The sequence below is a fragment of the Dreissena polymorpha genome, chromosome 3 (genome assembly GCF_020536995.1).
Source record: "Dreissena polymorpha isolate Duluth1 chromosome 3, UMN_Dpol_1.0, whole genome shotgun sequence".
NCBI classification, from domain to species: Eukaryota; Metazoa; Mollusca; class Bivalvia; order Myida; family Dreissenidae; genus Dreissena; species Dreissena polymorpha.
The window spans coordinates 145,095,154-145,167,242 of NC_068357.1; the positions used below are offsets into that span (position 1 = coordinate 145,095,154).

General features: G+C 35.0%; 3 protein-coding genes across 4 annotated transcripts in view; 1 reads left to right on the plus strand and 2 right to left on the minus strand.

The window, feature by feature from the left end:
- LOC127872668 (uncharacterized) overlaps positions 1–3,569 on the minus strand; it is a 4,135-nt gene extending 566 nt beyond the window's left edge. The window contains exons 1-5 of the mRNA XM_052415998.1: positions 3,546–3,569; positions 2,789–3,142; positions 2,099–2,260; positions 1,517–1,620; positions 1–1,397 (exon numbers count right to left, since the gene is read on the minus strand). The exon at positions 1–1,397 is cut by the window's left edge and continues 566 nt beyond it. Coding sequence (XP_052271958.1) covers positions 1–1,397; positions 1,517–1,620; positions 2,099–2,260; positions 2,789–3,142; positions 3,546–3,569 — 2,041 coding nt within the window. The remainder of the gene's footprint in view (positions 1,398–1,516; positions 1,621–2,098; positions 2,261–2,788; positions 3,143–3,545) is intronic.
- A 32,717-nt stretch (positions 3,570–36,286) lies between these two features.
- On the plus strand, positions 36,287–58,861 carry LOC127871871 (echinoderm microtubule-associated protein-like 1). Its single transcript, XM_052415136.1, has 16 exons — positions 36,287–36,399; positions 40,547–40,572; positions 41,197–41,332; positions 42,314–42,463; positions 44,011–44,080; positions 44,963–45,061; positions 45,591–45,695; positions 47,172–47,306; positions 47,667–47,766; positions 48,415–48,572; positions 48,920–49,045; positions 50,481–50,612; positions 51,008–51,164; positions 51,384–51,665; positions 52,049–52,179; positions 57,648–58,861. Exons 1-16 carry the CDS (start codon positions 36,383–36,385, stop codon positions 57,774–57,776), a joined length of 1,953 nt encoding a protein of 650 aa, XP_052271096.1. The 5' UTR covers positions 36,287–36,382; the 3' UTR covers positions 57,777–58,861.
- Positions 58,862–67,572: 8,711 nt separating this feature from the next.
- LOC127871831 (fibrillin-2-like) overlaps positions 67,573–72,089 on the minus strand; it is a 13,683-nt gene continuing 9,166 nt past the window's right edge. For both annotated transcript variants that reach the window (XM_052415064.1, XM_052415063.1), the window contains 3 exons: positions 70,752–70,850; positions 70,084–70,117; positions 67,573–68,891 (listed from right to left, as the gene is read on the minus strand). In XM_052415064.1, coding sequence (XP_052271024.1) covers positions 68,630–68,891; positions 70,084–70,117; positions 70,752–70,850 — 395 coding nt within the window. In that variant the 3' untranslated portion in view covers positions 67,573–68,629. The remainder of the gene's footprint in view (positions 68,892–70,083; positions 70,118–70,751; positions 70,851–72,089) is intronic.

The following is a 72,089-nucleotide window of genomic DNA, read 5'->3' on the forward strand; positions in this document are numbered from 1 at the left end:
TGGCGACGATTGCGTGGGAGGAGGCTAGAGCTATGCTGTTGTCCACTGCCGCGTAGTCGGTATATTCTCCAAGATAATTTAGGCCTTGTGCGGACACTTTTATATGAGACAATATTGAATCCGATGACAGACATTTCATACTCGGTATCTGGGCAGAGAATTCGGCACCAACAGCGTTGTATGTCACTTGAACAGGAACAAAAAGCCAGTCATAAGCCGATGAGTTGGTAATGTAAGAGCTAGGGTTCTCCATATATGAATCTAGTGTGTCCCACACCGGAACGGGGAGCAGTGGCATTGGTTCTGCGACTCGAAATGCATGTCCTGAGTAAACAGCTTGCGTAGCTTCATCGACGTTTTGCCCTGTAAACATACCGCTTGCATTGTTCCTAAACAAAACGTCTAATGTTCGATCTTCAGATACTGAGGCAAGAAACTTTGCTCCTATTGCAAGTGGTTGCATGATATTTTGCCGAGTTGAATTATCACCAACAAATGGGAAAGGTGTCATTTGTTGCTGCGGTACGGCCCTCCTTTTACGTCTAAAAGCTCCCATAAGAGCCATGCTTGCTTGAGCAATCTGCGTCCTTGGTTCAGCGGGAGGCGCCGGGAACTGTCGGCCGACGCCGAGAGTTGCAACAAAAGCCCTTGCTCGTGCTGCTCGTGGGGATGCTGCCGTTCCTGCAGCAGAGTAACCCATCGGACCTGGAGATCCTTCATCGGGTGAAAGCCTGCGTTCACGTGATACGCATACGCCACGGATCGGGTCGCATCTTAAATATGGAGAGCCGCAAAACGGACACGTTGGAGAACGTTCGTATCTATACCAGAATTGTGTCCAGTAGTTTCGATAGCCATCAATGTTGATGTATCCTTGTAGTGCGTCCATTGGTCTGAGTGCGGCGTGTAGATCAGGTACATGTGGATAGTCAGTGTTTGGCTTAACTCCACAGTCAAAGAATTGGTGAATGCGGAATATTTCCCAAATATAGTCTATAAATGCGTGGTGGAGGAAAAATACTGGATCGAAGGCGGCTGTTTCAAGCATACTTAACTGTCCACCGACCCACATGTGAGGGCCACCATGCAACGCATCAAGATCGAACATAGGTGCGGCAGTTAGAGGGACGATTTCGCTAGTCAGACAACGCGTCATTATATTTCTTATACTCTCTTTGGTAAGCAGCGAACTGTTAAAACCTATATTTCTTCCTAGGGGACCATTATGTGCTGCAAAGTATCGGAAGGGTCCCGTGATAACCGGTCCATCACCGTTTCCAAAGAACGCCGGTGACCACACAATTGAGTGTACCGGATTGACCATGTCGTAGTCAAGCGTTGAGTCCCAGAACGGCAGTGAAAGTCGTCTGTCAATTCGTCTGATTGCTTCCTCGAACCTTTAACAAAATAATTCCAAAAGTATAGACGACTCATTTTTGAGAGGGATGTAACAGACTTAACTTAGTTTCATATCAGAAATTTAAAAATTTGAATATCAACTTTTAGAGTTCCGTACATGGCTAGGTAGACTCTATGCCACCCAAGAAAATTTGGACCCCCATGAGCGGAGTCCACTGTAATTCCCATATGATATCTGGCGAAAATGTCATACACTCCGTTCTGAAATATAATGTAAACATACGATTAGAAATATGATCATTAATGCAAACATGAAGTAGGTCAATGGTTTTTGTGTTTCATACAAATCACCATCAATACTTCATTTTCCGTTCAAACGTACGACGTTTAAACCTACTCCCATCAGTGCAATTGTTACGAAAGCCGACATGTTATTGAGGCATTTTCCCGTGAAGAACAACAACATGTTTTCGTTTGCAATAAATCATGTGTGTGTTTCCCGAAAAAATACTAAAATGCATATTCCCATAAGTGAGGAATGGATTCGATGAATTAATTGACAAGGCACCAAATAATAATTTGCTTCGCCCACTAAGTTACATATAACGATCATTCCACTACTCTTAGACTTTTTGCTTTTAAAAACAAAATGGCTGCAATAATCGGTATCTTATTGGCTGATCAGTTAGTTTGATTGCGAATGGTATTTACTATATGTTAAAACATTTTATTTTCCTACCATTTTCAATATGCGCACTACTCCAAAAAATGCTCTTCTTTCTCCGTCGGATATTCGTCTGATTTCCCGTCGGACGCGGAAACCTGTCGGCGGAAACCTACCACCTGGACCACCGGCCTGGCGCTTGCTTCTTGAGTGCTTTGACCGTGATGTTTTCATCATCTTATTGAGCGATAAATATGCAAGTAAAAATCAATAATTAAATATATTACCTGACCGAAATATATTTATATCGCAGTAAGGAAATGCGGATGCAAGCAAACATAATTTGCATATAACACATTTCTGGTCCCTGCCACTAGTTATACCACGATATAAACATTTTAAAGGTATGTAGATACTACAAATCGATGACAAACTTCAACAAAATCTTGTTATACAGGTCGATAACATAGAATCTATGGTAATTATTTCAAACCCCTATTATAAGAAGTATCTTGCATTCATATCCATGTAACAAATAGGACGCTCAAAGACGCATAATTTATCGAATACAAAAACAACGCTTTAAAAGTAATCACGTTTGCACATACTTAGTTTTCAAATGAAATAGAAATTCAGATAAGTTTAATTATACAAACGATCGATTTTATAAGAAAACGAGTATCATTCTAGCTTGCAATTATGTAAAAAAAAAATCTGTCTTATCATATTTAAAAAACTAAAGTCTGGCATTAAGGTTCAGCTTACGGATGCTAGAAGGCCATTGATGAAGTCTTTGTTCGTCTGAGTGATGTTGTAGTCCTCCCAGCGCACCATGTCCGCTTTCCACACGAACTTTTGGATACAATAGAAGTGCACATCCTCTGGCGTCTCAAGTCTGGGCACTTCGGTGCCAGCGTAGTCGATCCCTTTCTCTACACTAGCCTGTTGTCCAGTATTTTCCCGTTGTTTGATATTTAGACGGGCTACTGAGGCCAATGGATCTGTGGCGTTTGCTAAAGCAGTAAGTCTGTTTACACATTCCGCGAGCTCATGAGGCAAGAAATTTCCTAGCGGGTCAGCATGTATTATAACCGATACACACAAAACCACCGTGATTTTCTGAAAAATAAATCAATAAATATGAGATACAAATTTTAAAGCATTCATGTCCTCAGAATACCTAGAGTGTCCTTGGTTACTGGGACGTGAATTTGTAAACCCTTATTCCAGGATAGAACTCGATGACGCCGGAATATGACCTTTAATACGTAAAAGTCAAATCATTGCATACATATATTTTCATTGCCTTTTGAACTTTGTTAACATACGTTTCATCCGTTTATTTGTATCGTATACATGTATGTTTCATGAAGTAGCACATTCTCTTTCGATGTTTTGTCAAATACAACACAAAATGATCGTTAGAAAATTTTCATATACATGTGTAAGCAAATCAGGTAATTGACTGTCGGTACGCAACCGTTATTTATAATTTATTTTAATAACTTTATTTATTCTAAACCATCAGAGACGTCTCTGATACCATCGATTCCCAGTGTATTTCGATATTAGTAATTCTGTGAATTAGTTTGTGATTTGGGTCCTATATACAACAATATGAATGCACCGTGTCTGACGAATCAAAACAATCAACTTGTAGCGCGTGCACTATTTTATTGCCAAATCAGAACAACCATTTACCAGCGCCTGTACAACAAATGGTTTTAATGATGATACTAATGGGTTGTTTAAACTCTGACAACGTTTATGTTGCGTGCAACATTTTAAATGCACCAATGCAATGTGTTTAACCCATGAATTTCTCTATAACAGCAATAGAAATAGTATTACCCAGTTCAATTAGATTAATGACGAGTTGTATTCCATCTCATATATTGTAGACGTTTTATGTACTCCTATGCAATTAACAAGCCAGATAGGATGACGTCACATTCTAACTTTTTGTTAATAACAATCTGAAGTCTATTGAAGCATATATTTTGAAACCCACAAACGGTCTCCAGGATATGTTTGCTCTATGGCCATTCATATGAATTTGTTATGTAAATTGCCTTGTTATCACAAATTCAACAATATATAGCCATACAAACTCTCATAAACAGAGAATGGGATTATTGAGAAAGTTAAAGCCTATTAGTCATATTTAACTATATTGTTATATTAATGATAAATCTTTATAGCTTCTGTTCCATAAAATTTAAATTAGTGTTTGGGCAATGAAATTCAAAATACAAATACAATGCAATTAAAACTGACAACGGCACTGTTCATTTTTTATCAGAATGTACTTCTATGTAAAGCATGCACTTGGGTGATATATTCAATACGTTTGCATCAACTTATTATATAATTAAGGATTAATAATTATAATGATAATAATACACAAACAATAAGTTATCGAATATCCCACAGCGAAACAACAAAAATGTCCTTTCCATTTCTAACTGTCAAAGCTTTGCTTTATAAAAGTTTAATAGTGTATTTCAGTCTCACTCTTCATGATACATAATATTTACATATACATTCAATAAAACAATCATTAAAACCTTTCTAAAAGAAATATGAGAGACTCAATATTCATGTTAACATTCTTATTACATAAGACGAACATTACTATAGTGGCAGAGCAGAACAGATAATGGAAGAGAGATAACCCTAAAATCCAAATGTAATTTGCTCATTGAGGGTTACCTCCCTTCCCCACAAATTCCTACATTATCCAGATGAATGACAAGACACTCGTAATGTGAGAGGCAGGCAAACAGCCATGGCAGACAGACCAGGCAGAGACTATAATCAATGTTTATCAACCAGTCCAAGCCAGCAGACCCAATTGCCCACCCACCACTCACACAGCTTTTCCACTAATGTATACTAGATAATGAAAAAAACATACATCATAATTATTTAATACATTGAAAAAGTTATATGTAGATAGACCTTAAATACACATGGATTATTAATGCCAGAAAAATTGTCTTCTTGTGGCACATAAATAATACTTAGGCAAACAGTTAAACTAATTGTATGCATATGAATGAGTAATAAAGATGTACACCATAGTGGAATTGGGTTAGATGTAATATGTGTCTGTATTCGTAAGATTAATAAAATATAAGAATCATCAGATTATTCAAGGTTCATCTACCTTTAACCAACATTTTCTAATTTTTAAAATGCAGTTACATTTAAAAACTTATATGAGACTGAAATTTACAATATCACAGATATAATAAATGTATCCATGTCCAAAAGTTGTGTGTTTAAGCCATGTTCTGTCAGCATACAGAAAAGATTTGGCCTATATATACGTAGTACAAAAATGTACAAAAACACTTGACCTTGGCCAGAATATATGATATACAACAATGTTAAAACAAGCAACATTGGACATGGGTACAAAAAACAACAAGTTATATACTATGTCACATACTTACATATAAAATAGAGGAGCAATTGCTTATCATTATTAAAATTGGAATTAAGATGCCTAAAAAAACGATTGAGAAGACCAGGTCACTCTCAATCAGATTGGGTGTGATTCGATTAGCAGATACTTCTCAGGAGTGATAAAATGTATTATAGTACATTACAAGATAAGTATTGATGCAAAGCATCAAAGGGCGTCGGGAATTTCAGTGTAAAAGGCACTCAATGAAGTTACATGGAACGATTTTTTTCTACTGTAAGTAGCCGATTATTTTAAACAAAATAGAAAAAGATACTGGTATAACCATTATATATAATTTTGTGTTATAACCCCCAAATAACCATTATTTATGATGTTGTGTTATAACCCCCAAATAACCATTATCTATGATTTTGTTTTGTAACCCCCAAATATTTCATAGTTCATTTTATTTACATTGTTTTCCCTTTTCTTTACTGGCATCCGTGTGCAGTTTTCATTAATGGAACAGAACTGTGTAGGTTTTTAAAAAATCTGCTTCATCTTGTAAGCGTAATTTCATATTTTTCGCAACTTCAAGGGGAGATGATTCTGAACTTATTCTTACGTTGCTCATTTACGATAGGGGTTGAGTACTCATTGATATGAAAACACGGTAAAAGTTTGAAAAAAAAAATGAATGAAAACTGTAAATTGCATAAAGAAGCTGCATTTCACAATACTTTGAAATTCAGTAAAAGATCATAATAGATTTATTGCTCCGATATTCATCATTTTCAATAGGGTTCGAGTAATACTGATGTTAAAACACTTAACAAGTTTGGAAAGATTCAGACGAAAGTTGTGAAATCTTTTAAACAAGTGGAAATTGTTCATTTTGTCAAATTTAATAGAAAAAAATTCTGGACTTATTGTCACGATGTTTCTCATTTTAAATGAGGTAAAAATGCTCATTGGTATGAAGACACTGTAAGTTTGGAAAGAATCTGATGAAAAATGTTGACATAATCACCTAACCAAGCAGTTTTTCACTTTTATTTTTAAATTCAAAGAGACATAATTCTCGACTTATGATCCGATATTGCTCGTATAGAGTTTGGGTTGGGTCCTCATTGATAAAAAGTTTGGGAACAATCGGATGAAAATTTTGGACTTCGAACAACGATTTCAAAATTTCTCAACTTCTTAGGAAGGTAACTATGGACGTAATGGTCGGAAAATACTAAAGCGCCCATACCACCTGGATAGTAATACGTGTCGCGCTTTGCGCTCTATATGTGGTTCTTAAAAAAACTCCGAGGAGTGCTTGACTCTAGGGAAACGGGTTGCTAGGACACAGCTCCTCCTTGATAAGCGGCTGCTTTCTTTATCGCAACTCATTGTTACAATCAATAATACGTGTCGCGCTTCGCGCTCTATGTGTGGTAGGGATAGTACTTAGAGCATATGATAGACAACCATAAAAATACATGGATAATAGATGTGTTGTTTGCATTTATTTGTTAATATAAAAACATGTGTATTTTTTACAAGATATTTAAGTGATGTAAGAAATTTTAATTAACGTTGTCACCACGCGTCATCCTTTAATTTTAATAAAAATGTCCAATTGTAGTAAAATGGATTTTAAAATGTCTACATAAAATAAAGCTTTATTATATTTATTAACCTGACTGAAAAAATTGTCAGTCGCCGAACTGTTCCGTTCGTGCCGGAACCCGGGATTGAACCGATACCTTTAGATGATTGTTGCGTAAACAACTTCAGTCTAACGCTCTCCCAACTGAGCTATTCCGGCTGACATCATTTATGTACTGCTATTTGGTAAAGTTGTGTATAGCGATCGTTATTATATGTCTATTAATAAACTAATACATTGTACGTTTTCGTACCACTACGCCTTCCAATAAACTTACTTGCGCGATAGGTCGTCAAATATCGTACTACATTGATTCTCCACTAAATAAGCAATTTAGAAAAACCACAAAATAAATATATTTTCATTATGTTTTGTTTTTATACAAAACCAGAAAGTTTCGCGTATTTGCCCAGTCCCTGTGATCTTTCCCCTGTGATCAGTTGTGGATCAGTTATTAATTAAAACAATTGGCTTTGCATTATTGGCAATAAATGTTGTAATTAATGTAATAGGCACAAATGCAGTACTTATTTACACTAATTTACACAAAAAATCACCACTATGCAAGATATTCCTAAAACAAAAATATATACATTGATCCGTAAAATAACTTCTCCTCCCAAAAGCGAAAAAAAATGCATTACATACTAGTCGCCGCTCTTCAGAGCGACGCCAATAAAACAATGGCACATTATTTACACATATAAAATTGTCTTCTTTGAAGAATTAGGAAACAGGTTTTGGCTAAAATTCTTATTATATTTTCATTTGTAAAAAGGAATTCTAACTTGTCAACATTGCACATATTTCTGAATGATATTTATAAGAAGGTCTCATGTGTAAATGTGCGCTTATATAGTTTGTTAGTTTTTTTGTAATAGACAGTGCATACAGATGTAACAAAAACATAGTAATTCACTTTGTATTTATAGGCGCTTTACATCACATAGGATAAAATAATCATATAGATCATATAGAAATCAAATATCGCATAATAGTAATACCATATATCATTTAACTCAAAAATGCAATACTTAAATTAAATATTTATACAGATCGTTTATGTAAATATGTTTTGCAATATGTATATGACTTATTGTAACATTTGAGTAAGACCCAAACTGCCTAAGTTTCCCGACATGAACATTTAATTTTAAACTACCCAACAGACGGATATTTAAAAGCGCTTGACATTTCCCGTTGTCAAATTGCAATCATATCATCACTTTTATTGTTCAGGTGAATGTTCCGTTCTCCCAATACTTTTGTAAATATTCTCAGTTTTCAAAACTAATTTTACTCTGCTATGGCTGCGATTTTAAATATTTTATACATCTTGACTTTTTTTTAAATCAGTTTTTAAATCAGTGGCATGACATATTTGTTTTAAAATATGCACTTTTTTAATGTGTATATACGCGTTTATTTCAAGTTATTTCTACTACCTTATATGATTGGAATTGCTCCTTGTAAATAAATTAAAATAGAACGAAAACTTACCTGTAACAACCACATGACAAAAGTTTTCCAGACGACGACCTTGAACGGTCTGAAGTTGTACTAAAAGACTTGTTTATGTATAGTCAGCATGTGAAATAAAATGAATGGTAACCCTTGACATCCCATATTCCAGCGGCATAGCAATGTTTAAATATGTAATGAGGTTGAAAAGAAGAATAAAGATGGCATGCAGCCTCATGATTATGATCATATACACTTTTATCGTTATTATGTTTATACACTAAAAAAAAAGATTTGTGAGTACTATTAAATTTACAGTTTTGTTTTCTCATTCGAACAGACTTATTTAATTGCTAATAATGTTGAATAAGGGTTCATAAATAATTTACTTTCTGGTATATTGGGCATTTTCAGACTAAAAAACGGATGAATTATTTGACATTATTTTGATAAGGGTAATTATTCTAATATCCTGATAAATATTAAACAAACATAATTTAGTCTTGGGTCCTAAAGCTACGTACTTTATATTGACCTTGAACAATTACACTAGCCAAACAAATGCAAACAACTTAATGAGTGATCACAAAAAATGTGTTGAATTAAAAAAAAACATTCGTGATGCATTTGATGCACTTAGACTTGAAAGGAAATGCAACGTTTTGATGGATAGATTGAAGCACCAAAAGACCTATGAACTTTCGTACCGTTGTGTGACAAGACAAAATTTTGTTTAAAGATATTCCGCTCATGACAGTTAAAAATTTACATATATTCATACTTGAGTTAAATTAAAAATTGGAAAATGCCTAATGTGTATTAGGTGTGAATCTCCTATCAGCCGTATAGTAATTATGTTAGTTTATTGCATATATTTAATTTTATAAAGCCGTGTAAGGCGTTTCGCCGCATGAACGTGGATGGAGTCTTCTCTGCGTTAATTGTCACCGCATAGACTAGAATGCTTACATCCGTTAAAACGCATACTTGATTCTCATACACAAAACATAAAGCACGATGAATATTGCTTCATTGTACCGCGTTACAAGTTAAGGGAGAGATGATCTCTGTCCGATTGCTGTTTATCATCCATCCGTCCGTGCGACTTATTGATACTATATTTCATCAGTATATATGTTTTCTATTCAATTTTTTATTTAATATATTATAGCTCATAACATCATTAATTATTGTACATTTCATCAGTATATTTAGTTCCATTCATCGTCTATACATTACAGCTAATTAAAATGTTAGCGTATACTATATTTATCAAATAAGTTTGTTCAATTCATTTTCAAATATAACAGTGTGAACAGACGTCTTCATTAGAGGTGTTTGATCAGACTCGGGAAAGTTTTACACGTATTGAAATAAACCTTATTACCGAAAACATAAATTGACGGCAGGGAGGGGGGGGGACATGTTTTCACCGTAGTGTCCTGTGGGCCATTCCCAACCAGGGTTGGGGGATTATATCAAGATTGTATGCCGAAGGAAAATATCCATGGGGATATTGTCTTGGAGGAGTATTCCCATTATAATCAGTGACAATAGGCATTTTCAAATTGGTTAATACAATATTTATTTAAGTTTTCATAGACAACATGAAAGCAGTATAAAACAATATAAACATACATGCTACTTTAGGCAAGATATGCTTTACATTATGACTGTACAGTGTAATATAACAGAATTGAGAAAAAAGCTCGAGGCTAATGCTTTGTCTCTCCGCTGTCAGTTGGAAGTGCTGCAGATAAGTTGTAAACTAAAAAGCATTTAACTACAATGTACAAAAATTGCAAATAAACAAATAGTGTAGAATACCTAATACGAACGAGATAAAAGTGGAAGAGTTTTTGCAGCTTTAGAAAGTTGCGAAGAATAGAAAAACGAGTGCGGGATTGGACGTCGTTTGCAGGGTAGGGTATGTACATTAGTATTGCTAAATCTATGACTATCTCAGATGAAAGACTGAACATGTTTGAATATCAGCGGATTTTCCGTATTTGACAGCAAAGACAAGTAGTTGCAAAGTAATGGGTTGGAAACTGGACTTATTGTCAAAAAGAATTGCTCTTTTTTCATTACAAATTGAGCAATTGGAAACAAATGCTGTGTATCATCAATCTCCCACATTGACAACATGAACTTTCCAATATATTTTTTCTTAAAAATGTTTAAGTTACTACAATACATTCACAAACGTGCATGAACTATATTAAGCGTCCGCTCACAATCGTAGTAATGCATTTCGATTTTGTGTTTGCCTTTATTTAGATTTGCTTTGAAGGCAGCAATAGAATGAGAAGATCTAACAGATTCTGGAAGAGCGTTCCATGGTTAAAGTTTATTTAAGAAGGATCATGAAACAAGCTGTGATGTACATGGAATGTGGCGCATATTGTCGGAATTACGAAGCGGACATGTCGTCCTTTCATCCACGCTAAAGGGGATCAGTGCAAACAAATATGAGGGTAATCGAGAACCATACATCTTGTAGAAGAGGGTTAGTTTATGTTTAGTTCTTCTATGTTTAAGGGTTCGAGAGCCCTTTCATTATATAAATTCTGCAATGATGCTAGTGTTCCTTCACTAAATATCCGTGATGCTTCTTGTTGGATCCTTTCAAGCTATATTTCATCCTGTGTAGTAATTATCCCAGACTTCATCAGCGTATTCATGCATTGTTCTTAAAATTTGTCGTATATATAGATAGAAGGGATTTTTTATCAAGGGTAAACTTAAAAGATCTCATTAGATGTATTCCTGTCATGCTTTCTTCTCATTTGATTCAATATGGTTGTGCAATGAGCATGAGTTAAAAAAGTTCAAGCCAAGATGTTTATGAAACGATACCTCATTTATTTCTCACTCGTGAAAGAAAAGAGGGGGTGGATGGGGCGGATGATTTTCTGGATATTAATTAATACTCGGTTTTGGATAGATTAAAAGTAACCGACCACTTTACAGCCCTTGCATGGATTTTTGTCTCAAGATCAGATTTGGGTTTAGTAGCCGCATCAAACGCATTGTCGACGATTATATAAAGCGCATTATCATCTGATAAAAAAGGCGACGGGGTAGTGACTATCTCGAACCATGTTATTTATGTTACAAGAAAAAGGACAGGCACTAATGTGGACCCTATCAGAATTGATAGGAAAAGCGTCAAATTTACGACCGGAAATTACAACATACTGTCTTCTGTCGTTTAGATAGTCCTATAACCAAGAAAAAAATCCCGAGATACCACTTAGTCGAATTTTATGAATTAGGCCTCTATCAAAAGCCTTGTCACAAAATACGGCTCTAACCGCTTTGACCTCATCGAGGGCTTAACAAAAAGTGTGATAAACCGAGATTAATTGAATGACAGTGAAATCCTGAGTTATAAAACCTGATTGAAATGTGGTTAGCAAATCAATAGCCCTTAAATGGTTAAATGGTGTTTGTGGAGAAATCTTTTAAAACATATATATGTTCTTAGAATGCTTAGGATGGAGATTGATCTGTAGTAAGAAACATCCTGGGGATCTAACTTTTTGTGAATTGCGCATACATTTACATCTTTCCAGCTCCGTGGAACCATACCAGTACTAAATAAAAAGTTGAAAAGAGTAGTTGACCTGCGATTTCAGCTGCGATTTATTTTAAGATTCTGCTATTTATTTTGTCCGGAACTGAGGGCTTTTAAGTTCTTATAATAGAATCTAAGACCTCTTGACGGGAAATGATGATATCTAAGATTGGGTTTGATGCTTGGGAGTTAAGGACGTATGTATGAGTATTAGGTATCGTTAGATAAGATTGAGATTGAAAGAGGGAATTAAGGATATTTGCTTTATCAAGGGGTGATATAATAAAACTATGAATCAAGGGAGACAACTCGTTATGTGCTGTGTTATTTTTTGCAAATGTTTTTGAAGGTTTTCAAAAGTCGGGTGATATATGTTGTTGTTTTAGCGTAATATCTTAGCAACGTTATCAAAGTAGAGTTTTTTCGCTGATCTTACCAGATTTTAGTTTAAAGCGGGTATATACGATTTTTTATATGTGTTTATTTGTAATATATTGATAAAATATGTTACAAGTACACAAAATAGACAAGAAAAATTATACATTAAAGCCGAATTTCATAAAAATGCAGCAAAGACAAATTAGCGGCCCGAGCCGATTGTGACGAACATATTTTCCTACAATAACCGAAGCATTCGTCTTTGTATTAGGATTGGAGTTAGTGTGCGTGTGTCGTATGAATAGATATCGTTGCAGAAATTCAAATAAACCGTTAAACTAAGTTTAGATTAACATTGTACATGTATGATATACATGCTGGCGAATTCGGCTGTACAGCCGTTTTCAATTTGAGAATTAAATATCTGGCATATTTCGCATTTTTCGACACATGTTCTTCTTAACTTTTATTTTAATTTATATTGAAATATATATATAATTAGTTTTTTACACATTTTATATAAATTCATTAATATTTGACAAAATCGTATATACCCGCTTTAAGGTATATATGTCAATATTGTGATCGAAGCAATTATTCAAATCAAAGTTTTGCACAAGCTGAATAATTTATTGTCGTCTCCATCTTTGCACGTCCATATTTTTTATTTACAATAAGATTCGACTTTTCTGTTTGGGTGGTGACACAGTAAACCGGAAAATAACACCGAACTGTTTGGTTAAAAAAAGGCTCACTATTTAACACTGTTAATAAAGATGTAATCATAAAAAGGTCAATAATATATTCAAAGGTTTAAGTGAAATGGGTAGGTTCGTTCATTATTTGGGAGAGCTTATACTGTTAGCAGAGAAAGAGTCCGATTGGATCTAACAGTTTGTTTTATTAATGTCGAGATTGAAGTCACCTGTGATAATCAAGTGCTCAATACCTGTGTCCACTGCTAGTGATGTGGATTTTTTATGCATTCTAGTATAAAAGGACTATGGTGCGGTGGTCTCTAAAAAGAATTAAATATCTTGTATTCGTAGGTCCGGACACTCAATGACACAAAGATGAGACTTTATATGTACGAGAATGCCCCCCCTCCCCTCCTGAGGATCGTTTGTCTCTCCCTTCTTTATGGCGTATTTCTATGCCGGGGCATTAATACTCCATTCATTTTACAGCAGCCCCACGCTGTAAATTAGATGTAAAAAAACTTATTTGAACATATGGACTGTTAACCGGGCTCGGAAAAAAAAGTTTTTATAGCGTAGGACTGTCAATCCGGAAATTTTGCAGTCGACTCTCAAAACGGCCAAGAGACTTACGGGCCGTTGCGGTTGTGACCATTCTTTTTCGGATAGTACCCCTGCCAATCAAAAAAGTTCCGAAATGTTCAGATACTTTTAAAATATGTGCACTTCAAACTGGTAGACCGATTTCAAATGTCAACTTTTCCAGAGGTAAGTTTTCTTAGTGACTATAGTAAAATGACTGAAATGCTGATGAAAACGGCGAAAACTTAGCAATCAAATTAACGATTCAAGCGTTTTCTGAAAAGTTTTGGAGTGCATCATTAAATTTAAGCAATCGCAATATGAGGATACAGATGATTGACACAGACATACATTGTCTTGCTTTTTAGCACATAATACATCATTTTTATGATATAAATACATTAACCGTTACTGCTGCCGTTGTCTTGTCTCCAACTGGTACAGTTAGTATGTCGTACATATGCTGCATATATTAAGAAATATGCAACAGATGTGCGGTTACACCACAATTTCGATGACAGAGCTGTAAAAAACAAACACTCTATCACAATTTATTATGCTAATTAAGTGCGCAAATATTGATAATTGCTTGGCGTCTATTAATTATAACACAAAATCAAATGTCTCGAATGTCGAGATTATGGGCATTATACCAGACAGACGCAACACATTAAACACTTAATTAAAATTGATTATGATTGAGTTTAATTTACAGCCATGTCATGAAATAGCAAACTGTTGCACATATATGTTTCTGAACAATAATCATGCCATCATCACGTATTTTGATAACATCCAAATAGCAATTTGTTTCAGACATGATAAACGATAGTATTGCTGCACATACAAGGAAATTAAATCTTTTTTTTGACAACACCAGCCAAAGAGATACGACCTTTAATTTAGCCACAGTTTTCCGAATATTAAGTGATTTAAAGCATGTAATAATATTATAAAAAGCTTAACATTTAAAACAACATGCTTTGAAATATTTGACAAATCGTTTCATCATACAAACGAGAGCTTAATTCGTTCGGAGACATTTCTGAGAGGCACTCTCGACACCATAAGATTTTGCGCACATTTGATCGATTAATTTATGTTAATAATCTGTTTAAAAAGCTTATGCAATTGTTGGTCCTTGAAGTTTTATATATGATATATTTTTTCCATGCTGTTTTACTTTTAGCACAGGCCATTTATAAGTTATTGACAAAATTAAATAAAAAATAAACCCCTGAAACAGATTTATTGAACGATTTTATTTAAAAAAAACTTAACTCAAAGGCCATCGTCCACAACTAGACTGGTATTTCCTTTAGTTAAGTTTGTGACAGTCACAACTGATGTTTTCTTTCCCAAATAAATGAACTGATCGATTTCGTTTTGTGAGTTTTATTATTTTCTCATCAAAAGGTATTAGGGGTCGATGGCATTCTCTTATATACGCAACCTACAAATACTATTTAATGCATGTGCATACATGTCAATATATAATTTATAATGTTCACAGTGCTTCTCAAACAAATGTTACAAACATGCTAAGTGTATGCACGATCATATGTACGGTTTTAACATTTTGTTAAAATATTAATACTCACATGTTGTAGTATTTTTATCTTACTAAGAGAAGTGAAATATTATTATTTATGACTTAAAATAAAACTATGAATGTAATTTATAAATTTAGGTTCACAATAGTGTATATACAAATATACATCAGCCAAATTCGTTTTTAATTCATTTGACAAAAGTATTTTATTAAAACATTAGGTAAGTGGGCATTTCAACCATAATGTCAAGTATAAAATTAAAGAAGATCTGAAAACTACCATTGACTAAGTACTTATCATATGTTATAAGTCTTTAAACATGATTGCATTTCCCAAATCCTTATTTTTCGAATTCATTCTTGCTTTGAAGGCGCAATAAATGTAGCCATACACACACGCACGCACGCACGCACGCACGCACGCACGCACGCACGCACGCACGCACGCACGCACGCACGCACACATACACACACACACACACACACACACACCACACGCACGCACGCACGCACGCACGCACGCACGCACGCACTCACGCACACACACACACACACACACACACACACACACACACACACACACACACACACACACACACACACACACACACACACACACACACACACACACAAACACACACACACACACACACACACACACACACACACACACACACACACACACACACACACACACACACACACACACACACACACACACACACACACACACACACACACACACACACACACACACACACACACACACACACACACACACACACACACACACACACACACACACACACACACACACACACACACACACACACACACATACTTGTAAAACCTTCCAACCGGGGAAATGTGTTCTAAACCTACCAACCGGGGACCACCATTTCCACATATTCTAGAAAGCTGAAAGTGATAAAAAACAGACAAGTTTCGAACCTAAAATACGATTTTGACATAACAATTATGATAAATAGGGTAATAAATCAAAGAAAATTTTACATGCACACCGGGGAATTATGTGCGTACCAAATGAGGAACTGCGATGTGTGCAAACTGGGGAACGGTGTATACCAACAGGGGTACTAAGTGCGTACCAACTGTGGAACTTCAATGTGTACCAACAGGGGAATGGTGTATACCAACAGGGGAACTTAGTGCGTTCCAACTGTGGCACTTCAATGTGTTCCAACTGGGGAACGGTGTATACCAACAGGGGTACTATGTGCGTACCAACCGTGGAACTTTAATGTGTGCCAACAGGGGAATTGTGTTAACCAAGAGAAGAACTTAAGCGCGCTATCCCTGTGGAACTACAATAATGTCCAACGGGGAACTTGCGTTTACCAACAGGGGTAATTGTGTGTAATCATGGTACCGTTGTTGATAGGACAATGGCGTGCACGTTCATGGATAATATTTAAGTTAGTACAAAAATTGAAAAGAATATGTATGAAACAATATTTAAATTAAATATGTTTATTATATGACCTTATATAAGTTCTGCAAAAATGCCTCATTTGATTGACTCAAATATTATTCACATCAAAATAAGCATACGAGACATAACGCAAATAAATCAAACAATACATTTATGACTTTATTAGCTATAAGCCGACTACAAACATGCAAGTGCTGCATTATACCATATCAATCATGGTGAATTAATCAACAAATGAATACAATTCGTTCTTAAAACTAAAAAATAATGTTTTTGTTTTAGGCCACGCTATTTGTCAAACCGAATGAAGGAGAGGGGGAGGCGGCTTATTTGTTTAATTCCTTTTCTCCATCAGAAAAAAAAATTCACGATGTTCACGTACTATGAAGTTTTTTATCCTAAAAGTAGAACTGCCCATAAGCATGTAGATTGAGTAGTGTAAATTTACTTTGTCCTTACTCTGACATTATAAAATAACTCATGCATTTAATCCCCTGAAACAGGTAAACATCAGAAAATTCATTCACACGCAGGGCAACTTCCACTTCAGTTAAATTGTCTTAAATACATTTATTGCATTTTCAAAAATAATAAAATCTGTAACTTTAAACAATCATGAACGTTTCACAACGAATGTGGCGAGGCCTGAGAAACAAAATAGTTTAGTAAACTAGCAAAACGACTTGATAACAATGCATTTTGATGCGCCAGTGACTTAGTCTACGGCGGTAGGTCAATCTGAATAATGATCAGTATTTATTGTTATAATATATGAATTCCAATTCTACAACTGTGATACCATTACACATGTGCTGTATTAAAAAAATACAGTATGTATGCACTTGTTTGAGTAGAGAATGCCAAAAACGGGTTAACGTTAATAATGAACTTACATTAAATTCTACCTGTCGAAATAACAGATTATATTTTAAGGAAAATAGTCACTGGCAATCGCTTAGTTTTCCATTGCAAACCAAACACCTTTTTTCAAGATTTGAATTCACGTATTTTGTTCAAACTACCTTTATGTAAACCAACTTATGTACCTAATTTTTGCATAAAATATAATAGAAAGAGTGTATTTTAAGCACTGAAAATTTATGCCGATGTGTCAACCATATATTATTTGTTGAAAACAATATAAAAGTTATAATTAATGTTGTTATACACGTATAATCATCGCTGACTTTGACAGCATTATCATTTTATAAAAACACTAATAATTAAATATGTACCAAAGCAAACACTTATCAAACACGTAGTTTAATATTATTTTGCATCACTTACATTATAGTATATATACTTACTGGGGAGTGCACATGTGAATCAATTGTTAGACCCTTGTTGGTGCCAACTTAAAAATAATATGTACCAACAGGGAAATTATAACAGTGTGACTCAATTCTGAAAATAAACATACCAATTATATACACAAAGCAAATATGTGAATTGATAGTTAATGTGAATATCTACACGCAAAACAAATGCACAAAAGTCTGTGTAGGAAATTATTGTAATATTTAACAACTATTTAATCAATTCTAGTGCGATATTTACGCAATAATTTTACATATTGGTAAATTTTTACTTTAAAATAACTATTAAGTACTCAACTGCAAGTCAGACACCTGTCATTCAAAACAAATTTTGTAAAATTGACAAAATATTCATTTGTATTCTTCACATTGTAGCAGTAGTTTAGCAGTAGTTTTTTTATGTTATTTACATTTATCATATTATATCTAAAAGTGTTTGTTTGTTATGCTTGAACAAAATGTTTGTTTCTATTTATCCGACTGAATTTTTTTGTGCCTTCTCTGAACGTTTAGCCTTCTAGATCGATTTGTTATCATGTTTGCTATATTCATTCATATTCACCAAGTTTGGGGTAAAAAATAACTTGTATAGTGAGTAACTCGTAGAAACTCGTAATAGAAAGTACAAAGAAACACTCTTTGGCCGAACTATATACCAATCCTAATTTGTTCGGCGATATGATTATGAACAAATATCGTTTTTAACTGAACCGTATTAATAAAACATTCAAATACAATAAGCACACATATATCGTTTTCGAAAAGAGTATATAGAACAAGAAAACACACAAAACACATGTGGCAACTTCATCCTTTAACGTATTCTCCTAAACGTGCATTATATGTGTTATATTTTTTTAAGTTTAAAGTCCCCGTCGCTTTTTTGTTTCAATTAAATTTATGCAAAAGTCTTTGACATTTTTCCAACTTCTGTTGTCAAGGTCATTCTCACTTTCAATACATGCAAGTAATGATTTTTTCCCTGGTAATTTACCAATTATCAAAAAACGATCTAAGTGTCTGTGAACAGCTCCTGTTTTCGTCTTCACTCCGTTGCTTTTTGGCTGCTTGTTTTGTTCTCCTGGTATTTGAAGTACCCTTTTCTGTACATGGATAATAAAACACCATATGACGTCGCTAACTGCCATGTGTAAGATATCCATATTAAATATATATACTTCAGTACAATTTTTCATAGCAAAATTACGACAAAAGCGTCCAGGTACTTACGGCACCTGATAATGACATCGATGTCACACGACAAATTTGGAAACATTATTTTGCCTAATGAATCAAACAATTACATGTAAGCAAATCATGTTCTAAGAAACATAAGAAACTTGGAGATACATAACTTAAATGCATTCACATGTGTATGCATACCTTTGTCTGTTATTTTTGGTTGACTGGTGCTGGGAAGCAGAGTTTCAAGGTCTTCAGTATTTTCATTTTTTGATAATTCAGAAGAATATTGTTCATCTGTCGTGTACATCACAAGATCAAAAATTATATATAGTTTATAATATAACAATCATGGAAACAACCGTAGCACACCAAATAAATATGCAGTTAGTACATTGAAATTGAAAAATTAGAAGTAGCCAATGTAAACCTTACTGAGCACAAAATGAGTGTAGACTTTAAATTCCGCCTTACCTGGTCGTCTCCGATAAAAAAGAATTGCCTTGCATAACACAAGTATATTTCAGAAAATGTTTGTAATTCTTTTTATCACTTTAGGTAATCAAGCTCGGTAATGAGCCCATTATTAACATTAAGTTTACTGTATGAATTTAACACTAAAAATGCGACATACCTACAATACATTCGTCGTCCACATCAATATCGTCTAGCGAATTGACAGAATTTCTGGTAATTTGTCCACTTCCCATCATCATGAGCAGCTTGCTGACTTTGGCAACCTGCATGGTTCCATCTGGTTATCTGTAGAATTCTCTATGTACCCGAATGTCGTGACCAAGAAATTTAGCTAGAATGTCTATTTCATTTTCAGACAAGTTAAAAAGCCTAGTCATTGTGGCAATATGTTTCCTTAACTTTGTAGAACGAAGCCTTACCGGATGTTCAGCTCCACAGTCAATTGCAATTGAACGTAATACATCTGTCCCACGAATATGCGATGATGCAGATTTTGTTGGGAAAAGATATTTACTATTTAAACAGTTTGTTAGAGAATTTCTGCTGCGTATGAGCAGGTCGATATTTTTTGTTCACCTGTCTTGGAAACAGTACTGCAGCTATTCGACCTCGTTTTGCAATAATCTCTGTACGGTAAAAATAACGGCGCAGGTTTTTTTCCAGTTTTGTTAAACATGAATCTATTTCTCCATCGTCATTTGTCAATTTGTTTTTTGAATATTCTTCGACTGTCATTTTTGACACATCGTCTGATCGTTTCGATTAAACACAAGCAGATTTCAGACAACTTATGCCATGCTTGCCTTTTCTCGCAATCACTTGCTGATTCTTGTAAGGTATTTGCATGTGTTTCTGCTTCATGTCGTAAGTATTCAGACATTACTTTGACATCATTTGCCAATGGCAACAGTTCTTTCTGACTGTTCTGCTTAGCCTCATGAAGTGTTCTTAAGGCATTGGAAGACACGTCATCCGTCCAATTAATTTCAAATAGTTTGGAAAGCTCCTCAGCCCTTGTTTGCAGATCCTGGTTGTTTGTTTCGATTCCTTTCGAAATTAGAATTTTTAGACATTTCTGAAGCGTTGTGCCAATCTTTAAGGCTAATGATGGTGTAGCATAAGTATTGGTGTTTCTGTCGAAGCCTGCAACGTTTTGCAAGATTGTGTAATAAATTTGAAAGCATCTGGATACATGAAATTCTCCAAAGACTTTTCAACATTGCCTGGACAAGATCGCATGTCTTTCAGCAATCTACCAACTTCTCTTAACTTCTGTCTAATATAATTGTGTTGCTTTTCATCATGGCCCCTTTTTGTACAGAGTTTTTCACCGAATGCAAGGATTGTATTATCACTTTTGACTTTGCGACTTATTTCGTCGTTTCTCATGGACTCGATTACTCGTCTTAAAATAGTGCTTCCTTCTTTTGATTTTGGTAATAGCAGGCTGCTCTCTAAAGCGAGTCGTTTTCTTGATCCCGCCGCATTGTAAACTTACATTTTTGAGTGTGCCTCCACAGGATTTTCTTCGGGTAATACCCGTAACAGTAAGGACAAGGTCCATACTCGTCTGCAGCTACGCGTTGATTGTGACTTTGTCTGTATGACACAAACAGCTGTCCTTGGCCATCTCGCAATACTTTAACATTATGGAGATGGTTCCCTACGTTCCTTATTTTTTCATACATTTTTTTATTTTCTGCTGAATTTTCCGTATTTAATAGATCTTTCACATCTTGCCCATCTTTATGCTGCAAAAGCAAATGTTTTTTTAGTTTTATTTGAGCCTTTTCGCAAAACATGCAATAAAATCTCTTATCGTAATGTCTGTATTCACTGTTATTTGTTTGAGCGATGGTGATGTTGGTTTTGTGTGCCTCTGCGGATGATTCGTCACGTTCACGAGATTGCAAGGATTCAACAGGAGGTAGTGTTGACGCTGTCTTCTTTTGAAATCTTTGAATGTTTGGTATGAGTTCGACAACTATCGACTCATCTGACGATGCATCGCCTTCTTCCGGAATATAGTCTTTGTCATTGTCACTATCCTGTAAAATAAAGTTGTTTTCCTGTGTGTGAGATCATATAAAAATATGAAAATATCACAACATCATAATTTGTTGTTGGTGAACTACATCCATAAAAATGTGTAAGTGTAACATAACACTTACCAGAATGCATGTCTTAATTACAGTTCGATACTAGAGCTTGAAAAAAATCGGAACTATATATAATCTTAGATAAAATGTTTAAATGTGTGTACTGTATTGCAATCACAAAATCGTTATAAGTTTACGTACATCGATATCCGATGATTCACTGTTCAACATATTTTCTGCTGCATCTTGTGAAATGTACTCGTGTGCAGTGTCGCTATGTTCTTTAGTTTCGGTACTCTGCAACACAATTCAATGAGACAATAATAGAGTAAGATTCATACATCCACGTTACGTAGTATCAGTTGAAATTGCAATTCTTTAGTAGCAGCATTTTCAATTGATATCATCACTCATGTGGCTTTTTATTAAGATGTAGAAAATCTAAGTGACATGAGAATTTTGTGTAAATGTTTGCAACCGATGGTATAATACAAGTTTAATTAACCTTCGTCCAAAATAGTTTACTTTTGCTTATCTTACATCACATGTTTTTTTTTTGCCGTTCACTGTCATTGGGGAAGATTTGAAACAGATTGATAGCTTGTTTTGTCGACATAATAACAAACTGAAAAACACCCATAAAACATGTTTAAAGGTTGCATTTAAATGATCAATTTCAACAAAACGGTTTCAAATTTAACATATCTTTGATTATTTATCTTGAACGTATCAAGCTTGTTTAAAGATTGGCTGAATACACCGACGTAGCAAGTCTTAACATATACCAGATTGTTCCAAACATGTTATCAAAGTTCGAAAAAGTATACAAGGAATATTTTTTTACAGATACTAAAAAGACAAAATGTATGCACGGTTAAATGAAAGGTATTGTACTTCTCTGGACAAATGTGTTGGAAGAAAAAAGAACTGGTGAACGGACTGTGGTTCACGGTAAATCATGTATGTATTGTGCGGTGGTTGGTGTAAAATGAACTATCTTTTCTTACCCATGTCAGAATATATCGTATAGCAAAATATCGAGTAGACGCTATTGTTTTTTTGTCGTTAAGATGAAATATCAACCAATGACCATATGTAACACGCAAGTTAAATTTCTTAATGTCTCAGAGTTTCATACACAGTAATTGGCAGCGTATAAGTCTTACACTGAAAATTAAAATTAATGATATTACACTTCTTGGATAAGCGATAATTAACGTTTTTGTGATTATGATGAAGTCGATGTTTATAAACTACAGTGGTTAATACACATGCGCACCAGTTTCATTGACAGGTGTAAATTCTAAATTCTTTGTGTATATGAAGATTTTGAAAGACAAGTAGTTCAAAGTCACTACAACTGGTAAACAATATTTTATTCTTTTAAAATTCGCATAACATGTTAATATAATGATCATCGACGTACGTGTTATGTTAAGCCCAAATACCAATTAGCATCACCCGGAATAAATATTGGCACAATATAATTTAAGGCAAAATTACGCCTATTTCACTGAAGACTAAACCAAACCAGAAAATACGCCTTAGTAGCTTCGACATAGTGAAATATTACAAACCGTCTCATCGACTTCTTCCGTGTGCACGGATGTTGTTTGTCCTGGTTCCTGGCTGTCCGTAGATCTAGTAGTCATTGTGTTGCCTATTCACAACAACAATAAAAAATGGTATAACACATAATCTAGTCAGAGTTAAAAAGTTCGTTATTCATAAAACCATTTAGTACAACACATTGACATTAATTCCTTGTACACAAATTACATTAATTTCATGATATACATAATATGTATTTAGGCATGTGTAGTAATAACAAAATCACTAAGGAGCCATAATTCTTACAAAATGCTGTTTACAGTAGTCTGCTCTTGTTTATAGATTGGGGTCATGTTGGTAAAGAAGTACGCAAAATATAAAAGCAATATGTCAAGGGACATAGAAAATATTTGAGGTGGTACGTAAACTTTAACAAAGATTTATCAATAATATGCATATTTTAAGTGGAAAAACGGGGCCATAATTCTTACAAAATGCTTGTTACAGTTGTCTGCTCTTGTTTATAGATTGGGGTCATGTTGGTAAAGAAGTATGCAAAATATAAAAGCAATATGTCAAGGGACATAGAAAATATTTGAGGTGGTACGTAAACTTTCACAAAGATTTATCAATAATATGCATATTTTAAGTGGAAAAAAGTGACCATAATTCTTACAAGATGCTTGTTACAGTTGTCTGCTCTTGTTTATAGATTGGGGTCATGTTGGTAAAGAAGTATGCAAAATATAAAAGCAATATGTCAAGGGACATAGACAATATTTGAGGTGGTACGCAAACTTTAACATTCCAACGCTCACGCTAACGCTCATGCTAACGCCGACGCCGGGGTGAGTAGGATAGCTCCACTGTATATATATAGTCGAGCTAAAAACTGCCTAGAGCTCTACTTTGTTTAACGTATATTTATAAAATATATTCTTGAAATATGTACCGTAAAACAAGCTTTGTAATCAAATGATATTTATATAAATCGATCTTTAGAATTCGTCTTCCAGTATTACTTTAACGTTTACATAAAAGCGCTTTTTAATAGTAATTAAAAATTATAAACATAATTAAAAAACTTACCTTAGTTTAATGCGTTTATTCGCTCGAAACTCCATATTTCCAACTGACTTTCACTACATGATATAAATACCGAGTGTATGATTTTTAAACAGCGCAACCGGGGAACTGTTATAAGCCTGAATACACACTCGATTGTAATATGGTGAAGATTTGTGTATATTGTGTGCATGCCACAAACCCGCTAATCGGGGAAGGCGTTGGATTTCTAATTTAAATTGACAGTTTGGTATTTCATTCACGTAGATTAGAGATTTTCGCCTAAAACCAACCGGGGAATTCCCCGGTTGGTAGGTGTTCCCCGGTTTGTTGGTGTGTATTCATACGATTTTCCCCGGTTGGTAGGTTTTACAAACTCACACACACACACACACACACACACACACACACACACACACACACACACACACACACACACACACACACACACACACACACACACACACACACACACACACACACACACACACACACACACACACACGTAAAATCAACGAAGAATGCCGACTTCCGCCGACATCGAAAATAATGCGGCAATTTATTGCGAATACACTACCTGATAAAGTTCTGCAGAGGCATCCATCAGTATTTCAAATTCATCAGAAAATAAAGTCACAAACCATGATGTTGTTTTGTTTACAAAAGACAAATAAGATGGAGTCGTTGAATATCACGCTTATCGGTGTAGATGATTATGTGTTAACTGTGTCTAAAGTTTTCGCCTAAATATTCACCATTTATAAATCAGTTGTATCGGTAGAGCTATTTAATAACATAGCAATATGTATAGGTTATTATATGGAGAAAGTGTGCCTTAAGTGGTTATTGGCACACATGGTGATTATTTGCACTCGGGCTAAAGCCTACCGGAAGTTTGAAAATAACCGATTTTGGCACAGTTCGCCAATAACCGGTTATTTGCACACTTGCTCAATACCGAGATTTTCACGAGTTAAAACGGCCAATTTTGTTACTAAATATAGTAACATATGCAATAAAACGTTTTATTCTTGGTTCTTTACAACCAAAACCAACTTAATTATAAAAGCTACGTGATTGGGCCCAATTCTGACAAACAAATCAATTCTTAATTTGTATATTTGTTGGAATTACATGTATCCGTTTGGAGTGTTCCAGCATTGCTATTTATTTTAACGCTGACAAAGTCCTAAAAGATGTCTTGTTCCGCTTCGAAATATGATTGATTTTCTGAATATGTTTTGTAAACTAATTTGCAACTTATCGTTACAAAAGCACAATATTTTAAATACCAAAAATGCGGTTTGCATTTTTTTCCGAACGTCGCCAATGTTGAAAGGAGCTGAATTTGATAGTATTAAATTAAAGAAATATGCATCTATCAAAATAGTAAGAATTGAACAAGCTTTACCCATGTGCAAAATTAATACTATGCATACATATACGTCGTGGGGATATGAAGCGAAATAACAATGACCTCGTAAAAACTTAACCATAAGCCTATATAATTACAACTTCTGTCACTTTCATATGAATGCTGCATTCTGATTGGATAATTTGTTTACGTGACCGGTTTTACATTTTCCGATGAACCCACTTCGTACGCAAATTAAAACATGAATATTCATAGCGCGACTTTCTGGTCATAAACAAGTTGCCAAAATGACGACACACGAACATTAACCTAAAAGACCAATGTATCGGTTATTGTAGGAAAATATGTACGAAATATCTTCGTCACAATCGGCTCGGGTGGTTAATTTTCGTCACAATCGGCTCATGGCGTTAAAGTTGGCGCAAACCAACAACAGACAGACAGGGCAAAAACAATATGTCCCCCACTATAGTGGTGGGGGACATACAAATCGTATAATCTGGCTTTAAAAGGTTTTGACATTATGGACGTTAAAGTGCACGCGTGATATTTACCAGTATCATTTGGACGGTAACAAGGGCTATTTCTAGGTTTTTGAACTTGGTTGGATTTTGCATGTTTATGTAATAAATGCCTTATCTGCGTATCATCTTCGTATAATGAAATTTATAAATAGGTAGGATGTTGTTTTTTTTACATTTTGTACATGTTAATACACACTGACTTATGTAATGTTGCGTAAAGTACAATGCATTAATCTTAAACCACTGATATTATAATTAGAGTTAGCTAATCGCTTATTATTTTACACATTTGTTATTCATATACCTTAAATACAAGATTTGGGGACAGGACTTTCTCTACGGATAATATTTCTGGAGAATATTTTGTAAAACTATGAAAAATATTAACAACGTCAAGTCACCTTCTTAATATGTTAACTCATTTAAATTTGAAGAGATATTTTTGAAAAACTTAGAACACACATCATTTTGTTCAATTGTTCACCAAAAACTGCTCATTTTGTATTAAACACGTTTTTTAGCTCAACTGAGCACAGTGTGCTCATAGTGAGCTTTGGTGATCGCCTTTTTGTCCGTTGTGCGTTTGCGGCGTGAATATTTACCTCGTCAATACTCTGGAGGCCACATTTTGTGTCCGATCTTCATGAAATTTGGTAAACAGATATTTTTCAAGTCATATCTTGGACGATTTTGAAAATGGTTATAGTTGCTTGAAAAACATGGCCGTCAGGGGGGGGGGGGGGGGGGGGGGCGCGGGGCATTTTTCCTTATATGGCTACGGTAAAACCTTGTTCACACTCTAGAATCCACATTTATCGTCCGATCTTCATCAAACTTGGTAAGAACATTAGTCCCTATGATATTTTCGACAAGTTTTAAAATGGTTACGGTTGGTTGAAAAACATGGCCGCTAGTGGTCGGAGCATTTTTCCTTATATCATTTATCCTTAAATGGCTATAATAAAAAAAACTGTAAACCCTCTTAAAGTCACACTTATAATCCATTTTTCACGAAACTAGGTTAGAACGTTTGTTTTAATGATATCTTGGATGAGATCGAAAATGGATCCGATCTTTTAAAAAACATGGCCGCCAGGGGGCGGGGCATTTTTTTCTAATATGGCTATATATGGTTATAGTAAAACCTTGTTAACACTGTAGAGGCCACATTTATTGTCCGATCATCATGAAACTTGGTCAGAATATTTGTCGCAATAATATCTTGGATGAGTTTGAAAAGTGTTTCAGTTGATTGAAAAACATTGCCGCCAATGACGGGGCATACATATGTCTATATATGGCTATAGTAAAACTTTGTTAACCCTTTAACGTCCACATTAATTGTCCGACCTTCATCACACTTGGTCCGAAAATTTGTCCTAGTGATATCTATTTTTCCCTATATGGCTATAGTAAAAACTTGTTAACACTCTTACAGTCACATTTATTGTCAAATCATCATGAAACTTTGTCTAAACATTTGTTTATGATATCTTGAATGGGTTCGAAAATAGTTCTGGTCTGTTGAAAAACATGACAGCCAGGGGGCGCGGAAGAAGTTACATTTATAGTTCAATTTTCATGAAACTTGGTTAGAACATGTGTTCTAATGAAATATTGGGCTGCACAGAACAAGTGAGTTCCTTTGGATCTCAGTTGGGCGACTTTGGGCATTTCAGACCCTTTTGTTACAAGATATTGTTTATTGTTTTTGGTATTATGAGTAATTGAGCATGCCGTTTTCATTAAAAATATACATGTTCAATAATTTAAACTATTTTGCAAAACTCTTTTGATGCAATAATCGAAGCAGTTTCATGTGTAGGGGATTAAAATATTAAAAACATCATACAGCTTTTGGTAAGATCAAGGTAAATCTTGATATAAGTTTGTAAGAAGGTATCTAATTTTCATATTATATTTCAAAATTAATAAATACAACATGCAAATCTGCATGTTAATCGTAATTAAAAGTTCATCAAATCTTATTCGAACTTCACATAAAAGTGTTTTCACATTTTTTATTATTTGAATTATGCAAATATATATGCAGTTTTCTATTGTACTTATAATTTAGTGAACTTAATAAGTATATTAGGTAAACGTACATATAAAACATGTTTGAAGATTGATGTCTTATTCCGAGTTCATATAAATGTGTTTTCACAATGATTATTTTGCTTGGTTTCTTTGAACAATTTATGTTGTTATTTCCTTGTTTGCGGTCTTGTTATATAAACATTTATGTTGGTTATCAATTGAAACGGAAGCAATTTCAGCGACTCATGTTGTAATATCCCATTTACACGATGAAACAATATTTTTAACACGTACTATGAACTATTAGAACCAATATAAACAAATCGCTTACCTCAGGCTAAATGTGATATGAGAATTTCCGCCATTTTAAAATAACATGGCAGATGATATTTTTCCATACAGTACCAGTCTTTATTGTGCAATAAATAAAGGTTGATTTGTTGATATCAGGCGATGTAAAGCTTTGTTTACTTTGAAAATACAAATGAAATACAACTTGTGATTTAATAAAACTTTCAATGTATTTGTCAAGTAAATAATAAAATATCCTAATGGCAACGGAATTTTATAATTTGAACAGATTTTACCCAAATTATTAACACAGATGCCGTTGAATCACCCCTTTCTACCCAAAAGATTGATAATAATGTTTTATTATATATTAAGGTTGATAGAAAAAAACATTATTGAACCAATGATTAAAAATGTCTCTTTGTTACAATTAACCTTATTTAGAATGTCTGATTAAATAAAAATAAAAAGGTAAATGCAAAATCACCCCTGAAAATTACAATAAGCCATATCAACTTTTAAAGTATTTTACATAACTTAGCATGCCAACAATCTGGAATAGCATGCACTATGAAGTTATATATAAAATCATATAAAATCATATAGAATAAAAATTGAAATAATCACTAAAACTGATGTGTAACCAATATAAGAACATGGTTAGTACAAACATAATGTGCAGGGCTCACAATCACTGTTATAAGTTGTTTTGTTTTTAAAGAAAAAAGCTCACATAATGTTATTGCTTAATAAATCTTTTCACTAAACTCTCTAATTTTGAGATTGGTACATAGACATATCTTTCTGAAAATATGTTATAGAACGAACTTAAAACGCTTTAAACAAACAATTCTTTGTTTTATGCGATAAATGGATATATTGCCTCATATCCAAAATAAAAGTGATACTGTTTTGATTTCATTAATTTATATATTTCCTCATTTCAAAAATTAAAAGTGATGCTGTTTTCATGACATATTATATTTGAGTCGCCTGGCCATGCTTTATTATTATTCGCCGCCAAAGGCGGAGGTATATAGAATTGGTCTTGTTTGTCCGTCGGTCCGCCCGTCCGTATGCCCGCCCGTCCGTCGATCCGTCCGTCCGTCTGTCACTAAACATTGAAGGCCTATATCTCAGAAACTATATAGGATATCAACATAAAACTTCATTGACGGATAGATATCAATGAGGAGGAGAAGTGCCATGCACAAAAACCATAACCCTACACTTTCTTCAAGTTATTGCCCTTGGTTTTGTATGATGAAACTTTTAAGGGCTATATCTAAGATAGTATACAACATTTCAACATGAAACTTCATGGGTGTGTAGAAATCAATGGGAAGAAGTACCATTCACAAGAACCATAATCATGCACTTTCATAAGTTATGTGCGGTCTGCACAGGCTAATCTGGTATGACACTTTACGCATATGCATTAAGTCCAGTTTTCTCAAAACGCGGCTCAAATTATCACACGTACAGTTAAAAATAAAATCAATACTATAAGTGAGTTATTAAAGTTTGAAAAGTATTGCGTTAGAAAAGTCACAAATACACTTTCAGGTAGCCTGCAAAATGCAAAAATGCGTGGTTGCACTCCTAAATAATTTTATGAGCCATACAAGTTTTTAGGATGAATGTTATGTTTTCCTGGTGAAATACACAACCTAAAATGATGAAATTGAAATTTAGTTGAAAATTATATCGCATTTTACCATTTCCGTCGTGCTGAAGTGTCCGATCGTCAGGGTTGGATGACTTTATCGTCAACTTGCATACAATGAAATTACATGATCACATGTAAAACTTCGAAACATAATCTTAACTCATAACTTAGATCATAACTGTGGTATTCAAGTTTGAAAGGTGCTGCGATTGAAAAGTCCCCAAGTGTATGAAGTAATGAGGAGAAAAACATTAAAAGTCAAATTTTCGTTACAAGGTCTCAGTCGGACTTATACCCACCCCTATACAAACATGCACGACAATTAATGATATAAATATGTAATGTATCTTCTATCATTTTCATTTGAAGTTCATGCACCGGCATTGCCAATTTTCTGCTGGAAATGATTTTCCCGCGCCAACGAATTATCATTGAAGCAATGTTTTAAATATTAATTCAAACATATTTTGCTGAGGACTCATAATATATTATAATAGTCTTATTAAGTATACACTAATTATAATGTTAAATATTCCATTGCACATACATTGGCTTTCTATTCGTCTTCTATTTCTGAGCTATTACAATCTTAACTCTTTGCATGCTGGGAAATTTGTCGTCTGCTAAAATGTCGTCTGCTGAATTTCTAAAATTAGCATTTTCTTCGATTTTTTTTTCAAAGAATACTATCAGAATAACAAACAGTTTGGATCCAGATGAGACGCCACGTTCTGTGGCGTCTCATCTGGATCCAAACTGTTTGCAAAGGCCTTCAAAATTCGGTTCCCGCACTGAAAGAGTTAAGCCGCATGGCGCAAAGGTATTCGATTCAGCGTTTTAAATCATATTAAGGCATATTACAAAGAGTGTTCAAATCATGGCCCGGCGGTCAAAACTTGTGCATAAGAGGTCACTTGTTTTAATGATATGTCTATATGATGGTCTCTACCAAGCTTTTGTTTGACCCCCCCTTGGGTCTACACTGGCCCTGCACTGAGGTTTCTTATTTGAGTTATTTATATATAGTGAACATTTTTGTTTTATCATTTCTCTGAAACCACAAGGCAAATAGGTTTGGTATTTGGCATGTAACATCGAATATTAAGTCTCTGCCATTTGTTTAAATCATATCTTTGGGTTAAAGAAGGCTTTGCCCTGAGAATTATATGAATATTGTGAAAACTGTGAAAATCTTCACATAACAGTTTACAGAGCGACCGATGTATTCGGCTCTGATTTTGAGATGCTCACAATCAATTTAAAACATATCTTAGTTTTCAATTATTTCTATATAACCATAGCAACCCAAATTTAAATAATGAAAACAATGATGTAATATTCACAGTCCTCAAATGACCACCTATGAACACATCGAGTGTTATTAAAGTGGCTTATTATTTTTGCGTAATCGCATGATCCATATTTAAGTGTTCAATTATTTATGTAACCATAGCAACCACACAATATTATCTCACGGAAAAAATACAGACAACTGTATTCGATAAAACATTCTACATACTGGTAGTATTGTACGGCAGGTGGTATTATTAAATTGCATTATTGGTCCGGTTGATGGTATTGTATGACACGAGTAAAGTAAATGGCGTTGGTGCAAATTTAATGCTAAAATATATTTAAACGTTACAATTAATGGCCGTATTCTCCTACAATCAATGACAAAATTACTAAATCAATACATGTATTTAACAAACTTAACTATTGTGGGATATCTTCTTACAAATATTTAAGATAAGACTTATTTGTTTGAACATGAATTAAATTGCAGTAATGGTATGGGGGCAAAGTTTTACTCTATGCTAAGTTTGTATTGTTTTACAAATAAATTGGCGCTGAATATTACAAATCGTATCTCTTACATCGAAAACCGTATCACTAGGTGTGACATGTACAATATTCGATATTGTCTTTCAACGAGTTCGTTTAAAGGGGCACCGAACGTGAAATAATCACATGTCGATATGTATGCGCTACTAGGTTAATGGTTTATACTTTTGAATATTAATCGTTTAATATAACTTCAAAAGGAGTGAATTAATCGAAGATAATTGGATATCATTACGTCGATGACGTGTTTCAAATAAAATATTTAAAAACAACAACAATATAATTTAAAAAAATATCCTGATAAATACTACTAAAAATTCAAATATTTGAATAAACTTCAAAATGCGTCATAAAAAAATCAGTGATAAACACATTTACCAATTATGTGTTACTATTTTATGCGTTAATATTTAAAACGTTTGTTGCAAAGTTCAATAAATAGGAATTACGAAGCTCAAGAAACACTTGCCAGAGAGAGCTTCTCATTGTGCCCGCTGATCTTTTATTTAATGCCGATAACCTACACAACACAAACAAAACATAAAGCAAACGATAAAACATAAATTGACTAAAGCTGGAGTAACCACATTGAAACGGCCAATTCATATAGCATTGAGGTTTAAAGTTACTCTGACTGTATTGCGAGGGTGTAGATATGCACTATTTGAGTGTGAATGTACATGCATGATACTAATAACTTACAAATAACTAAGATTCTATATAAATAAAAGCCCTGGTAACATTTAAATCCACGTATGCTCTCTGTAGCCCAAACATGGCGAAACAGTATAGTAGAAAGTAACAAAGCACATTTGGGAAAAGGTTTTAACTTATTTCTATTTTTAGAATCAGTAACTGATTAAGCACAATTAAACCTGCTACCTGGATTGAGCAAATAAGTATTGATCGATGAAAAAACTTGCTTAAAGACAAAAGAGAAAAAAAGAATTATTTGATATCACGATTAAATCGCTTACAGCCTAAATAATATGCCTTATTATTACACCCCAGGAAAGCCGATACCTTGTGATCAGTGTAATACCATTGGAGCAGTGCACGTTATTTTAGCATGAACTTACATAGGGTAAGTAAATTAAAAAAAATAAAATTGTCAAAGTCCAATTTGAAACAACTGTGTATTACCATTGATAAAAAAGGTATTGACCTACATGTAGAAAAAATCCTGACAATTTTTCTTAAAAAAATTGAGCGAAATGTGGCTCCCGGAAGTAGAAGATCGGGCAAAATGGGCCCATATTCAGGCATTTAGGGGAGAAAAACTGCTTTAATTTGCAAGCCACTTCAATAATTAAATAATTTAAACAAACTTACACATGTCTGCCATAACCTCTCAGCAGGGTTTCTCCAGAAAACTATTTCTTTTGGAGAAATTTGCGTTTTTAATGACCATGTTGCGAAAACATGGGAAACCATCTGGAGAAGACCAGGACACCTTATATGAGCAGTGACTTAATAATTCTTTTTGGTGCGCGGAAAAAATCATTTCCAGCCATTTTGTTGCAATGTCATTGCTTTGTAGAGGCATAGAATAAGTGTTTGTGGGCACATATGCATACAAATGTACTTTTAAATGCGCTATGTAGTATCAATTGTGCCTTTTCAACATTCTCGTGTTTTATTTTTTGTTACCAACACTATTTTGGAAAATTTAAAGAAAGTCTTGACCACTTTGTCACATTAATTAATTGGTTATGTACATAGAATGATGTCTTAATAAGTGTATATGGGGGTTGTTAATATACTATTTAATTAGTCACAGTTTAAAAGCAGGTGGTAGTGATGATATATGTACATCGGCATTTATAAGTAACTTAAAAGTCAGGTTGTAAGGAAGTTATTATACAGTGAAACATCCACTAACAGTCACTGTCAACAACAAACAGTCATCTCAAAACAAGTTCACTAATGGCTACCTCTTAGTTTGGTGTACCTCCCCTTATCTTATCAGATATATGCTATGCAAAACAAGGCTTGCTACCTCTCCCCATTTCAACATTTCAAAAATGAATTTTAAACGGGTATCTATAAATTTTTGACTTAAGTGTATCCCATTTTCCTATACAACTCGCTCACAGTGTCTATCAATTGTTTAACTTATTGACATGTGTCTCCCAAAGTCATGACTTTTGTCAATTGAGATATATATATATATGAAATGTATAAGAAACTGTTCAATTAAATACCTCTTACTCAAACCATCTGAAAACAACAGCCATCTCTCTACACCACCCAACTCCTATCTATGGCAGTTGGTTGTTGTCAGCAGGTTGAAAAAAGTCCTTAATTTTTCGGTAATAAGGTAATGACAAGTTTTTGAGGCTCTTAAAAAAAGTGAATCAGTGAAGTAAGGATTGCGATCATCACTACCACATACTTTAAAACTGTAACTAATTAAATATTATAAATACAATCCCCTTATACACTTATTTAGACATCATTTTATGTACCTAACCAATTAATTTATGTGACAAAGCAGTCAAGTATTTCTTTTAATTTTCCAAAATAGTGTTGTTATAAAGAAATAAAACACGAGAATGTTGAAAAGGCACTATTTATAATACATAGCGCATTAAAAAGTAGTGTATGCATATGCGCCCACATACACTTTTCTATGCATCTACAAAGCAAAGCCATTGCAACAAAATGGCTGGAAATTAGGTTTTTTGTCACCAAAAAGAATAATAAAGTCACTGCTCATATAAGGTATCCTGGTCTTTTCCAGATGGTATACATGTTTTCCCAACATGGTCATTAAAAACGCAAATTTATCCACAAAAAAATAGTTGGTTGGAGAAAACCTGCTGAGAGGTTATGGCAGACATGTGTTAGTTTGTATAAATCCTTTAACTATTGCAGTGGCTTGCAAATTAAAGCAGTTTTTCTCCCCTAAATGCCTGACCATGGCCCATTTGCCCGATCTTCTACTTCAGGGAGCCACGTTTCGCTCATTTTCTAAGAAAATTTGTCAGGATTTGTTCTAAATGAAAGCCAATACCTTTGTTATCAATGGTAATACACAGTTGTTTGAAATTGGACTTTGACAATTTTATTTTTTCAAATTTTCTTACCCTATGTTAGTTAAAGTGGTATTATGGGCATCTAACAGTTTATAGGTGTCTATCGCAACCGTTGTTTATTTTTGGTGTTTTCACTTCATATACACTTGTATTTGTTAATGCAGCATCAACATACTAAAACAATATCCCGGAAAGAGAAAAATAATGCATTTGAATATCAACCGTACTTTCGTTTGACAACTGATCATGCATGTACGATGTGAACCTAAATTTAGTTTTAGTGCAGATTCGTTCATACGACACAAAGACACAATTTTGTTTTACGGATCATTTCGGCTTAGAGGACTGGGTGAGTCACGTAAGAATATCGAATATAAAATGTATTTTTATAAACAACTGGTAACAAGAGGAGTTGCAGATAATTGGTCAGTAACCACATTTTAACTTACTCTTTTGACCTGTTAATTCTTTTCAGCTCAATTCAACAGTGAAAAATGCCCATAATATCACTTTAATGCTTACCGGTAAATAACGAGCACTGCACCAATGGTATTACACTGCTCACAAGGTATCGGGTTTCCTGGGTGTATTAGTTCACATTATATTCAACGTTTCATTTGTTTCATTGACAAAAAAGATTTTTGTCATTCGATCTGAACTCATACGCGTCACGGGGCAGTCGTTCTATTGTAGCTGAATTGTCTTTCTACACAAAATATCACAGTTCTTCCAGCTATGTTGTCGCTTAAAGCATATAGTATTGTTTTAGCTTGATACCCGTGTTTCTATTACTAGTATCTATGTATGTAATGTATGCAACTAATGTATTAAACAATCAATTTATAAAACAATTTCGTCGTGAAAAAATATTTTTATCTAGTTTAAATGCTTCTGTTTCATTAAAAGCTACGCCTATTTATTTGGCTTTACACCCCAAACACTGGTCACAAAACCAATTTTGTTTTAAACAATGCCATTATGGCTTTATGAATGGTTAAGCGCATTATCAATGTCATGCTGTCACTTAGCCACACTCTGTATTGAAGGTAATTATACCTTACTATCAGAGAGAAAGTTGTGCGGGTAGTGTTTGGACAGAATAAACTTAGTCAATATGCAAAGGAACAAGAGGTAATATTGTTAATAAATTATATATGTGGATACTGTTTTAAGAGCAACGTAAGCGATATGTGCGAATTAAAATAAGTCAAGTAGATATCGATTTTGAATAAAGCCAGTTTTGATGATTAGATCGTTTTTCACTCTGTAATTTCACTCTATCGCATATTTTTTAACAAAACATTCCTAACCAAAACCTCTTAATGCAACACGAGATGAAAAGTATGAAGTGTCGGCTTATCATGAAAATCATGGCGGCGTTAGCTATATGTGGTCTAAACTATCACACGGGCTGATCCCGCAACCGCAATATAAAATGTCAAAGGTACAATTATTTGGAAAATAACTTGTTTGTTCATTCTTAACTACGTTATAATTTATATTCAATTATGTGTATTCTTAATAATGAACACAATGCTGTGTTCGGATGTGTGTTTTATGCAAATGTTTATTCATAAAATTTGTTGAATGTAGTAATAATTATATAATTATATAATATTGTAAAGATGTAGATTGCAAGGGCCTTTCAAAAATTATAATATATAACATATACACGTTCCTCCAAAATTTGCAAAATACGATGTATTGCTAAGGTTTAAAATTCAACTAATTCGATGTTTTTACTTTGAAAACAAACAACGAAAACAATACAAAACTCGTCTCAAAAATATTTTCAAAGATTAATTTAACCTTTGTTTCTGTCAACGAAAGCTATGGTAAACTTTTTAAAAGTTTAAATATGGTTTGCATTTTACTTTTAGACCGATACATATTTGTTATCCTTATTTACAATTTTCCCGAAAGTCACGCTTCTCTATCTTTGAATTCTCTTTGCAAATAGCAAGAGGTCATTAAAACAATCAATATTGATATTGATTCCAGCCGATATCAAAAAACAAATACCCCTAGTTTGGCTACATTTAACTCTAGTCGGAAGACTTAATGGTTTTGTTCCTGTTGTTCTTTACCAATTGGTCGCAGGGCTTCAACCTTTGTCGAACTTCTTGATTCAGGCGAAGGTCATGGTTTGTGATTGTCGCTGTAAACGGACGACTTATATCCCAGTGATCGGGGGGTAAATGTCAAAGTCGATTGAGGATGTGTCTAATATAAAAATCAGACTATAAATACGTGCATTTAACATTTGTATTGTATTAGTTCATGTTGTATCCAGGTTAAGTCATTAACAGAAAAACAAATAAGACAGCTTTTGAGTGGTATGGGTATATATTCAAAATACCATTCAATCTTAAATATAATCGAACTTGTCAAATGCGCTTTAATACTAAAACTGACGTCGTACATAACATTTAGGAGCAAATAAAAATCACGCCAAGTTAAACTCAAACGTATTTCATGAAAAATATTGGCTCGACCAAATACCACCCACTTCGGGAACGTTATCATTAGTGAGAATATCATAACAATGATAACAATAACCAAAATAGGAGGCAACTACACAAGCCGAAATAACAGTAGGTACAGAACTTACTCAATATTTAAATAATCACCAGATAAACACTATAACAATTGTCAATTCTATTGCTTACCTGTCTGTATTGATCAATACTAACAAAGCAATATTTTAAATACTACTTAACTTATAAAGGGGGATTTAGAACAGTGGCGGACTAACGTAATGCATAATGGTGTCGAACGTTTAATATGTTTTTTGGGATAAGCTGAAAGGCTTCCTCTCGGTAGACACATTTCATTATAATTTATATAAGTGTTTGTCAAATTTAATGGCTAAAATGATAGTCATCAAGAGGATTTCTATTTAAGTTTTGCTCATACGAGCCACGTGCCAAAATGTGAAACTTTGTTTACAGCACCATCAAGAAGTGAGTTTCATCCAGGCACAAAACATCATAGAATCATGCATGATACATCAATCGTACAACGGAAATTTTATGTTTTTGCATAAGTTGCGCCCCTTTAGACATAAATAGTTGGTCCTAATATCGAACGGTAAAGTAGATTACCTACTTAAGGTGGGAAACATTTTATCACTATCGTCTTGATATTTATTTTATAACTATGTTTTGTGAATTTTACTGTTAGAATTCACCTTTAATTGTTTGTGTCCATCTACCTGTATCTACCTATCGATTTAAAAATTGTTTTCCCTGCCGAAGTTGGAGGGATACTGTTTTGGCGTTTCCATCCGTCCGCCGTTCGTCCCTACGTCCGTGTTTGTCGGGAGCCGTTTCTCGGTAACTTGCATGGGATAGAATGAATCTTAAAAATAAACGTGTATTTTCGCCATGCAAGTCGCCCGTGATGCGACGGTGTTTTCACAAGGAACGCGCGGCCAGCCGGCTGGCCAATCGACCGACTCACCAACCCATTTGGAAGCTGCGCTATGCGAGAGACGGCCGATTTTTCGAAACCGCTGCGCGAGCTCCCTCGTGAATTCGACTGGTCGCCGTCCGGCTACGATTGAAAGACCAGCAGAAAGGACGCGTCAAGGCTCTCCGCATCAAAGGCACGGAAGCCATGTTCGACTGAGCGTCTCGGGACCGACTAGTTCAAGTCCCGTTCGCACCGCCAAGGGAAGGCCTGTGGCTTCTTCCCGCTTGCCGAGTGTGTATGCGGCCGGGACCACTTCGGCGGCCGAGCTTCTTGCCTTTGCCAAGTTGTTCATCAGGCTGGTCGCCCCCTCTGAGGGAGCCCTGGCTAGGCTCCCGCTGTACAAGCGCGCGATGTCCCTGCTCTCGAACATCGGTCCGGAACGATCAGCTACTGCCCGGGAGACTAGGCATGTCGCCATATATATAGGAATGATTTCGTCTCCATCGGTACCGTCCAAGACGGGGTTCTATCCGCTCATCTGTAGATCGCGACCACCTATATATTATCGGCCGAAAGCATGCCTTCGGAAGCCACCGCTGAGACGAGGCCCTTCGGCCGCTTACGCTGGCTCGCCCGCTGTGTTCGGCAGGGAGTCCGCGGTACCAGGCAGAGACAAGCGGTCCCATATTTACAGCCGCCGTTCATCGGCGCTCCGCGAGAATCTTCTCAGCGTTCAGGTCTCTTGAGCTCGGTAGCCCGGCCCGGGCGATGAGGCCCGCGAGACGAGGCCCGCGAGACCACCCCTACAGGACCTGTTTATTTTACTTTTTTCTAAATTTGATTGAAAATTTTATTCTAAGATATTTTATAGTATAAGACTCTTGTTTTCTCAACGAGGGGTACAATAGTAATAATAGACACGAGTACTTGTAATTTTCAGGTTTTAATAAATACAACAGAGATTATGTAGACATAAAATGATACATATGTGTTTATATACATTGTTATTATAGCCTGGTAAATAGACTAGAGAAATCTAAAAGTTTCACGCATCGGTGTGTGGCAATGGGTTTTGGGCCACTTAATAAATATGAGATCGATATACAATATACATCGGTAGATTACGTCTACTGTAATTATTTGGACTAAGGATGGGCCACACTTCCTATAGAGGAAGCTCCGTTATGTACTACATAAAGTACATGTTTATTTTTTGGAGTACAACGGCAACTTACCAATATCAAAAACATTCACAGAAGTCTTGTGTACTCAAAAGGCCTACTTGTCTTAAGGTAAAAATAAACGTATTAAGTTGATTGAAGATTATATAACAAAGGGAACTAATTCAGTATATTTAGAATATGGTTCGGATGTTTTCCCTTCATCTCGAAAAAGCACTTTATTCAAGGTACTGAAAATACACGTGCGCCACCTGCTGTCATAATTTGGTAACTGGCATTCGGCTTATTTGCATTATACTTACTGCCTGTTGCTTATTGTCGTTGTTAATGACGCTATGTGGCAAAACCGATTATGACTGGTTTCATCATGACTGACGCAGTTTCATCACGTTTGTAAGTACATATGCATGAGAGTGAAATTATGTGCTATGCAATCATCAATGGGGAATGATGAACACACACACACACACATTGGAAAGTCACCAAACATGTTGCAACACTCATTATGTATAAACGAATACACAACACGCATGTTAGAATTGTCATAAAGCATATTAGAATAAACATCAGTCATAATGGCAAGATTCACCATAAATGATGTTTTTACCTCAATATAATTCAATATTTTAGCAAAATGTTCCATTTAATGTTAGAATTAATAAATTATTTCTTTTTTGTTTCAGGAACGAACCACCTGCATGGAATTCAGGTGATAATTTTTGCATAAGGTTCTTTTGATCTTTGTTGTACTAAACATTTAAAAATTCTCCCGAACATTTACCGTACTTCTTTTTCATCGCTAAGGTTAGTCAGAAATAAGTATATGTTTAACATTACATGTCACTTAATATATAAACACTCCTAAGTGTTAATTGCTAAGTAGACAAAATCTCGTCCAACATTTCCAAAGTAGTTTCAGCACTCTATTTTCAGGTCTAATGTTTTATTAGTGGACTCTATCATCTCTAGCTTTTTTACATAACGCCTTACTAACTGTAAGCCGTCTTGGTTTTTATTGCGAGGACAGCGACATGTTTTCATACCCTTCACACAAAAATGCGGGCTTTGTTGGAACGTTAGAAAAAGGGCATAGCATTTAATTTAGTGAAACATGTATTGGCAAAACTTAGCAGTGAAAAACCTTCAACCAGAAAATTGAAATTTAAGGAAACCTGCATCATTTGGAATAAATTTCTTGGTGGAAGAGGCCTATGTTAAAACACGACTGAAACAGTTCAATTTTCCAAAGTTGTAACTGATTTCACTAACAGATTGTGTTTTATCGCTGAGAGTCTCTCATATGTATATTATCTGTGTTCATGCCTGTTTTCAGAGGAAAAGTTTTTGAAAATATATCTAAAGGGCCGCCCAGTGCCCTTGTGCGCGCCCACAAACATCGAGGATGAAGGCCCGTACGACGTGAAGGCACCTCAAGACCCGCCTGCTCAGCAACTCAAACTAGAATGGGTGTATCCTTTACAGTATAGGCTGGAATGTATGGTTGTTTGATTAAATTGGATTCCCACTTTCAAAGACATTTATCAAACCAGAGTCTCCATTTGCAATAGTTGACCAATGAAAATTAGTGAAGTATTCCGGCTTCGAGTATATCCCCGCAAAGAAGTTTTAGGGGGGATATTTGAGTCACTGCCGGTTTAGTAAGCTATTAAATTGAAACTTAAATATTTAATCACTTATAAGTTCAGACAGAAATTACACGCGCAATCGTCCACTCGTTTGTTGAGTTATATGCTATAAATAAACCCATAGGCATAATACAATGTTCACCGTTTGTGGATCGAATTAAATCTTAAACTATGTGATCACTGTGAAGTGTAGAAGTGCATTGCAGAAATTTCACGCGTAAAGTTTCTCTTATTCCTAGGCTGTTGTACTTGAACTTAGCCATGATTATAATAAAATGTTGGAAGTGTGTGTGTGTGTGTGTGGGGGGGGGGATAACTTCAATATATCTTAACCGAATAAATTAAAACTTCATTTTGAAGTGTATATGTGCAATGCAGATTTTTCCCGTGCAGTGATCTACTTATAAAGCAAAGAACTTTAATCATACCGTACAAACCATTCAACTATGTTCGAATGTTGAAGCCGTCGTAAGACAAGTGTTTTACACGAGTTGTGCAACTACTCAGGTATTGCTTAAGAACAAATTCAAATTCTGAACCTAGTTTGACTGTAAAGAAGTTTATGTACAAAATAAGTACAGGGTTTTTATAAGCATACTAATATGTATATACAGCAAAAGTGTCAATATTAAAAATAAATGAATTTAATTAATACATTTAGATATCAGAGTCTATTTAAGAACAGGCAAGAAAACATTCATCTCATTTTCATTAACGGAACGGTAATACAATAGTCACATTGAGTAGACCGCAATTACTGTTTTACCTTCTCAAAGCACAATTACCTTGACCCAAGTTACTTAGGTACGGTTACCGGGGTGGCGACTGCATGTCAAACCTTTACACCATTGCAACCGGGGAGGTAATCTACTTCAGTGCGGCTGTGGTTGTCCTCCATAACTTTGCGGAGCAGACTCAAAGACACTATACAGAACACAATAATGATGTCAAAAGGTAATAAGAGATGTTTGCAAATCATGACCTCCCGACTTGCAGAAAAATAAAACATGTGACCTACACATTAGATGCATTGATTAGAAAATCACGAGGGCTCATTATTCGTCTAGACTTACAAGCATACTAGGATAAATATGATTCCAAGACATTTCTAGATATTGTGCTGACACCAACATGTGTCAAGCTTTCTACTAAATCAACCACTCACAATTTATGTGATTATAGAGCATATATTGGTTAAAGTTTTTGTGTGGAAAGGGATTTTCTGTTATGGCCTCGACATTTGACCCGTTAACTTGAAAGTATATAGGTGGCATTCTTTCTTCTAAAATAAACAACATACCAACTTAAATAATAATAGGTTCTATTCATCACAAAGAAACCGATTTCTGTAATCAAGCTAATTTGATCTTTAATGTCAATTCAAAATGTGTATGTTTTCTTCAAATGTAAAAAGTTTACATAACTGTAAGTAAAAGCGGTCTTAAAAATAATGCCAACATATTAAAATCCCAATTTACCTTTATCTTAAAGCTGGTGACCTCACAATCAAAAGGCTTTCTAAGAAGTAACCACTAAAGAAATAGTTTTGATTTTATGTCAAAACATTCGCAAGATATCTAAGATTACAAATTTACTGTGACAGTCACTTGTTATCTTTACCGTTAATATTTTTACTTCAAAATCGGATAGCTTCTTCCTTTCCCCCGAGGTCACCAATAATTTGCATGATTTTGGTTAAAGCGGTCTCCAAATATCGCGAGAAAAAGAAAGATCTACGGACGCATATACATACCGGTAGACCGACCGAGAAGAACTCACGAACGACCGACAAATGCAAAGCAATATACCTCACTACTTCGAAGGGGGAGGGAGTTGTCATGTTTTGAAGCTATTTATCATGAACTATGATACAATACACCATTATGGATTGAATATAAATTCATTATATCTCTTTAAAAACAACATTTGAGTAAACTGAACAATGTTAAAATCCAAAACGGTTGGAATTTAAAAGAATTGTGTTCTTTTTAAGCTTAAAGAAAACCAGTTGAACCTAAATAATGTACTAAGTGAGGTTTTCTAGAATGTGTGACTCAATTATACAAATACAGTACATTCGGTAATGGAGTACCCCAGCGGTTTTGGCCCTGCATATTAACATAGTTTGCTTTGTGCCGCTGTGAATTACTTCGCTTTTGACAAATAACAAGCAAATTCATTGCATTGATATCCCCCGCCAATATGCTTCTTGACACAAAAGTGTTATATTTGACACTCAAAAAAGCATTTTTTTTCAAGATACAAAGGGCCATAACTCCATTATTAACATATGGTGTACAGTGCCATTTGGTGTGCATCATCCTCTTCACCATATATATACTCATACCAAGTTTCAATGAAATCCGCCAAAGCACTTCTAAGATATGGCTCCGGACACAAAAGTGCCGGACGAACGGACGGACGGAAAGACGGACAACGCCAAAACAATATCCCTCCGCCTATGGCGGGGCATAATAAAATGAGATCCATCCTGATTTCAGCCTGGCCATTCATCCAGACCAAGTTAAGGTGGCAACGGGACAGGTTACTGGTCATGAGAAAAAGGGCAAGGTAGGTCTCATATCACTAAATGGCTTAACGTGTGAATAAAGTATCCATAGTTTACTCGCCAGTGGATGTAAACACTGCGAGGAGTTTGGGCTTTCACGTGTCCTTGCCTTGTACCTTGATACATAATCGGGCTTAGATGCATTGTGTCATACAAATATTGAAAGTCAATCATAAAACTGGTCTTCATGTATCAAATAAATGCATTACGTCGTCCTGATCATCCCTTGATATGTAGCTTGTAGGTTAATTGACGTGCGTCTATTATAATGTCAGGTAAAATTATCAACTTTAGAAATATATACCAGATTTGTAACATAGTTCAATGTTTTGTTTTGATAACTTGTTTATAAACTTCATAATGATATTTGACCTCGGTATTGGACCACTTTAACCTGCTGCTATAGCAATCTTGCAAATCCCATCACATAAAATCTGTAAAAAAATAAATGAAGTAATTGCAGCGTTCATGGTCCAAGTGGTACTTACTTAGACAATGTTTCATGAAATATCAAACTCTGAATTTCTTTCCTCGAAACTTACAACTTCTTCATTTCTGTATGATGAAAAGAAAGTATGTATGAACGACTAATATATTGTGCACAAATCTTATTTAGTCAATCGAAGTTCAGTTAAATCCTTCTTTTGAAAACGCATGCAAATTGTTTAATTGATGACAGGCTGATAATTTATAAAGCAAAATATTTGAATGAAATATGCACAGTACCAATTGCTGTTAACGAGACCCACAGTTCATACGTTGGAGTATGCAAATAGTATCGGTCGAGCAAATTGCACGCGACTGGTGAATCAAAGGTTTCTTTCAAATATTGGACAGATTTAAATGAAATGAATAAGGCATGGATGTCTCTATCTTTATTCCAGGCGCACGTAAGGGTGTGGGAGAGCATCAACCTTACGACGCTGCACGTGATCGGCGAGGGGGAGTTCCAGAGGAACGTCTGCTGTGTCTCCTTCTCTCCAGTGAGTAGGAATATATATATACAAAGTAGTTCCATCATTCTCTCGTTTGTGTAGAAATATGTCTCTAAAACGTAGTTCTATCCTTCTCTCCAGTGAGTAGGAATATGTGTATCAAAAGTAGTTAATGCTGCGCTCAAGTGATTAGGAATCTTTCTATGACATAAATGTAGCTGCATCCTTCTCTGTCCTGAGAAATAAAATATTATATAAAAGCTGAGATCCATCACTCCCTCATTTAGTTGCAATACGCCTAATGCAAGTATTTTATAGATCCATAGTAGATCCATTCATCTCTCTTATGAGAACAAAATCACGTGAAAGTATAGATCTGACCTCTGAAGTAAAGTGGAAAGTGTCCAAAAAGGAGTTCTAATTCTCTCGCCCGTGAGTTAAAAATTGTGTTGTGACATTGTGTTCTCATGTACAAGTGCCGTATTTCCATTTAAGTTTATTTTACCTTCGCAAGTCATGCTTACAATCCGAAACGAGTTAACTTTGCCCGAATTTAATTGACGACATAACTACTTAGGTTGATGGGAATAACTTACTGGCGGTGGATGAAAGTAACGAACATATCCTGTCTGTCTGGGATGTCAGCCGAGACAACAAATTCTCCAAGATAACCGACTGCAAGGTATTAATATATAATGCATAGTGAGACGTTCTTGCATTATATAACCGTTTTTTTTTATCTAGTTACTTTTGAATTAGATACGAGATGGTTGTTTATCAGGAGTCTCCTGAGTTTTTCTCTTTGATTAACATACAAAATGTCTTTCAAAAATGATAAAACCTAATGTTGAACAGTCGTCAGTTGACCCGTATGAGGGCAATCCGATCGTTTGTTATCGCAAGTCACATATCTGTGTCATATACTAGTAATCGCAAGTCACATATCTTGGTCATATACTCGCAAGTCACATATCTGGGTCATATAATTACAAGTCACATATATGCGTCATATAATCGCAAGTCACATACCTTGGTCATATAATCGTAAGTCACATACCTGGGTCATATAATTGCAAGTCACATATCTGGGTCATAAATGTCAAGTCACATATCTGGGTCATATAATCACAAGTCGCATGTCTGTGTCACATTATCGCAAGTCACATATCTGGGTTACATAATCGCAAGTAACATTTCTGTGTCACATAACCGCAAGCCAAAATATATTGGTCATATAATCGCAAGTCACATATCTGGGTCATATATTCGCAAGTCACATATCTGGGTCATATAATCGCTAGTAACATATATGGGTCATATAATGGCAAGTCACATATCTGTCTCATATCATCACAAGTCACATATCTGGGTCATATAATCGCAAGTCACATATTTGGGTCACATTATTTCAAGTCACATATTTGGTTCATATAATCGCAATTCAAATATCTGGGTTATATAATCGCAACTCACATATCTGTCTCATATAATCGCAATTCACATATCTGCGTCATATAATTGCAAGTCTTATATCTGGGTCATATAATCGCAAGTCACATTTTTGGGTTGCGTAATCGCAAGTCACATATCTGGGTCATAAAATCGCAAGTCACAAATCTTTCTCATATAATCGCAAGTCATATATATAGGTCATATAATCGCAAGTCACATATCTGGGTCATATAATCATTAGGCACATATTTGGTTCATATGAACGCAAGTAATATATATGTGTCATATTATCGCAAGTCAATTATCTTCGTCATTTAATTGTAAATCACATATCTGGGTGATATCATCATAAGTCACACATCTGGGTTATAAAATCACAAGTCACATATCTGGGTCATATAATCGCAAGTCACAAATCTGGGTCATATAATCGCAAGTCACATATTTGGGTCATATAATCGCAAATCACATCTGTGTCATATAATCGCAAGTCAAATATCAGGGTTATATAATCGCAAGTCACATACTTGCGTCACATAATCGCAAATCACATATTTGTGTCATATAATCGAAAGTCATATATCTGGGTTATATAAACGCAAGTCACATATTTAGGTCACATAATCGAAAGTCATATATTATAGTAATATAATCGCAAGTTACATATCTGGGTCATATAAGTTTGTTATTTATGTTCGTTACATAGTCGTCAAATGACCCTGTGACCCAGTGTGCCTTCCACCCAAAGGAAGAGAATCAGATCGTCTGCTGTGGCAAGTCACAGATCACGTTCTGGACCCTGGAGGGGGAGAGACTTTCCAAGAAGGGCGGAATCTTTGGGGTGAGGACCCAGGGTACCTAGCATGAGCATGTCATAATTGTTTGTTGTGTTTCATATGAATTAGATAAGTCTGAGTATAAGGCAAATACTAGTAGATGTTAGAGCATTTGCATTCTTCGAATAATCTTTTATTAACTTCCGGCATTTCCAAAGATGTGTCTGAGCATTTATCAATAATAAATGTAAATAAAATGTGTACAATTATTAGTATTAAAGCATGTTACACTTTACATATGATTTTCATGGGTGTAATATTTTAAATTAATTAAGAGTATGAAGATTCAGCTTAAGAATATTCACAAGTATTGTGCCATGTGTATGCATTTATGTGAGTATCATAATAGTGCATGTGTATTGCAGAAAAACGAGAAGCCAAAGTCGGTCCATTGTTTCAGCTTCACAGAGAACGGGGACGTCGTGTCCGGAGACTCCAGTGGCAATATCTACGTCTGGGAGAAAGGTAAACCAGTTATCTATGTCTTGGAGAAATGTTAACATCGTATCTACGTCTGAGAGAAAGATTAACCTAATACATTTTCAGAGAAAGGTAAACCTCATATTTACGTCTGGAAGAAAGGTAAAACTCAAATGTTCGTGTTAAAAAAGGTTAACCGCGTTTCTTTATCTGGAAGCAATTTTAGCCTCATATATATGTCTGTAACAAAGGTAATACTCATATTGCTCTGGGATAAAGGTAAATGTAAGATCTACGTCTGGAAGAAAGGTGAAGCTCAAATGTACGTGTTAAAAAAGGTAAACTGCGTTTCTATATCTGTAAGCAATTTTAACCTCATATCTATGTCTGTTACAAATGTAACCCTTATATTCCTCTGGGAGAAAGGTTAATGTAATATCTACGTCTGAGAGTAAGGTAAACCTGTATCAGCATGGTGTTCTTCCAATTATGTTGGAGTTGTTCCTGAACACTCACAAATGATTGTGTGGTACTAATGTTCGTAGATTTTGTGTTAAAAATACAACCATACATTTTAGGAGCAAATGAAAAATCTGTTTTAAAGCCTTACAAGTAATACCTGACTCATTAAGTAGCATGTTGCAGATTGTAAAGCTTGTGTGTGTGGATTAATAGTGCAACATACGGTTCCAGGCACCAACAAGATCAGCAAGGCCATTCCAAACGCCCACGATGGTGATGTGTTCAGCATCTGTTGTTCGAGAGATGGAACCATTCTTTCCGGAGGAGGGACAGACAGGAAAATTATTCAGTGGGACGCGGAGTTCCAAAAAACTGGAGTAGAAAATGAGGCCAGTAAAAATGCTTTATAGGACAATTTTAGTATAAGTAATGTAGATTTGTTTTGCATATAGCTGTCGATAATATTTGTTATCTTGGTTGTAGTTTTTGTGAAAAGCATTTTTGGTGGAAACCAAAGATGAATGAATTTTATCATGGCTAGTAAGTCATCGTGGTCCTATTGTAGAAATTAATAATGAAATTGATGGAAAAATGAATAAGCAACAAAAATTAAAATTGAAATACACACATAATTAAAACCCATATTTTCAGTGTCAAAACATTCATATTTTGGTCACTGTCAACCTGTATATCATGTAAATGCACTGTAGAAATTAAGTCTATCTATTGTGATTAGATCCCTGTGGAGTTTGGAGCTGTACGGATGATAAGCCAGAAGCCGGACAACATGATTCTAGTGGGAACCATCCGTAACTGCATCTTACAGGGAAATATGGACCTTAACGTCTCACCGGTTGTTGAGGTAAACTTAACAAACTTTTACACCGGTTGTTAAATAAACTGACCGTAACAACATTAAATAGTTTCAGAGTTGCAATCATGGTACGTACTTACTTATTTCCCTGGATGCTCTTCTGCTCTTAGATCGATTTTTATTAAATATTTCTCACAAACTCACAACGTGCTCTTGCTAAGCTTTTGTTATTGCTATGAATATGTTTGTCTTTTGGAAAAAAAGCTTATGAACACTTAAAGGGCACATTAATTTCCAATATTCATGAAATTAAGTCTTAATGTTTGTCCCAGATAAATTGGCATATTTAAGCCTGGTTTAATTTTGTTCCAAACTTGATCAAACGATTAAATTAATTATAAAAACTCGTGCATATTCTTGAGACAGCTTTTGTTGCCCAGTGGTGAAAATATTAAATCAAAACATATGCCCTAATGATATCTCAGCCTTGTTGGAAACTGAGTCATAAAGGTTGAAAAACTAGGTCACTAGGTCCAATTTAAACAAAACTTTGTGAAACACTTCAGAGAATATGTACTGCCAATATTCGTGAAACTTGTTCATACGATTTTTCCAACGGCTGATTTGCAACTGGACCACATGGGGATAAAAAAATACCTCACATGTTTAAGTTGAAAGAAAAACGTGTGAACATTTAAGAGATCACGTTTGTTTCCCAATTTTCATGAATAATTATCTACAAAATATGACAAATTCAAAACTGTGTCACGTTGGATCCTAAATAAGGTATCTTAATCACATTTAAAAACACTCTAGATACCACATGTATTTCCCATCCTACATGAAAGTTTTACCAAACATTTCTTTAAATGGTATTTTACCCTAATTCGAAACTGGGTCAAAAACTAGGTCAAATTAAATAAACAGATTTTAGCTCTCTTGCAATCAAATTTGATCACACAATATTTTGAAACTTTCAGAATATCAAACTATTTTTTGTAAGTATTTCCACGAATAGTAAGAGATGGTTTTGGTCCATTGGCAAAATGGCCGCCAAAAGGCGGGAAGTTTTGCTATAGTAAGACCATTTTAACCACTATAGAAGTCAAATTATTGATCAGCTCATAATGACACTTGCTCAGAACATTAAAGGTAGTATGCTGTAATATGTTGTAATAATATCTGGGCTCAGTTCTAAAATGAATATTCTTTTCGAAACATGGTTGTCATGTGTTGGTGAAGTTGTCCTTATAAGGCTACTGTTAACACTACCTGTTCAAAACAAATAAGTCCCTTGGGGTCTCATTTTAGTTCCTTTGGGCGTTTGGTCATCTTGTCTTGAATGTATAGCTGTAATATTTCAGAAGTGAGATATTAAATACGAGTCATAACATTTGTGTAAATATGGTTATTTTACTGGATGTACCTTGAACTCCGGTTAGTGCCTTATGTTCCCAAAGACCCTCTTGTTGATATCCTTAAGGGTCACAAAGAAGAGTTATGGGGCCTGGACGTGAGCCCCAGTCAGTCCCAGTTCCTAACGTGCGGCTACGACAAGCATGTGTATCTGTGGGACGCCCAGACACGCTCCGTCGTCTGGCGGAAGGAGATCTCCGTACGTAGATCGGTTGTGTACTAGGTCTGAAAGAAGTCTGTCTTGTGAATCATACTCTGATAACACGATTTCTGCCCGTTTTTAATAAACAGTACAGAATTTACATACTGATGCATATTTTAATCCACGTGAATGAAATCTGATGTTATGTGTACTGATACAATTTATAAAAACAATGTATGTTTTGCTATCCGTAATTTTAAAATAGTATTTTTATTTTTGTTATTTCTACGGCACTTCCCACCTTACTTCTGATTAAAGAAGTGTATGTGTACGAATTCAGTACTGATAAACTAGCTACCGATTGAAAACTGTGAGTAGTTTAGCTGACCATTATACTACTGAAGTAGTGCTAAACATGGCCAAAACCCAAAGAAACAAACGTTTCGCTCAAGGATCCGGCCCGTTGTTGCTGCGTCCACCCGAGTCTGCCAATCGCAGTGGTGGGTCTGCAGACGGGCAAGTGGCTTGCACTTGACCTAAATACGCAAGAGATCGTCGCCGAGAACAGCGATGGCACAGATCAGAGGGATTGCATGCAGTTCTCACCTGGTAGGCTGTGAGATGATTGTAATAAACTGTTCACAAATGAGCATGGTTTATTAGCCAGTGAACTATGGTTAAGATTTCTGATTATATAAATGTATTACTCTTCATTTGCAAAAATAGTAAAATAAATGGTATTTAGTTACTAAAACATATTCTAATTATGTTCTCAAGACTACAAATAAATACTGGCAACGTTCTGCAATAACATAATATACACTCAAGACGGCAAGATGCTGGCAGTGGGAGGTCATGACAACTGCATCTTCATATACGAAGTGAGCGATGATGGTAAAGGGTACCAAAATTTAGGCACGTGTTCCGGCCACAGCTCGTTCGTGACCCACATTGACTGGTCGGAGGACGGCGAGATACTTCGAAGCAACTCGGGCGATTACGAGGTCCTGTACTGGTATCCAAAGACATGCGGACAGGAAATCTTCAGGGACGCTGTGAGGGACCGAGCGTGGGCCACGCAAAACTGCACCCTCTCATTCCAGTCTGCGGGTAAGGTGTTGAAACTAGTTTTTAAATTGATTTGAACGTATCATGGGAAGAAGCAAGATTAGAAATCCTTTTTTTCCCAAATTTTCTTTCCGGTATAAGTTTGCTCATTAATTTTATTGCCAATAAAATTGGTACACAAATATAATTTTGTGTAAACCTGAAGCCTTATGTTTCTTGTTATGATTGTATGTTGTATTCAAATTCACAATATTTCACATTATTTAGTTAATCAAACTGGTTCATTGTTTAACTAAACGATAGCATCATTGCATATGAAACCATTGCATAAAGACCATGCAGCACTTGACATTATATTGTCATTTTCTTATGAATAAGTATATACTAGTTCATTATTTATTGGATATATGGCTTTCCAATTGCAGGAATCTGGCCTATTGATGCGGACGGTACAGATATAAACAACTGTGCGGTGTCACATGACAAGAAGCTGTTGGTGAGCGCTGACGACCTTGGGAAGGTCAACCTCTACGCATTCCCGTCCATCCATCCCAAGGTAAGCATGCATTGTCTTCCTGACAAACATTCCATTCAGGACGCTTAAAACGGATCACTAACTGCCAGCACTTTTCATCAGTTTATACGACAAACGGGATGACTTTAACTTTGAAATTGTGAATTTTCCGTACCTAGATGGCAACATCCCTAAAGGTCCATCCTATGGTATTTACATTTCGCAGTTGGTACGTTATGCCAGAGCATTCCATGTATTAAAGATTTTAATGATCGTTATCGTATATTAACAAAGAAATTGCTAAAACAAGGCTTTTTGTATCATAACCTTAGAAGTAAATTCGCTAAATTTCACTCAAAAGTATGGTGATTTAATTTCTAAATATAATGTTTCTTTAAAATGGCATTTAACTAATGGAATTTCCAAACCGTCATTTTATGGAGATGTTTTGACACGTGTTCGCAAATTAAAATATCCTAAAGAAAATGTTTATATTAAACTTGTCAATTTAGTAAACTCATTTTTATCAAAAGGATATGATGTTAACGTACTTAAAAACACGTGCTTGTTGGTTTTCGATTCACTATATCTTTCTTCTCTTAAAATTTGGAATCATTAATGGAATTACCATTTTATACGTCTGATTCTTAAATATTTAATCACCTAAGCTGGTTTTATTGGAAATTCAATTTTACAGTACCGCCCCTTTAATATTTTTATTTTTATGTTACAGCACTGCCCCTGGATTTTGTTCACGTCATCGTGTCTTCGCTTAACAATTACGTCATACGATTCTTTCTCTGTTCCTGGCTACATTGATTTTTGTGACCTCGTCGCTTTTATATTTCTTCATACCACATACTCTAACTGTTTTAATCTACATGCATAGGTCATTGGGTTTAAAGCGTTCAATTTTAATTTTATTTTCTCTCTGACAGGCGTTTCTTGTTTGATTTATTTTTTAGCAGTCACATAAACAACCAAGCTATGTAATATAGATCTTTTACACCCATTATTGCTGCTTCTTCCTGTATTTGCGCGATGATGAACTGAAATATTAACTTCATGACGCTATATTCTTAAATCTTGTTATTATAAAGAAGGAATGTAGTTGACACTTGTTCATAGTTTCATTTCATCGTTCCTCAAAATGTTGAAACTCTGTTGCTCTGGTATCTTTCCTACCATTGAGTAATTAAATGGTAATTAAATTAAATGCGTTTTAATTCCCTTTTAAGCCACTCCAAATTGATGTGTTGGTCGTCGGATTTGCCGCACCTATTTTTTCAAACTGGAAAAAAAATAATTTTAACGCTCGCACTCATTTTTGTGTCCTTCTGTAACCATAGCGCATGTGTTTTTTTAATTTGTGAAAAAAAAAGAAAAAAGTAATCTCGCAGAAACGATTTTGACGCTGAATATGAATGCCAAATATAGTGTTTCGTAACCTTTTTAATCGATAACTGTAGTCGCTCGAAAATTCGATCGAGACGACCAGAAAAATGGCTTCCTGCGTGACCGTTTTAACAAATTGCGGTGAAAAGTTGCTGTAGCGAACCCTTATAAATATAAACATATCTGCTTCGTTCGGTGACTTATTTGAATGTGTTTGTTCACGTTCGAACATGCAACTATCAGCAGATACCGTTGAAACATGCTCAATTTAACAACATAGGGAAGCATGACCTAAGTTGTGTATGCATTCTCTTCATTAAATGGGCATATGGACGCCGACGGTATTTTCTCTATATGTAGGCAAATTTTTCCTATAACACAATTTAAAGTGAACAAAAAATAAACATACCATCATTAAAGGCTGTTTCTAAAAGAGTCACAGGGACAATGTTTTAGAAGTATTAAAATACATGGTTGACGTAACACGCTTTACAGCTTAAAGCTAGGTCCGTGTATTTTAGAAACATCAAAACAGTTTTTTGTAATGTATATAATTTATTTCAGAAAAATATAATACCGTACTAGCCATCGATATGCCCCTTTTCGAATAAGGTATCGACAATGGTTTATATGCATGGCCTTTGTCCGACTGTCTGTCATTATCATTATGATGATTGCCCCTCTTCTAGTGCTATTGGAACATAGTATACCTTTTCACAGCTTGCAACATGGTATACCTTTTCACAGCTGTCACTATTGCAAACCTCGAACAAATATAAGCAGCAGTAGGTAGACATGTGTCCCTCACTTCAATGATATGGTTATATTTCATGGGCAAATGTCATATGCAACTTACTCCTATAAATATGAGGTATCGTTTAACGTCAATTTGCTGTAGCATCGTTCCGACATGAAATCATATCGGAAGCTTTAACGGCTGCAAAGTCATATAACAGCGCAGAATCTCCATGGAAGAGTTATTCAATATAAAAATATAAACATTATTTTACTAATTGCATAAGAAGATGTTTAATTAAAACTTACAAGTAATGCTTTTCTTAACATGAAAACACTAGCTTAAGACTTGTGTTCTACATTTTAAAGTTGAAGTGCTGAAACCTAATTTTAGTGCATTTTTATTTGAAAAGTATGTAACTCATAGATATATTATTGCTTGTTTGTACAAAGATTCTTTTCTTTGTATAAGAATTGATTTGAATGTAAACTATAGCTGTTTAAACCTGCATCTCTTGTTAATGCAATATTTTCCTATCGAAATGTGATTTTTTTTTATTCTTCGCTCTTCGCTCGCTCGAAAATTTTCCTGTTTTCAAAAAAAAAGTTGTTTTTTTTTCGCTCGCCTCTTCAACTTTTTTTCAAAAAAATCCGTAGACCAACAAATCAATTTTGAGTGGCCTTATTATTGTTTAATTTGAGTTACAATGCTATAAGGTTAAATTGTATTTACACTTAAATGTATCATGAATATTGCTGGGCCAAGTGTGAGGTTGAGCGCTCTAAAACCGGTTTAAACCCCCAATGCTTTGCATTGAACGTGCCAAGGCGGTGACCCCAGCTTTATTCTTATATGTGTTTATGTTGTTTTGTATTGTGCTGTTTTGTGCTGTTTTGTACTGTTTGGGCAATCGGTCACTTGCCTTAAATAAAGGACCAACTAATTGTTTATAACAGGAATTCAATATTTCTCCAGCAGCTGGAGTTTCACTTCCTTATATTGTTTATTTAATAAGCTTCTTTGAATTTGATTTGAATGTGAAAAGAAACAATATTTCTTGCTTCTTCACATGCACTTAACTTGCATTCATTCAGCGCGACTGTATTATGAGTAATAAGCTTAAACTTATGTAGCCAACTACAAGCGTCGTGTCCAACAAGAAAACACATAACATTATAGTTGTAACATTAAGCTACACTTAAAATGGGTGGACACAAAGTACTTGAGTGAATTAAACATGAATGTTGATTATTTCTTTCGAAAGCAATGTTACAAAATAGTATACGCATTCATGAATACTGAAAAATAATATTTGCAACCACTTCAATTAAATCATACCACTAGCACTATGTATATCATTCATTTTTTTTTTATAATACACAATACAATACTACAAGAAGAAAAAAACGAGCAAAACCGACAGGAACATAAATTACTTCACTTTATGTCTGGAATAGCCCCAATAACTTGTGTAATGTACTTTAAATGTCTTCATGATGTCAGAAAAATGGACCCTGCATGCGTATGGCAGACCCTGCATGCTCATTGATTGACAACAACACCATCACATTTTTCAGAGGCTTGCTCCAAACCAGACTCATAACTGTTATGAACGAGACTTAAAGACAAGCTCGTATTGCAAATATTTACAGTACTCTGATACTATCCACATCTAACTCTATGGTAGAATATATATTTATATCAAATGATATACAACGCATCTGATTTTTGGGGCGCTTGCCTTCTGCAATTTGCCCAATAGGTAACATAATATACGTATACCAAGAATGTTGTCCGTTACTGCATTTAACCACTTTGCATCCATATTCTGCATTCGCAAACAAAATAGCTCAGGTGTGCGCGCTCCATCCATGGCATCGTCTTTTCACTGTGGCATAAGCACCCGAGTAACACGCAGTCCTCATGTAAGGTGTATACAGCGACGAAATATCGGTTCAATACTGAACTATCTACATTTAACCGATACAGCGCATTTATGTTCTTTCGTTTTAAGAAATAAACTGCTTTCGCGATATGGGCGACAAGATTTAATTACCACGAGCTACATTTTACTGTCAAAGTTAACATCTCAATGTTCTGTGCGCTACAAAGTTTTTATATGACAATTCGCCCGTGCTTTTCATGCCAGTTTTGAACTGTTTCCTTTCACGCGAAATACATGTTGTGGTTGTCACTTCCACAGCAGCTAATTAATTTGCGTTAATGTTTTCCAAGTAATCAAAACAATCTCGTATAAGTCCGTCCTAACTGTAGAACATTATCAACATTTATTTTTTGTTCCCATAAAGTCTCTATATGACCTATACTGTGTCGGTGTGACTTAAAATCCAGCAAATTCATCGATTGAATATATATGTATGAATAATAATTGAATCTACATGATGTATAGAAACCTAATGACAACGTATGTCTTCACAAAATCTCAGATACATATAACACTAAATCAGAGTAAAAACCTAGGTCACCAGTTCAACTGATAATAATCAACATTGTATTCACAAACGTTTAACAGTTATGAATTGGCACGTACGACAATGACTTGTTTTAAAAAGCAGCATTTACTTAAAACCCTAATAGCTAAATCATATATTATGTTGACAGCCTGTCACCCTTCCTTAATTCCATATGTTTTATTCAACAAAGGTGATTGGTTGGCATCACGGTGCATAGTGTATTTTCGACCACAAAATTTGAGCAAAAATCGCCCCACCAGCACTTTCAGTACTTTGATTGTGAGTTGGAACTGCAAATTTAACTTAATGTTATAATAATGATCAATAATTTATTATATTAGTTTCCATCACATAAAAACAATAGTGGTACTTTATAAATTTTTCACATGCGGAAATTAAAAATAAACGCTGCACCTACTTTGACCCAACTATGAGTGAACAAAAATGGATTTAAACAATCTCGAGAAAAGCACTAGACGTATGCGCATGTTTGAATCGCTATTGGAGTCTTATTTCAAAGCAATTGCTTGTAAAATATGAATAATTAAGCATTGATGCTTTTGGATAGGTATCGCAACGTCATCTGGAACGATAGACATATGCAAATCGTGATTAAATTATTATTTGCTTGAATTTTCATTAAAGCGTTTTGTGAGACAGAGTATTGTTGAAGAAATACTGTATGGTCGGTATGCTCTTTAAAGCTTGGATAACAGATTTATACACACTACTGTTTTGGATTAAGACATACCTACGGCAAAAATCTGTCCGATATACAGCGCATGTATTTGCAACTTCCATGCTATATACAGTATAATAGAAATCCGTCAGATGCTGATTTAAATTTTGACAGTCTTTATGTTAAACAGCAACTTGCAAAAACAAAAACTCAATCCTTATTCCAGGCCACGGGTAACTCGTACCAGGGCCACAGCAGTCACGTGACCATGGCCAAGTTTCTGTGCGATGATTCTCGCGTAATCTCCACGGGGGGAAAAGACGAGACCGTAATGCAGTGGCAGGTGGTCGCTTAGTTAACATAACAATCTCATCCTGATAACATGGCTTGACCTTTGGTTTCGCGGCACTTTGCATTATTATTGTTGGGGACTCTGGTCCCATTTTATGAATGGTGAAGGGATATCCAGTGTTTTCTTAAAAACTCCAAATGCATTCTTTGCTAATATTAATGCACATGTCTTTTTTTTCAAGAGGAATGTTAGTGACAAAGAGAAAGCTTAATTTTTAGTCTGACAATAATTATCAACAATTTTTGCACGTTAATTTTTCCAAAATGATTGATTATTTGTATAATTATTATTTGCCTCGACAAAGTACTTTTTGTTCTTTTTCGTTAAATCATTTAAGTAACGATATTGACCTGTTTTGATTAATTAAATATTTATGCTCAATCTAAAGTGTATAAGATAAATAAAGATGTGTTAGTTCTTTTATGTTTATATTGCTGCTGTAAAAAACATTTATGTGATCTTTATAGAATCCGTAATAACGTTAAGAGATTGTAAAATAAATGTACGACGTTTTAACGCACACTGTTCACTTTGAATGTTAAACAATACCAATATTAAATGAAAATTATTCAGCATCTCTAGTAACTGAAGTTAAAAGGTTATAATATTGCATATTTCATTCTTATATAGGTCACTATTGGTTTGAATGCTATTAAGTGTATAGAACACTATATAGAATATATAGAGTTTATAGAATAAATTATTTACAACATACAGTTTTTTTAACTATATATTGTAAAAATTGTAATTTATCTCATTTCGTGTTGTGATAAAATCTTGTGTGTTTTTTTTATATTATGATAGATGTGTATTTTTCAAAGATCCAATTTTTGTACAATGTTTAACACTGTTGTATTAGCCTCTGTTTTATTATTATGCATTTTCAATCTAAAATAATTCTCTTAAAGATCGTTTAAGTGTTTGTTTTAAAGCGTTAATGGCTGTTCTTGCCTCATGACCTCTAAACTAATGTATTAGATATAACACTCAAAGTGTAAAAGTTAAATATAATTTGCTATTTTCCACAAAGTGTGCAGTTTTTAATTTTGTTGTTGTTTCGCAAACAAAATGAATACTGATTGAATTGTACAATGTTTAATATCCACAGTGTAATACTCTGTAGTACATTAAAAAAAATATTCTTATTTGAAAACAAAAGTAAAAAAAATCTTGGAGAGCTTTGTGAATACATGTACCACCCATTTTCGTCGTATGCGGCAATGAAAATGCGAAAATGAGCCATACCTTGTTAAAATAACAAATGCTAGCAAGTAAACTGCTTCTGTTTTTCGATAAACAAAATGTCGCTGATCAAAGATGTAACCTTATTTGCAGTATGCGGTGTGTTATAACTGTGCTAAATGAACACATCATTCTGACGTCCTTTCGACAGTTGAATACACGCGTAGTTCTAAAATTAGTAACTGTGTTGGCTTTCCGGTTAGCGCAGTTGTTAGTACACGCGCCTCTCACATAGGACCCCATGGGGTTCGATCCCCGCTCCCGGCGCATGTGGGTTTGGTTGATGGTCACCATAACGGATATGCGAGGTTTTCTGCGTGTAGTTCAGTTGCGCATCTAGCACACCACGATATAATTGATTATCTTTCAGTTAAAAATAGCTGTAAATAACAACTATACATCATAATTCGTCCCTACTTTTGAGTGTAAATTTAGTAGTCAGGAGTGCTGTGACCCTTTCCTGTTAACCCTTAATAAAGCCGCCGGCACGAAAGGGCGTCGTGAAATTCCAAACACACACACGTCGTATGCTTCTTTTGTGTGTCGATTGATTGCATTGTTTTAAATGTGTGAAATTATATACCTGCCAAAATATCCCCCCCTTGGCCAGTTTTGAATGTGTAAGAATGCCGGCGGAACAATTGCATATAATATTATTTCACGGCAACATTTTACTGCGTCCGTTGCTGGTAAATAAGATCAACATTATTGTCTAGTCATTTAAACTTTATGATACTCCAAGTTCACTTATGTAAATTTAGATGAACATTCTTCTTATTCTTTCATTGCACATTAATAATCAAGTTCAATGCTCTTATCACTCGCATTTATAACATAAATGTGAGCAAGTAAGTGGATGTTTACATATAATAACATATACTAGGATCACCCCCGGAAACCCGATATGCTGTAAAAAGTTGGATGTGCTTGGAAAAGTTGCCGATACATTTTGATGAATTTCGGTAGGGTTAGTAAATCCAGTTCTATAATTGTTTAAAGGCATTTTTGAATTAAAATATCTTTTGGTATATGCAAAGGAGGTATTATCATGTGTGTTAGAAAAATCCTGGTTATTATTATTCAGGATTTATTGAAATATGGCTATTTGAAGTCGACGATGCAGGGATTTGTCCCCTATTTAGCACTTCATTTACAATTTTTTTTAAAGGTATGCCAGTGAAAAAGTTTTTGCACCGAAAATTATATCAACCAATGTCCCCGAGTAACATTCTTTAAAAAATCGTTTAGGTGAAGAAATTCGACTTTACATTCGACATGTTGATGAAAAAATGATATGGCCTGGTGCAGTGCCAAAGATGTCAAGATATGACAGGAGTGCAGTTCATTTATAAACTTATATATATATATATATATATATATATATATATATATATATATATATATATATATATATATATATGATTTTTGGTTATAATTTGATTATTTTTCATTCAAAATGATGTTTTTATCCCCACTCTTTTCGGAGAAAAAGTGGGGATATTGTGGTGATGTCCGTCTGTCCGTCCGTCCTGGCCACCTGCTCCTCCTACACCATTAGCACTAGAACCTTGAAACTTACATACACGGTAGCTATGAGCATATGTGCGACGGTGACAGTGACGGAATTTTGATCTGACCCCTGGGTCAAAAGTTATGGGGGTTGGAGCGGGGCAGGGTCAGAGATTTTCCTGCAACCGCGATTCGAAAAAGGCTCATAACACCTGTGTCCCTTAAGATATTGCTTTCATATTTGGTATGCATGTGTATCTAGACAACATCTATCCATGCGCATAAAATGTTTGACCCCTGTGACCTTGACCTTGAACTTAGGGTCAGTTTTTAGGTTTCGAAATCTTTGACCGCGATTCGAAAAAGACTCAGAACTACTGTGTCCCTTCAGATATTGCTTTCATATTTGGTATGCATGTGATTTTGACAACACCTTTCCATGCGCACAAAAATTTTGACCCCTGTGACCTGTACCTTGAACTTGGGGTCAGTTTTCATGTTTCGAAATCTTCGACTGCGATTCGAAAAAGGCTTATAACTACTGTGTCCCTTCAGATTTTGCTTTCATATTTGGTATGCATGTGCATCTAGACAACACCTTTCCATGTGCATACAATTTTTGACCCTGTGACCTTGACCTTGAACGTTGGGTCAGTTTTAGGTTTCGAAATCCGCGACCGCGATTCGAAAAAGGCTCATAACTACTGTGTCCCTTCAGATATTGCTTTCATATTTGGTATGCATGTTTATCTGGACAAGACCTTTCCATGCGCATAATAGTTTTGACCCCTGTGACCTTCACCTTGAACTTGAGCTCAGCGTTCAGGTTTCGAAATCTGCGACCGCGATTCGAAAAAGGCTCATAACTACTGTGTCCCTTCAGATATCGCTTTCATATTTGGTATGCATGTGTATCTGGACAACACCTTTCCATGCGCATAATTTTTTTTACCCCTGTGACCTTGACCTTGAACTTGGGGTCAGTTTTCAGATTTCAAAATCTGCGACCGCGATTCGAAAAAGGCTCATAACTACTGTGTCCCTTCAGATATTGCTTTCATTTTTGGTATGCATGTGTATCCATACAACACCTATCCATGCGCATACAATTTTTTACCCTTATGACCTTGACCTTGAACTTGTGGTCAGTTTTCAGGCTTTTAAATCTGCGACCGCGATTTGAAAAAGGCTCATATCTACTGTGTCCCTTCAGATATTGCTTTCATATTTGGTATGCACGTATATCTGGACAACACTCTATGGGCATATTTTTTTTTACCTCTGTGACCTTGAACTTGGGGCCAGTTTTCAGGTTTTGAAATCTGCGACCGCGATTCGAAAAAGGCTCATAACTTCTGTGTCCTTTCAGATATTGCTTTCATATTTGGTATGCATGTGTATCTGGACAACACCTTTCCATGCGCATAAAATGTTTGACCCCTGTGACCTTGACCTTAAACTTAAGGTCAGCGTTCAGGTTTCTAAATTTACGACTGCGATTCAAAAAGCCTCATACCTGCTGTGTCCCTTCATATATTGCTTTCATATTTGGTAGGCATGTGTATCTGGACAAGACCTTTCCATGCGCATGAAATTTTTTACCACTGTGACCTTGACCTTAACTTAGGGTCTGCGTTTAGATTTCGAAATCTATTATGTGGTTATCTACCCAATCAGAAGAAGTGCAAGCATTTTCATCGAACAAAGGAATTTTGTAACAATGAAGCTTGTGTATTGAAAACACATATAGAGTTACACAGTAGTGGCGCATAGATGTATTTAGTAGTCAATTGTTTGTGTAAACTCATCTGTGAAATGGTTAAGCTCATCCATCTAATGTTTATACAAGGGATTATAAAATATTGGCGCAAAGGGACATCTGTATATGAGAGAAGAGATAGAATGCAGTCAAACATAAAAAGCATGAGAAAGTCATGGAATAGAGCCTCAAGAATCTGTAAAAGGGCTGAAACTTTCAATTTGTTCAATTACATTTTTAGACTCATTACTGAAAATCTGTCAAAATGTTCAAGCGGGAAAAATGTGAGAAAAAATTTAAAGCAAGATGGACTTTGAACAGGTACATCAAAGACAGACATGAAATTCAAAATTTTCATTGTTGTGTACAAGATTGCGACAGAAAATTTCTGAGACGCTACTATTTAGTCAACCATTTAACCTCAAAACATATCTTTTCCAAAACAGAAGCAAGAAGATAGGCTATAGGAGAGCATGTTCAGCCATATCATAAGTTATTCCAATGAGGATGACATGTACATAATGGACGTCAGTGAAGTTGATTCAGTATTAGATTTGTTAGGAGAGCAGGATGAGGAGGAGAAATTAGGGTATAGATTTTCACTAATGTTTAGGCTTATTTTACATTTACTTCTTAATTTCTACACCGAATTACTTCAAATTTATACTGAACATCTCTTATAACAATGCGGTCAATCTCAACTATGCATGGCCCCATTACCAACCCTGGGGCGCCCCTGGGTTAAACATGCGGCGTGGGGATACGCGTCGGCCTCTGCCGCGCCATTTCTTGTTACTAATTAATATCATAGCCACACGCTAACCAGCTGTGTTCAGGCTCAGACAAATGCATTTTAGAATATTTAACACTTGACACATATGCAGAGTAATTGTAAAAGAAAGACGGTAGCGATTCCATCAAAGAGCTTTATTTTGCCTTCTTGGATAGCGTCGCTTTTTTCCGAGGAGGGGGGGGGGGGAATATTGCTGATTGCCTAAGGTCCTGGAGAATACTGAAACATAGCTTTATAATTAAAATCCTAAATCATGCTATGGCTGTCAATGAATGGCATTAATTTTATGTAAAATGTAAAAGTAAAATAACTGCCAAAGATGTATAAGAAGCTTTCTCGGCGATATGTAGTTCTCACTTTACTCAATGCTATCTAATTAAACCAAAGCGCTGAAGGCACTTCAGTTATTCTCTCTTTGAATGTATGTAATATTACTTACAGTCACAGGACATAAAGTTCGACTTTTCAACGTACGCCAATTGAAAGCCCACGGAAAATGCAAACGCAAATTTATTGTACATGTACTTGTATTTCTGACAGTGGTGAGATTTTGCAAAAATTAAGGAGGAAAACGACATTGATTTACACTTTCTCATTTTATACATGATTCACAAAAACTCCACTTATGAGTACACAGATGAAAAATGATATTCAACATATATCTATAAGTTGGCGCTAAGGAAAAGTCTGTGAGCCTAACAAAGAATGAACCACAACATAATTTTGATAATTAATATATTGGTACAAACGAGCATTGTATTGAATTCTCAATCATACCACATTAAAAACAATTCGCCTTAATTTAATTAAGATCCATTTTATTTGTATTCATTTTAATGTACTGACGGCGAAACTTACAGTCTTGCGACTAGAAAGTAACCTCGGAATTTTTCGTGACGCATCTGTGTCAGTAATGTGGCTTGAAAATTCGATAAGTTTGTTATGCTATCTCTTATCAGTGGATTATCTATTACCCCATGGGACATTGATGGCGATTCCGCGAAGAAGAATGTATATAGTTCTCCTTTAAAGTGCATGTGTAATTCAGATGTTTATTTACAGGTCATCGATGAGTCTTCACAACGACACTGTGCGCAGACTTGCCCCTGTGAACTTTCAGGGGAAAATATTTATTTTGAACCAAAACATGTGATCTTTCAGAGAAAATTATCTAATTTTGAACCAGAGTACCATAGATAGATTTTTCCACGGCTGCCCGGGTATTCGCCAAAGGAAAAACTATGATCAAAAGAGACGAGTGCACGATGGCAAATGAGACCTTGATGTGCACTGGTAGACAATTTAAAGACAAATCAAGACTGATTGCCCTTTAACGGACAAGGTTACTCCGTCATGGGAGTGATGATAATTTAAAAAAAGACCCTCTTCCCGCTCCTGGCGCGCTGCGCCGCCTTTAAAGCCTCTACAGGCGTCACAAGCAGTCGACCCGAACCCCAGAACGGCTTACCCAGCACGTTGAGCGTACTGAGTACCGCCGTCCTGGGACACTTCTGTTACCTTCATAACCCCCCCCCCCTCGAAATCCTGATCTGAATCTCTGCCCAATGTCTGCCCCGTCACCTCCGCTGTGTCCGTTCCGATTCCGGGGATGTTGTGAAACCACTATCCACCTTCGGACAATTACAATCCCGCTTGGCGATCCTTCCAAGTTCTGGGAGTCAGCGAAGTCAGCGGAAGAGGACGTCCGGTTCGAGGGATGACGGTACTCGCTGGATTTACAGAGCCGCCCGCAGCAGTTGCCCTATCCGACCTTCCTCAGACGATGTAGTGAAACCGCTATCAACCTACGGACAATTACCATTTCGCGTGGAGAGTCTTCGGAAAAGTCTTCAAGAACATCTTCTGCGGGTGACGCTCACCCCGGTCGCGACGTGCACGCTCCAGCTGCTGACCGAGCACTTTTAAAGTAGGGAATACTGATATATTTAAGGAGAAACCTTAACATTTTTTTAATCACCCTTTTCTTTTACATTTTTAAATTTAATCGCCAGCTTAGAGATTCAATCGCCATTGGCAATTTTGGCGATCGGACACGCTAAAATATAATATCCTGACTTTGAAAAAAAAGTCAAACTGTGCAATATACAGCAAACTGGCAAATTTTGGTCTAAAGCGTAAAACATTGCTTCGAGTAAAATATGATGGTTCATTTAGAGAGTACAGCCCTACATGACTCGATTATTTAGTATAATGTAACCAATAAGACAACCTGAACTGTTTAAATCGCGAAAAATATGCACTTCTTAATCATTATTAATATATCGTCAATGTGAATGCCAAAATTTAGATCGATCTTTCACGTAATAATGCTTGAAAATGCATTTTATTATAACGCCTGATAAGCCGTCTGACTTTCGCTGTCGGTGCTTTGAATTATAAAGGGCGTTCAAGAGAAAAAATATTAACATATATAACAAAAATAAGTCAATATACTGTAAAAGTCTTACATGCTATGTCGAAGAAGAAATATATAAATGTTAAAACGTATTTTAGGCTTCTTTCAGTGCAAATTGGTGCGTTTATAATAAGCAATTGTTCTATAAAATTCACAATGCTCGTTAAACTCATGAAAGAAAACACTCTTTTATTCCGTGAAACATACAAGAACGCATAATACCCAGCGAAAAAAAATGGTGGTTTTATGTAAATACTGTTCCTTTGTGACGGGGCCTGTTTTGCGTTAAGGTCATAATATACCAGATAATTTCCCTATATAATTCAACGTAAAAGCGACAACTTTAAGCGAAAATAAATGCAACATTTTGCGCATAGAGACCCCCATAACCGTACCTTTTCCTAAAGGCCATTCTAAGCGGAATTGATTTATGCAAGAAAAAGATCTGTCATGTACAATTCAAGAATAAAACTCGACACAAATCAACATCGACTGTTTTTGCAACTTTTTCCAGTGGAATGTAACCTTCTTCGGTGCAATTTTTTACTATAGCCTCTAAGTTTATCATCTTTGAGGGATTTAGTAGTGAACACATATTCATGCCCTACGACTTTCTCTAAAAATATAAAACCAGAACAATAGTTTGAATTGTACATGCCTTCGAGTAAATTTTTTTATAGAGTGCAGCCCTACAAGACACGATTATTTAGTATAATGTAACCTTCGGAGTTCATTTATAAGTCCCGCTTCGTCTTCGGGAATGCATCTATTGGCTGACCTGCCCCTGTGATCTTCAAGGGATTATAACGTAACACCCATTGAACAATTTTATAAGGCAAAAATGTAATGTAAAGTATGACAAATATTGACTGTATATCAACATATACAACAGGACATTATACCAGTGAAAAGCTTGATTTTTTTACTCAAAATAAATATAAAGACATGAGGAAAAACTTGAAAATACGCGTATTTAATTGCCTCTGTGCCCAATATGTTTGAACTGCGTTTGGGTTTATGAGCTGTGATAAACGCCACGTGCCAACCAATAAAGTCTAAGAATATCGTTTAGGTCCAATAGAAATCAAATAACTTTCTTGATCGAAATATGTATTTTTCGCGTTAAAACTGTATCTTTCTTCGAACGATCTAACACGGGGTTCTATTGTTTACATATTTCAGACTGTGTGTCGCGCGAAAGAAGCGCATGACTACTTTCAATGTCATTATAATATTTGTCAGTCAGGCTATTTGTCCAAATAAAAGGGCTTGTCCATTCGTTAACTTTACAATGTGTTTGCTTGTTTTTAAATCAATAAGCATAAATACTTGCCTATATGATACTGTATGTCAGACACAATACCACTTTGGCTTCCTTGAATGTCTTCTCTATAACTTATCCATGCATTGAATGATTTAAAAAAAGGCATGTTCTACATTGATTACAGCAGTTGTCTTATTTCAATATCCATTAAGTGAAGTTTGTACAACATCGCTATTCAGGTAAGTTTTATTACGTACGATGGTCAGTGAACCTGGGCGAGGTTAAATAAGTGACATGTTTAAAAATCGATACGAATATCGGTGCAAGAATAATGGTAAGGGTTATTCATCGCGATTGAACATTGAATGGATAAGGAACAAGGGTTGTGTATTTCAAGTTTGAATTTTTTTATAGGAAATACTCGAAGTCATGTTTCATTAAAGATAATACGATAAAATCAACACATGCGTTTAAAGAGTTTCGTTATGATGAACTGTCATCGAGGGGGTATGTAAGGACTTCTCTTAAGTACATCTGTTATGGAGATTCCATATGGAACTGATAGGACAGGCTACCCATACATAATGTTAAATAATTAGTTATTAATAGTATTACCACTATGTATGTATTTGTTACTTACTTTCGCTATTGAAAATATAATTGTCTCCCTTAACTGAGAAAATGTTTTACAATGAAAGAAAAAAAACTTTATTTACTACCTGTTCCAACAATTGTTGCGGAATCAAGTATGCAACCTTTCTTTGACAGAGCGTCGCTGAGCCAAATAACGTGTTCATTTTTCAGTAAAACAACATATTAAACAGCTAACAGAGTTTATTAAGAACATTTAAAATATATTAAATCAAAATACAAATTAATATAAGTAATTCTAATTTGTGAAATTTAGTGTCTTCTTGGGATTCGTTATTAATCGCTTTGACACAAGCCCATGTAATGGGTAAATTATCTTAGCGTGACGATATGTAAGAAACCGTGTCGAAATTTACAGCGAAAATCATATTAAATTTTGTTAATATTACATTTCTTTGCTAACCCATGTTACTTAACAATGACAAACATATATTGTTAATCCCAAATTACCAATGGTTTTGTCTTAATCATGTTTAATGTCTATACCATGCACAGTCATATTTTTATAAAACGTGTGTTTCACTTTTTAAGCCTAAATAGCTTTTCTCAATAAAAGCAGATGAACGTGCTTGTTTTACGTTAACATATTGCATACGTTTTTTTTAAATATTAATATCGTTTCACTGCCTTCATTAACGTGCTGTTTAAAACGTAGTCATATAACACACAATATAATTCTTATAGCTAAATATAATATAAGACAATTGGTAAACAGTATTTCAGAAAATATTATAAACAACGTTTTGCAGATACTACTAATCCTCTCAATTATTTTTTAAACCAATACTATGTGAGTAAACAGACTATGTCTGGTATTAAATAAATGCATCACTATTTACAAATAAAATATTATGTTATAACTAATTCAGATATCCTTGAACTTAATGTATTGTAAACATGCAACATCGATTACATGTGAATATAATTAATATAACATGTGATTTGTTAAATGATATACCGACACTACGAATGTTTTGCCTGACGAAGCACGTAAGTATACAACGTTCAGCTTTGATAATGATGATTTGATAACTTACACAATTTTAAAGTTAATGATAAACAATAGCTGGCAATAGTCATCATTTCGTGCTATATTGGATTTAGCTTGCTACAGTTATTTAGCTAGTTATCTCGCTTACACAATGCCTCGACTAATTGCACACAAAATGGTATGAAATGAAAACTCGTATTCAATACGTAACATATATGACACATGAGTGTTTTATTTGCTCTGTGTTTGGAGAGATAGGTAAACGTGTTCATCCGGACAATCTGATTGATAAGCACATTTGGCGTAAGGCGATGAGCAGATGTTATCGCCAACTATAAACACGTTCTTCAACGGATCCATGTGGGCATTTCCAGGTGCTTGAAGGTATCCATTGTACATGTGGTTGGAAGCTGACTGTAACTTTCCGATTTCGCCGATACAGCTATAGTCGTTCGAGTGGAGGTCGATCGAACTATCAACAGTATCTGCGCATCTGTAATAAGATTACAATAAATTGTATTGCGTTAATAATACATTCACATATTTTCAGATTTGATTTTTCGGCGGAGATGTATACGTCAGCTTTTCACCTGAGTCTGACCTTGGTAAGCGACCAATCAATTTGAATATAAAATTTCCCGCCGGTAAGCCTGAAACTCTTCGCAATAGAAAACGTCTACAAGCAGATTTCACATTAACATAAATATGTTATTCCATCAACTTTATATTTTTTGGGAAGTATAGGGTATGAAAAGGGATACTACAGTTCGTTTTGCACAGAGTATGTGCCCCTTTATGAATGTCAGCGCCAGGGCATTTGTACTTAAAGGCTGTGTTCTCATATTTGGTAATAACAATGATATTGCATTATGTGCACTCATAAATTTCAGATCATATAAGTATTGTTGTCCAGTAACCTGATATACGCTTTGTCAAAAATATTTGAAATTGTGTTCGAAATTGACGGTTAAACGAGAAAATGTTTAAAGCTTTAAACAAGCCGTCGTTCCAGCTGTGGACTTGTTAACTCACTTAAATGCATTGCATTCCAACCCGCAAGGTATCAATGTAAGTTTGCGGTCAGTAACAGAGATCGTTATATAAACGCTAGCGCGTAAACTATGTGCACTTGAAGTTTATTTTGATCAGAAAGATAATAAATAAAGATATTCTGCGATATTATTATGGTATGTCAATCTTAGATTGTTACTGTGTTTTCAACAATTGCATGATAAGGACCAATTTTAATTAATTTTATTAGAAATATTTATCCATTTAGACGAATTTATTAAGCATGAGCACGATGATTCACGATACTGTTAATAATGGAATCAAATAAGATTCGAGTGTTTCCGGCTGACCTATATGCTTTCATTTATTTTCATGCTTCTTGGGTTTTTCTATTCTGTAAATGTAGATATTTGAGTAATACTATCTAATAAAGCGAAATAAGCCATGAAATCTCATGGCGCAACACCCCGAAATTGATTTGCCTGTGATGCAGCCAAGAACAGCGCATAAAAAAGGCATTCGCTATATTTGATCTTATAGATATAACTTTTGATCGTTCATAAACACGGACTACAATCAACGCCGTATATAATTTTTTAAAGATATTTCTTGTTAAATTTATTATACAATTTACGTGTGTTAATGTTCATCAATTATTGAAAACTTAAACGTACGTATAAGGAGCTGTTCTCTTTGTCATTTGTTTGCCTGAAAAAAAAAACAAAAACAAACTGTTATTAAACACATAGATTCGCAGAAATTTTGCAAATTATTAACATATCATAATTTATATTTGACGTTCGAAATGAGAGAGCTTTAACCCATTATTAATGATAACTGTTGACTACAATTTCTACGAGTTGTAAAACGGTTTACTGGTGTGTACCTTCAAAACTTGGTATCCGGACATTGTTGTCTACGGACAAAAGTGCCTATGCTAATTTTGGCACAGGCGGACATTTGTTGCTACATTTTTGACAACCCGGACAGTGGGTCTCCCAATTTATTTTGACACCCCGGACAAATAGCTTCAACGTTTTTTTGACAGTCCGAACATGGGTTCCTATATTATTTATTCACTTCTAATAATGTAGAAACCAATGTCCGGGTTTCAATTTAATGTAGAAACCAATGTCAGGGCTGTCAATATAATGTAGGAACCAATTTCCGGGCTGTCAAAATAAAGAATGAACGATTGTCCGGATTATAATATAACGTATGTTACCCAATGTTCGCCATTTGTAAAAAAACAACAACATAGGAACCATTGTCCGTAGTAACTCACCTCAAAGGTTCGGAATGTGTATACCTACTTAGTAAACAACTTTTTAAAATACGCTACCTTTGCATTTCCACAGAGCAATGCTGGCGGCGAGAATCAAACTTGCGACAAGAATGACGGAAACTGATGTAATCACTGCTGTATAATTAGATGTAGGTTCTGGAATTAAATAATAGGTTTAGTGTGATAGAACTACGTTAATGCCCCCAAAAAAATGAAGATAGTGAAAGTGGAATAAACGGTTTAAAGAGACAAATGTCTTTAAAACTTCCGTCGATGAGGTTTACAGATCTTTAAAGACGTTTTATCCAATTCAAAGAGAAAGAAAATAAATGTTATTTCTTAAAAAGCCTTAAAAACATTTTCTTCCAAATGTAACGTATTTTATCCTGCGTCTGTTGCAAACATATACCTAATAAAGCAGGGTCGAATAATCTAGTTGATCTACGGCAACTGTAAGTACGTATTCCTACGTGCCGATTAACATGTACTTAATATTTTACCTTTTACAAAATGTACATGAGACGTTCCTGAGGGAATTTTTTTGTCAAAACAAAATGACAGTTCAAGTAATAAATGTGTAATAAATTCAAGCAAACATATGGCCATGAAGTAATCAATTTCTGGCTTTAAATTTATTTACTCATAACCATTAATATACGGCGTTTCTTTATATAAATAGAAAGGTAACACTCCCCTAATACACACTTATTATCGGTCGTCTGAAATTGATTTTCTTTTTCAATGAAATATCATTAAATCAAACAAACTAACACTTTATTTGAATGAAATACAATACTTATTCGCAGGCGCAACTGTTAATATTAACACTTTTCTAGTTTATATAAAATAATTCATTGTGAAAAGTGACATTTAACTGTTCATCCGTTTTCACAGACACTCGTTTCAGTCAACGACCTTGAACTTGAACAAAAATTGAGTTTTTTTTTATGTTGCCTTTTTTCAATTTGCAACAATAAACATATCTTATTCTTGATTCGTGTTGTGTTTATCCTAATATATTCAATAGTAAAGTATTAAAAGGAACAGTTTAATGTGGAACTATTTGTACTCGACACAATCGGTAGTTATTCGGTCGTCAGGAATGTTGTGTACCTGTTGGAGTCCCGACTTGAATAATTATTTTGTTATGTAAATTATTAGTTTGTCTTTGATAAAATGTGTTTAAGGCATAATTTAAAATGACGCAGGATGAATCGAATACATGGTTGGTGCCGAGATGGAGAAAGTCTATCTGGTTCGGCCCGAAAAAGAAAATAGGGCGAGCTTAAGCCTCACCGGATAAACTTCCTCCATCTCGGCACCAACCATGTATTCTCTATATTAACAGTTGCTTTGATAAGTATGGCTGTTTGCACAAGTTCCATGCTTTTCATG

Bases quoted from the DNA above. Each gene is read 5' to 3' on its own strand.
- LOC127871871 (XM_052415136.1), top strand. The intron at 45,062-45,590 runs GTGAGTAGGAAT...ATAACTACTTAG, and splicing joins GCTGTGTCTCCTTCTCTCCA to GTTGATGGGAATAACTTACT. The intron at 49,046-50,480 runs GTAAACTTAACA...GATATCCTTAAG, and splicing joins ACGTCTCACCGGTTGTTGAG to GGTCACAAAGAAGAGTTATG.